Consider the following 60,948-nt stretch of genomic DNA (forward strand, 5'->3'; position numbering starts at 1 on the left):
AATGATGTATATCAGCAGGGCTCCTCTGCAGAGAAACAGACAGTTACGTACACCACAAAATGAAAGGAGTGGGTCTGGTCTGACAGAAGTAGATCCTCTTCCTCACCCTGAGAGCAGTATAGGATCATGTCTCTCAGTGTCTGACAGGTTCAGTCAGCACAGTCAATAGAAGAGCAAGGAGAGGGGAAATATTATTGCCACAAGCATGCTTTTCCTAGCCCTGCAGTACACCCAGGTCATCATTGCCCAACAAAAAAACAAAAACAAAGATAATCTCTAGCACTTTGAATACTGGGGAGGAACACCAAGGCCAAAAGAAACCAGCCAATTCCAGAGAGTTAATTAGGGTTCGGATGACTGGCTGCAGAGGGTGTGGATGAGCAATGTGCTGCTCACCGATAAAAGCTGGGAGTTGTCCCCTCTGCCAAATACAATCACGGGTCAGAAAATTGATACAGTTGACAGTCAGAAGAACCTAGGCGCTGATTCAGTCTGTAAAAAGTAGCAACCAGAGACATTATTTCCTACAAAGATTAAATGTTTTTGATATAGATAGAAAAAAATAAGTTCTTGTTTATATTTATGCTCTTGTTTTATTCAGTATCATGAACACAACAAGCCAAGGTTGCAATCATTTGTGAAAAAGGCAAGTAAGACCGTGCAGATGTTCCCAACCTCTGATTTGTACTGGGATGCAGTACTTCATCACAACAAGCAGACATTCCATTCATTTCCATATTTGTAAATTGGGTTTTCTGCATCTTAGTCTTCTGTTCAGAAAACAGAAATATGTGTCAATTAAAATCCTTGTAGGGAAGAGGTAGGGGTGGATGAATAGGTCAAGCAAAGACTGTTGATAATATTCCTTGTGAGATCAAAAGTCAGTGTTGACTTCTTTTAAATTAGGTAGGCTACATGTGATATAACAAACATACCTATTTTACCCCAAACTATGATCTTTTCTTTCTTAAAACTAACCAAGTACTATTGTTGTCTAAACCTAAATAGTTTCAGAGTAGGAGTTTTTATGTAAAAGTGTCTTTTTGTCTTGTTTCTGTTTTTAAAAAGCACTAACACAAGACCCAGAACAAACTTAGTGTTAAGCCAAATCAACTCCCCCTCACATCAAGCGTGTTCTTGACATTTAAATCCCCTGTGGCTTGGAGGGGGTCTGCAGGTCTTTGTCATTGCAAGTGATGTTTCTATCGACTCGCTATTCACACTGCAACTAGCCCTCTCACTGGATCTACAATCAATGCATGCTAATGCCTCTATTATAATCCATGCCCTCAAATTAAGGTTGCATTGATCAACAGGCCTTGTGTTGCTATAGTGTGGAGCAGCGTGAGGGAGTGCAGGGAAATTTCTGTTTGAACAAACAAACTCAGAAAGGCAGCAAGAGAGAGTGATGTGAGAGAATTACTGGAACTACGTGTGTATTTTTTTGTTGTTCTTTTTTTTCGTACTCTTTAATCTTTTATTTGTAGTCTTTCCCCGAGGTTTTTAAGTATGCGTTGTTGCTATCGATTTAGAAAGTGTGAGAAAATGCATCATGCGTGTCGATCAAAAGTGTGGTGGATTATAAATACAGCTGAGCTTTGGGGCGCTCAGTGAAGAAGAAATTGCTGCAGGGTTTTTTGGGGAAAAAAAACAGAATTACATCAGTAAGACCGATTGAGCATCGACATATATTTAGCATATAAACATCGAACAAAAAGTTCGGAAATTAGTGTTTGGTAGATTATTTCTTTGTTGTAACAATGCTTCTTGGCAATAAATCTTATACCGTTGGAAAGCCTGTTTATTTACCTTTCAAACGGTGCCCCATTTGTAAGGAACATGCATTTGTTGGATGAGCAGCACAGCTGAGTATGTGGGTTGCGCCCATGAACAATTTGCCAAATCTTCTCTGCCAATGCCAAACAGCTTATTTGCTTATTTGCTATCAACTCGTTTGGTGGATTGGATGATTGAAGTCTATCAGTAACAAGGAAGAAACAAGACATATTGGCAATTTTACAATTTATTCATTTAACAAACAGGAGCCTCAGTAGCGTGTGGAAGAACCATACACAGCCACAACAGCCTGGCTCCTCCTCATGCTGGTCACCAGCCTGCTCACACACTGCTGTGGGATGGCATTCCACTCCTCAAGCAGGGTTTGTCGCAAGTCAGCCAACGTGGTTGTGTTTTTCACTCTGGCACGAACAGCACGCCCAAGCTGATCCCACAAGTGTTCAATTGGGTTGAGGTCTGTACTGCTGGCAGGCCATTCCATCCATTCCATCCCACATTCTGGAGGTCGTCTCTGATAAACCGCTCTGTGGGGGCGAGCGTCTTCATCTTGGAGGATGGAGTTCGGTCCCAGACTGTGGAGAAATGGGATTGCCACTGGTTTCAGAATCTCATCTTGATATCTCTCTGCATGGAGATTGCCTCCAATGAAGACGAGCCTCGTTTTTTCCAGTGATGGAGATGCCGCCCCACACCATCACACTGCCTCCACCAAAAGGTGTTACTCTATCGGTGCAGCAATCAGCATAGCGTTCTCCCCGTCTTCTCCACACTTTGACCCTACGATCCAACTTCCTTAGACAGAATCTGGACTCATCGCTGAACATAACGTTCCTCCACATGTTCAGGTTCCAGTGCAGGTGTTGCCGACACCAGCGCAAACGGGCCTGACGGTCAATAGCAACAGCAGAATAAGCTGTTTGACATTGGCAGAGATTTGGCAAATTTTTCATGGGCGCAACCCACATACTCAGCTGTGCTGCTCATCCCACAAATGCATGTTCCAAATGGGGCACCGTTTAAAAGGGAAATAAACAGGCTTTCCACCGGTATAAAATGTATTGCCAAGAAGCATCGTTACAACAAAGAAATAATCTACCAAACACTAATTTCCAAACTTTTTGTTCGATGTTTATTTTTTCCTGTATGTTTCTGGTGAAAGCCGAAATGTGGATTTGGAAGCACAGGAATTGCAGATCAACACCACAGCTCTGACCTGTTGAGGTGCACTTTGTTCTCAGTGTCTCTGCCATTTAGCATTTGGGTGAGATGTGAGTCTTATATTTCATTATCTCAACCAGGAGGATCACGAGATGGGTCGCGTGTGTGTATGCCTGTGTTTGGGTTTGTAAGTGACTGAGCGCGTGTGCATCTCTGTGTCTGTCCATGGCAAATTTCAAATTCTGCCGCATCTAGTGCATAATATTTTGGGTGCCCAGTTACGGCTGCATGCTTGAATGACCTCTCATGGATGTGTTGACTCACACTTTCTCAAAACACCTTTTATTATGGTTTTATACTGCCATTGACTGCCTGCTGACTCCTCACTCAATACTCTTAACCAGCCTCCCGTTGGTAGGGGGGGTTAACGCTAGTGATAACACGGCTGATAGTGTTTTGCACGGTGAGTTTGGCTAACTGCCAACAGAACTACAACTACACCGACTGCTGAGTACCTCTAGGCCGCAGCTCTATGGCCAGAGACACAGTGGGGCTAAAGTTGCAGTGGTCGTTGCAGACACACCTGGCTCAGACTACTGAGTGCACCTTTCTAGTTATTAATAGTATTGTGCAGGGACACATTTTTAAGCAGCTGTTTGTTCCAATTCTTTTCGAGGAAACAGAGATCAATTTACATATTCAACAAAGCATATGCACAGTATGACAAATGAATAAACAGATCACTAATGAAGAAATCATACGATAGCTGTTGAAAATATAAAGCAATGAACACAAGATAATATTGTTTATCTACCTTACTAAAGCCTCATTTGTTTGACAGAGCAATAATTCCCATGTGTTGATATTCATGATTAGGACTCCATATCTGATTAGATAAATACTCCTGTTCTTGTTTCTTATCATGCTCCGTCAGACAAGCAGTGTGACGGTTCCCTATCTGGGTTACTTATGTATGTTCCTTTAAGACAGCAGGTACCAGAGGTGGTGATCGCCTAAGTGGAGGCACCTGGGCCCGGTGTGCTTCCCCTATAAGGCTCCGCCTTCTCGGCAACCTGGCGGCGGCGGCTCTCCTATCACTCTGTGGAGGACGGAGAACGGCTTGTTCCAGCCACCATTTTAGATGGACCTATTGTTTATGGTTAATAAACTCTGTGCTTTTTGGCAAACTGTCTGCGTCGCCATGATTGGGTCATGGCTGTCGGAGCCAGGTCGTGACAGTTGGGGGCTCGTCCGGGATCTGGACCGTTTTGCGGTCGTGGGTAGGTAGCTTGGTTTGTTTGAGTATTGCTACTACCCTTTCGTAATTGTTTGTAAGTGTACGGCATAGTGGACGTCACTAATTTGTAGTAGGAGTGTCTCTGGATTCGCTATAGCGCTGTTTGACGTGCGTAATTCGTTGCGGGAAACAGGCACTTTTGTTTGGGAGATGCAGTAGTTTGTATCCATTTCGGGCATAGAGATTCTGTTTTGAGATTAGGAATTGTTCTCTCCTCTCGGTGTACAATTGCAAATCAAGGTAAGGGACGTGTTGTCTGGCTGGTGCACTTAACGTAACTCTGATGCAAACGTGGTTCCCCTGTCAGGTTCAGAGGCGTTACCCCTTTGGGTTTCGTCTTGTTTGTTGTTTTATTAATGTTGCGGTGACCGTGGTTAGAGCAATCTTGCTCGGGAGCACATCCATGGTTCTAGGGGAGTCGCCAGTTTCTGGTTGCTTTCCCTCGCCACTGGGCTTCAGTGCATAAGTACCCGCCACGATTAACTGCATGAAGACTAGGGTTGAGTTTGTAGATAGAAAGATTATTGTTAGGCAGTCAGCTAGAGGGGCACACTCGTATGCTGATTAGGCCAGACTCCGTGGCTTTTGCACCGGTAGCCTTCATCGTTCATTTCGTTGGTTTCAGTTACACTTAAGTATGGAGAGTGTTGAGAGCTTCACGCTTGAACAGCAAAAAGAGTTGCTGATGTTACAGCTTGACCACGACAAGTTTAGGCAAGCTGAACTGGCGAAAGTATTGGCTGTGGAGAGGCTGCGCCAGCAGACCGAACATGCCAAGTTGGAGGTTGAGCAGCTTAGACTGTCGTTAGTAAAGGAAGGCAAGCTGTCAACTGGTGAGTTTAGTAGGAAGTCGTCTTTTACTTGCAAGTCAAAACTGGCAGATGCGCGTAATTGGCCAGACTCGGCGCGCACGCTGATGCTGCAGTGCATGCCGACTGGGAGAGCACAGGAGGCGTCCTCCTCGTTAACCATGCTGGTAGTGAAAACTACTCATCTGTGAAGGCAGCGGCGGCACTCGCTGACAGTTACGTGCTTACGCACAGAGGCGGATTTACTGATCTCAGGTCTGGTGCTGCCGGTGTGTATCAGTCAGAGAAGGGAAATGTGGCACCGAGGTTCTCGCTGCCTCTGTCTAACTTTTCTCTGTCAACAGCTCACAGTTATCTGCTTGCAGAGCAGCAGGCTGACCCCTCCCTGAAGAAGTGGTTTCAACGGGTTCGCCCTGGGGTTGGCGTACTGGACGGCGCTGGTGATTATTCTTGGCAGGATTTGCTGTTAGTGAGAAAGGGGGTGCACCGGTTGCGACAGTGGGACCCTGGGGGCAAAAGATCCTGGACCGTTTGAGAACATTTTGTTCTCAAACGAGATTTTGTTCTCAAATGAGAACATTTGATAAAGTATATTTTTTTTGGGGGGGATTTTTTCAGCCAATCTTTGGTGTTTTTGAGTTTGTTTTGCTAAAAGTGTCATACATAAGTTTTGTTTTGATACTGGGATTCATTGCAGGACCCAGTTCTTATGGAGGGGGGTGTGACGGTTCCCTATCTGGGTTACTTATGTATGTTCCTTTAAGACAGCAGGTACCAGAGGTGGTGATCGCATAAGTGGAGGCACCTGGGCCCGGTGCGCTTCCCTTATAAGGCTCCGCCTTCCTGGCAACCTGGCGGCGGCTCTCCTATCACTCCGTGGAGGAAGGAGAACGGCTTGTTCCAGCCACCATTTTAGGTGGACCTATTGTTTATGGTTAATAAACTCTGTGCTTTTTGGCAAACTGTCTGCGTCTCCATGATTGGGTCATGGCTGTCGGAGCCAGGTCGTGACAAGCAGTCTTGCTGTGCATCTGCTTCCGCTCTCTCTCCACTCCCTTGTTATGTCTGTCTTTTACCTGGAGGCCTGTTATTCCTACAGCCACTCCGCCTCGTCTCCATTTCCAAGGCTGACCAGGGCAAACACAGCTACAATGACGCTGTTTCCGCTATTTCTTGGATGCATGTATCCGATCTGGCATCTAGACTTGTGCTAGGCTTCTGCGACAATGCTGTGTCACCTGTAACCGCCATATGAGAGCAGAGCAGCAGCTGTGAGCTAACCAGTGGAGCAGATGCATGAACTTGCACTTAAAGTGTGCGCGGTCGACCGACCGACACTTTATTAATTAATGCCGCAAGGGGAGATTTGTTCGCTACAGCAGCTTTATGCTACAGGTAAGCAATCAAAGTAACATTAAAAATAAAAAATATTGAGTATAAAAATGCACAATATATATAATAAAATAGAATAATATTAAATTAACTAACTAAACAGAAGTGCAAAGATTACTCCTCTATATCTTTACATAGACAATAGTTGTTTACTGCTACATTCATTTCTGAAAGTCGTATATTGCTTGTCACAAATGGCTTTAAGCTATTTAAAATGGGTCGCCGGTGACGAACCAACAGATGATTTTACCGCTCACGACTAGGCTTTGCCTCTTGTGTGTCTGCCCAATCCCAATCTCCCCCCTCACGGACTCGAGGACTTTGAGGCGCGCTCCCGCGAAGTCCGTGAGGGTTCAGGGCTGTCCCACTGTCAAATCATCGAGTGTTTGAGTCTCTGTGTTTGAGTGGCCCAATCCCAATGTCCCCCTAAACCCTCAAACCCTGAACCCTCAAGGACTTACTGACCTCACCTGGTAAGTGGGTGAGTGTGAGAGACTTTGAGGGCTTGAGATGGTGTAAATAGGAATGGGACAGCCCTTTGCTGCAACATATCACGTTACCATGAAAACGACTAAAGATATGATGTATAATTGTGTGTATTTATTTTATACTTTGTACTCTGATTTGAATGTCTTCCTGGCTCTTTCCTCACAAGATGAGAGGTAACTTCATGTCATCTATTTACTCGTTTTTGTCAAAACAGGTTCAATGACAAAATCAAATATTTGATGAATAAATAAATAAATATCTGATTCCATGTTTATTTTTTGTTCCATTTTTAACCCGTAATGTTTCTGAGTAAATTTATTATGACTGAACACACGTGAGCCGTCCTCTTTGTTTACCTTTTTCTTTACGTCTCCATGCGTCCACTGGTTACCCCGTTTAACGTCACATTGCAATGATTTGTGGGTAATTCCCTTACTTACGGAAAGGGTTCATAAAGGGCTCAAAATGTCTGCGAGAGAGCCTCAAACACTTGACAGTGGGACAGCCCTGAACCCTCACGGACTTCGCGGGAGCGCGCCTCAAAGTCCATGAGTCCGTAAGGGGGGACATTGAGATTTGGCCAGTAAATCCTTGAGGGTTTGAGGCTTTAGGGGGGGCATTGGGATTGGGCCTCTGTGTGTGTAGCTTCACCCTGATTGCACTCATTCAACTCACCTGCCCAGTCCACCCAGCTGCCTTCAATCTACTCATCACCCAGCAGTATATCTACCCCGGTTCCTCATCCACTCGCTGCCAGATCATTGTCGTTTCACCTGCTCGGTATCCTTTGTTCTCGGCCGCTCAGTGTGTTGCATTCTGAGTTCTGGTTCCATTATTCTCACCTTGTCGTCCTCTGCCTGCAGTTTGGTCCATCCTCCCGGTTCCCCAGTCTGCCTGCCCTACGTCGCCCTGCCTGGTTTCCACCCTTGTCTCTCATCCTCCTCCTGGTTCCCCAGTCTGCCTGCCCTGCCTGGTTTTCACCCTCACGCCCTTGGATTCCCTGTTAAGTTTCCCTTTGTGTTCAAGTTTCATTAAAACCTGTTTTCACTCTGCATGTTGGTCATGTATGGTCACTAGTGATGGCGAGATGAAGCATTGAAGCTTTCCATCCAATTGGTTCACACATGGGTCGAAGCTTCATGGTGCTTCATTTGCTCTACTGTGCCATCAAGTGGATAATAAATGTAAAACAGGCAGAGTGATTAATGACACCATGGCTTTGGTGTGTGAAGCATTGAATTGAATAAATGAATGAATGATGTTTGTGATGCCAATACATAACTTATGAACTTATTAATATGGTGTCTGTCTTCATGATACAATGGTGGGGTCAAAAGGGAAAGTAGAAACAAATTGGGGAGAGGGTTGTGATGTGAAAAGTAAAAAAAAAAAAAAAAATTAAAAGGAATTTATTGTCTTATACATGTACGAAATTTGACTTCGACATTTAACATGTTGCAGTCAAGGATCGAACCGCCAACCTAGCAGTTGCCGGACAACCCTCTCTACCCATTGAGCCATTCATTTTTATTTAAAAAATAGCTTTTCCACAGTGGTGGGCTTCAGGCGGTTTCTTTTAGATTATTTCACCTGCTTTAGAAAACATCCTTTCACAGGGCACAGATGAAGCTGGGGTACAGAGAATAGTTTGCAAACAAACACGCAATAAAGTCCGAAGTACACAAAATGTGACGGATCCATTGTGTTTCGCTGCCCCTTATATTTCGAATCGTACGCCAAACCCGTGAACCATTTCATGAATCAGTCACGTGGTACGGCCGGCTCGCGAGGCTTCGAACGTCACCACATACGTCATCAACACAAGCCTCGATACGCGCTTCACAAAAATCGTCCTGGATTACTCGACACAGGCTTCGAAGCCTCGACACGAAAGGTCACATCACTACTGGTCACCACCCCGTGACATTACCTAACTCTGCTGTACCAATGTAACATCTTCCCTCTCACCCCTCTTATCAACCTGTTTTTTAAGCTTAAAAAGATATATTGAACCAGTTTGAGCTACCTGCTAAGCATGAGACAATAGACCAAAACAAATAGCAACTAGCTAGTGAACATAAAGGAGCATTTAGCAGCTGAAGAGTCAGGTATTTTAAACAGAGCGTCTGTATTGGTCTCAATCGACTAAGACTTCTTAGTCTTCGATTTCTTTTTTTTTTATGCTTTTCTTCAAGCTGAATGACTTATTTCCAAGAAACTTATAAGCCTTTATCTGGTAAACGCAACCTATAAAGTGATGCTTTTGTGTGATAATTTGGGGAGAAACTCTGTTAATCTGTCAATTAAATCAACTAATCAATTCAACAAAATCATATGAGTGTTAGTTGAAAAGAGCATCTTTGGTCGAAGACAGCCCTATGTTAATATTGGACTTTTTATTCAGGTTATCAAATAAATGCTATTGTTGCTCTTTGTCTGCTAGATGTATAGACTAAACACATTCGCTGTATCAACTTAGTAAAGTGACAATATGTTAAGGTCGTGTAGCTTGTTCAGCTGCCCCCTTAGTTCCGAAAAATAAAATACAGGTTGTTCCAGATATTGCAGTTAGGTTCTTATGTGCTAACTATGATGCAAAACTGCATTCTACTGGGTCTGAATTAAGTTTTTTATATATTTTATTGCTTCTGTGCTTTTACACATTGAGTTGGACAGCGGGGACTACTGTTGTTGGACTACTAGCCCACTTGTACTCTGGATGCCTCTCCTTCCCCGACTGTATGCATGTTCTTTCATCTATTGTTATATGCCTTGCTGTAAAACCAAATGCCCTTCAGGGACAAAGATAGAGTTGGAAGTTGAGCTGAAACCACCCTAAATTATAGGAATCCTCTCTTTAGTGACTTTAACCTTCCCCCAAAAAGACAGCCTCAGTTCCTTGTATTACCACCATTATCTCACAGTCAAGACATTTAGTCCAACCCTAAATTACATCTTCCTTCTCAAGCTTGCTGCTTCCGTCTTTCCATTCTTCTCCATTTCTCCCTCTCTTTCTCTCACACTGCCTTGCCTCTGTGGTGACATTAATTACAATGAGGAGCAAGTGATGGCACTCATTGCTTCAGCATTACAGCGGGCATATTCAGCAAATGCACAGCCTGATGAAGTGTCCACATCCCACTGCACCATGATTTATCACTTATTTCTGCCACAATGCTTCGGCCGATAACGCTTATTCTACTCCATTTACCGCCACGACATACGTCTCACACGCAGAGAGAGGACAGTGTATTTTCTATGGATGCAGGCCCTGTGTGTGTGTGTGTGGAATGTCATCGAATAATGTTCTGAGATCTGCGCTCAAAGAAAGCTCATATAACTGTTTGAATGCTTTGTCGCACAAAAATATGATAGTGTGATTATAAGAGATGCAGCATTATGCACATGACTGGGCTTTTTTCAAATCTAAAGGCACATACAGTATCTATCATGTGTTTGTGTGTGCCTAAGGGCATAAGCATGCGTATACAGTCCAGTTGAGTTGGTCTTTATTTCTGAGGCAAAGGTTCATGGCAAATGCTTTCCTCATACTGTGAGCAAACTTGCACTGACTTGAGGGGTTTTATTTAGAGCTTAATGCCAGTGAATCCCTTCATACAGAGCCAATGACGATGTTGCATCTGTATGTGACACGATGTCACATGGATGGGATATCACAGACGAGAGTGGCCATGTGAATGCACGCCTATATAAGTGAGCATAAAATATACTACGGACTTCTTAGTTTTTCTGGAGGCGTTGAAGACGAAGATAGTGGAGGAAAAAAGATAGGAAAATCAAGAAAGGTGAAATCTAACAGGAGTTCTGACAGAAACAGTGACGGACTAACAGAAAGAGAGTGAGTGAGACACAGGTGAGAGTGAAATGAAGCCAAAGTAACGTAGACGCACAAAACAGATTGAGAGTTAACCACAGAAAGAGAAAGAAAGACTTAGTTCAGTTTAAATTCGTCTGAACTCAGAGATGGCAGGAGAGTCTCTAATCCGTTCTCCCTAAGGCCTTGGATCACCTGCCATCCACAAAGTCACCGTCCATCCCACAGGAAAACACTCATTATAGGCTGCCATTACATTTGACTGCATCTCTCTCCATAACCTTGAAACACTGTTCACTCAGCCAAAAACACTTCAATCCAGCGGGAGAGCTGGGTCAAGTGAGTCAATGTCGAGTGACTCCTTTCTCCCAAAGGCACCGCAATTGACATATTTTGTGTTCGTTTTTTGTGGGGTTAGAGAATGTTACAATGACAAGTGTAGGTGTATCACATGCGAACATAAAGCAGTTGTAAATGTCAATTGATTACAGGGAAGCCATCCGAAGGAATAAAACCTCACATGAAGATGGTGCCTGGCAGTAGATGTCCTTGAAGATTTGTTATCAAGATATTCTTTACATGTATTATGTGGTAAGTCAGAATCTCTCACCTACTATCCAAAAGACACAGAAGTAGAAATCAAGAAGACTTTCCATCTCATTCCTTCTTTCTTTCAGAGTTCACTCTGAAATTGTCTCGCTTCATTTGGGGCATAAAACCTAGAGTTTATCAAGGCATCGATGCACCATTTTTCGTCCCCCATAAACAATTTCATACTTAAAACAGCCTGATCTTTAAAAAAAATTAAAAGATCCCCTCTTAGCTGCTGCAAGTTAAGAGTACTGTGTACTCATGTGAAATGCATCACACGTTACAACATTTTTTATTCTATAGTAAGGCGAATTATGTAAGCACTCTGCAGTGCTGACCCCTAATAGTAAGTCTAATTTGCATTTGTATGCTGGTTTATTTGTAATGGAAAGTATAGCAAAGATTACAGGGAGCCACAGATGTCTAGGGAGAAAGATCACAGAGGAGTGGCGCTGTAGCCAATTTCATGCCTTGTATTTTCTGTCATGCATGGCTAATTCATGGTTCAGGCCGGCACGATGAAATACATGCCCCATGATCTTTCACAGTCCCCCCTCGCTTGGGCCTCGTGTGGTGGAGCCTGAGTTATCTTTATGTGTTGAGCCCTTGCAAATCCATATAACTGTTTGCTTTCATACAGTGCTAATTCAGAGAGAGCCTGATAAAACCAAGGGGGATACAGTGGCAGTATCATTTGGGTTCGCTACCCTTGACTGGCTCTAGATGTAAATGACTATCCACCCCCACCGTCCAATGTGCCTGGTCTTGCTCCATTTGTAATTTAATACCTTTGATAAAATGCACTAGTTGGATGAAAAAATATATAAAGAAAAATCCTCTTCATTGTGCTGTAAAAGTAAAAAAAACATTTGAAAGGAAAAGCTCATCATTTTTGGAAACTCACCCATCTCTTTTTTACCAAGATGAGACGAGCAATGCCACTCTCATGTCTGTACGATAAATATGTGGCTGGAGCCAGCCGCCAGTTAGCCTAGCTTAGCATGTTAATGTCTGAGACTTAGAGGTGCTGAGCTTTGTTACCTGAAAACAAAGCAGGGCTTGCTTTTTCCAACTGATTCCAGTTTTTATGCTAAGCTATGTCAACTGACTAGCTGGCTTTATTTGTTTGGATATTATTTGTCTTAGATTATATTCGCCATGGTTTCATTAAGTTAACTATACGTTTTTTATGTGTTTTATTGCCAGTAAAAATGTCTCCGGTATAGCTAGCTAACACTGACGTGATGCCGTCTTTCTAGACAGAGCATGCGCTGTTGTCCACAAGTGATGACCATTCTATGTTGTCCTTTGTCATAAATGCAGGTATGTTACAGTATGTTGTTCTATAGAGTGTGGTAATATTTTAAACATGCAGATGGAGTATTTTCTATTGTCTACATGTTTACTCAGTTACACAATTGTTATTATAAAATGAAAAATACTTTAATAAAAGGTAACAGGCCAGTGTGAGAAATCTGTATAAATATATTTTTAGTTATATATTTTTTTGTATTTCTCCTCATACATTTAACAGAGAGACAGTTTCTGTTCTATTTCGGCTATTTTATTTACATGAATTTAAACCCACTAGATGATCACATTATATCACTGTATCATTATACCACTGTATCCGTGTATTTAAAAAGGGTATAGACTTTCAAAATGGGTAATCCTCAAAGCAACGGAGGATTCGCTACTAGACAGAGAATGTGATGTTGTCCACAAGAGATGACTATTCTAGTATGTTGTCCTTTGTCATAAATGCAGATGTGGAATAAACCTGTTGTTACCACAAGCCTGCCTGACCAGCTCCATGAGATTCATTTAGCCAGGAGACATCTCACAGAGGTTACACTAAGCCTATGAGCCACACGGTTTCGGGTGTAAAACGGCAAATTGTTGGATTGCATTTTTAAATTTCAGATTAAACAAACAAGATGTAACGTGTTAATAAGCAGTATTGAGCAAGCTCCTTTGCTCATTCAAAAGGCAATTACATTAGCCTACTTTAATAATTTACCCAGCAGCAAAAGGAATGAGTAACATTACTTGTCGTTATATTACTTTGGTTATCAGAGCAGCTCCATCAAAGATTACTTCAAACAACTCCAAAGCCTCCACTCTTACACATCACATCTTCTGTAATTTAACATGTGTAGACATTTAAAAAAAGATATATTTTGGTTGAAGGAGAAGCGTGAAGTTTACTGGGATTTGCTGAAAATCCTCAGTGAGGATGGTCATGGTGAGCCTAAAGGATTGGATGCAGCACTCAATTTCTGTCCTCACATGAAGCTGCAGGGTTCACACACCCTCCAACTCTAAACAAAACCTGTTCAGCAAGACGGTGACAATAAAAAGATAAATAGATACCTTTGGGGTTAACAGGGGTTGCAGTTCCCCTCTTTTTGTAGAGGCGTATGCCGCCACATCTCCAGATGTGTATTTTTTACTTTGGTCAGAGCCAGGATGGCTATATGATAAGTTAATGAGCTAATAGACTGCTAGCACAGACTTGCGAATGGTATCAATCTTCTTATCTAACTCTCGGCAAGAAAGCAAAGAGGCATATTTCCAAAAATGTTGGAATACTATAAAAGAACCCAACGTGTAGCATATGCATTTCTCTAAATAATTGGTCAACATATGATGACTGATGATATTACCAAGGGGTGCCAACATTATATCATTAAATACCGACTCTACAAGGTGGAACAAACCCTGAATATCGCAGCTGTGTCCCTTCTTCCTCAGGAGACGACGCCAGCTGATCTGCTACCAGGTATGTGTGAGGCACAGCTGCACATCCTACCTCCTGTCTCCTTTACCTGTCGAAAGCAGTTAGGTTGGAGGGGCCCTATTGCACCACCCGCAACCGAAACATGTCGTCTGGTTGCTGTGGAGGATGCAGCTGTCCCTCGGTGAACTTTGCCGGCACTCATTCTGATAATGAGGTCCATTTCAGAACACTGGGTACCAGTGGTGGGGTAGATCGCCTTGCGTAACACCTCCATGCATAAAGATGAAAGCACAGGGGCCAACGTTGCTCCAACAAATCAATCAGACAGTGGTTTGAGGGCGCAGCCAGTCTGGCAGTTCCCAAACTGTGAGGGGAATATGTCCCACATACAGATGTGTGTGTGTGTGTGTGTGTGTGTTTGTATGTTGTGATGTCCACTGACATACATAGAAGAATCATGCATCGCAACTCAAACCCACACACACTCACTCTATAAGGAGGTGGTCTCTCTATAGAACAAGTGACATGTTCAGAAACTTTCAGTTCTCTGATTGCTGATAATTGTTACACCACCACCAACAAATGCATTGTGCTGCTCTTTTTTCTATTTTAGCCCCAAATGCAGTACCACTGCACTTTCAATCCCTTTTTCTCAAAATGAATTGTGTAACCTTCACTGAACATAGAGTAGGATGCTTAAACTTGCCTTTCAAATCCTTTGCTTCACTTCGAGGGCTCTGTCTCAGATCTGGAGCGATACATATCTGCTGGAGACGCTGCTGCTGCTCACTATCAGCACCCTTCATGGAGCGACATGCTCTGGAGATGCTGCTCCCATTAGCACTGCCTGTATCTCCCCTTCTCAAGGTCAGATCAGCACCGAGGCGCTGAGCGCCATGTGCACCAAGGCATGAACGCAGCATGTAATGGGCTTTATCAGAGAGCAGCTCCGCTTACTTGTTTATTTGAACACACACAGCAGGCTGAGTAATTGCGTAAAAGGCCTGTCGATGTGTGCTGAGAGCATTTTAATTAGCTCTCCTTTGCCCTCTCAACAACAAGCTCTCCTCGAATGACACAGCAATTCTACTTCGATTAGAAAATGAATGACTTCCTCTCCAAATTGTGAGGCCAATGATGGAACTGCTGGTGCTGATGGGAGTGCACCTCCCCCCTGACACCATGAACAAGATGTGCACTGCACAAGTTGGTAAAAGTCCAAAGACAGAAGCAGGAAGAGTGTCTCAGAGAGCCCGTTTTCTGATGTAAAGAGGCCCTGACTGGCTGGCTCCCTCTCTCTCCCCCTCTGCTAATGCTGTCGCTGACATTCACATATTATGGCATTCAAGCACACTTGCATAGATGAAACAGTCTCCTATAAAGCTACAAAGTCATCTCACCATTTGAATGTCTGTCTCTTTCTCATTCAAAAGAGATCTAGTGAAGTGGAGCTCGTTGTGGAAACACCTGCAAGCATCTTTGTTGTCACTTGAGAAAGCGTGTGTGCTTGGATTCATGTGTGACAAGCCAGCTTTGAGTGGTGCTGCCATCTAGTGGTGAATATATGAACTGAAGCCCACACTGCATCCGATGTGCATGACATGGTTCATTCTTCATATAATAAGCAAATGGGTGAATAAACACATTGCTATATCAAGTACTTGTGTACTATAATTTTTGAAAAAGGGCAACGTGCAACTAAACATTAAGATAGCATCCCTTTGTTAGAGCCCAACCTTCACATTATTTTCAATTTGGCTAATATATTGCTCAGTTTAGCTCTTACATTTAGATGAAAGAAAGTGTTTAACACATGATTCACAACATCAAGCAGAAATCAAAGAGTATGTGATGTAAATATGTGTATGCTCTATGCTGTCTGCATCACTGCATAAACTACGTGGTCATAGACACTGAATCATCCGTTCTGCTGCAGACCTAATCATCCATTCCAATGACCTAATTATGTCCATAAGACAAATGAATGCTTTTTTAAATAAATAAAATAGCCCAATGAAACCAAATCAGACTGACAAAATACTGGTACACAAAGATGAAGAGTGACATTTTTACCCAACAGTGCGTCATGCAACATCAACCCCCCCTTCCCCTTCCTCCTCCTCCTCAGGACTCCCATACGTAGCTGCTCCCCTTCCTTTAGATTAAAGGCTGTGCCTGCAGTTTATTTAGCCCTCATAAGCTGTGCAAGCCCTCGGCTGACCTTGTTTGGCCCTGTCTCTGTCTGAACTCCATCCCGGTGCTGGCAAAGAGGAGCACTGAGCAGGAAGGACTCCAGTCTGGGAGGGCCAAATAGCATCCCCCTGGCTTCAACAACACTGGGTTAAGGTCAGTGTTAAAGGTTAAGGAGAATTTAGCAACAAATAAAACCAATTTCTCTCAGTGTCTTTTGCTTTTAGCCTTTCTGTTTTTAGTATCCATCTCCTTTTCTCCCTCTTTTTCAGAATAGGTCTTTTTCAAGCTAATGGCTTGAATAGGAGGATTTTTCAACCACACACCAATGACCAGTCAGAGATGACCTGTCTCCTGAAATGATGTTCTGCCCAATATACAGGAACACACATCCATGTAATTCAAACTGATCCCTTGGTCAGAACAGCTGCAGAGGGGAACAGCAACAACATTCACAGTGTACCCGTATTGATAAGTAAGGAGTGAATGGCAATAGACTTAAACTGATCTAAGACCATCTCGCTGCCGTCTATAACCTTAGGTGACACATAGTAAAGAAGCCACGTGAGATCGTTATATCAGGTGCAGAGCTGCAGTGCAACAATGAATAAGCAAAGTGCCACTATAGCATTGCTTCACTTTGTCATACATGCTGTGCCTCATGCAGTAAACGTCCTCTCGAGAATCTCAATTTGTGTGCGTTTGTGTGTGCATGCATACTATGCATGCATGTGAATGTGCCTGTGTGTGTGCATTCACCAGACTGGGAAGTGGCAGGCTGCTGACCCACTTTGAGTTGTTTTCATTTTTCATTCACTCCCCATGAGCAGCCACAAGGCTCTTGCTTTCTCTCCACTTATCTCTCATTTTTTCCCTCTTCCCGTTCTCCTCCCAGTATTTACCTGCTAATAATTGTGACATGAATCATTTCCGACAGGGAGGAGCTCAGCTTTGAGAACAAACTCCCGCTACAAGAGCCAGTGAGAGGAAGAGACACTTCATTTTGATTCGCAAAGCTCAAGCAACTGATGGGTTACAAGCGCTCACTGTGTCTCCTGTTTACCTTTTGAGTGATTTTCATGGAAAACATTAGCTTCTGAAGTGGGAAGGGAACATGAGATAGTGTATGCAGGGAAAAGACAGTAACTTTGTTTTGTTTTTTCAAATGAAGACTGTGATACAAAGATAGAGGTACAGTGCAGTCAAATGAGTTCTCTTTCATGCAGGCATTGGGCTGCAGATTCCAGATAAAGCCCTGAACATGTGTGTGTACAAATGGAAAACGTGTCATGCAATAATGTAAGGCTTAGTGATTTGGAAATGTACATATCACAATATTTTTAGGTAAAGAACCTTAAATGTAACGGGTCAGGTTGTATTGTTTCAGTTTATCGGTGGTAATTCTGAAAGAAATGTAACTATAGTAATTGCTTCAAACTTTTTTATTTTTAAAATCAAGGCAATACAAACATACATACAACATAAGTCTTACATGGAGATTATTTGTTCCTTAATATTTACATCCAACTGTCAAGTGTAACTGTTGCATAACTCATAGACTGTCAGAAGTGGATGCAGTCACCATGACGTCACTAAAGTTAAGCATTTTGGCCATCACCATCTTGTTTTTTTGCAACCAGAAGTGACACAAGAAGTAAAACAGATGACTGAAAAAGACATTTGTAGGCGACCAAAATGTTACAATTAACTTTAATAAAGTGAAAACATAGTGTGAAAAGGTTAAAGTTGTAAGACAGAAACACGGACAACTCCCAGACCAGACAACTCCATGGTAGCGACCTCTCAATCACTGTGTAGCCCCGCCCCAAAGCATACCCTGCTTTATGGTCTATTTGACTCTAAATGGACCATAATTTACTAAATGAACATCATGCTGTATTGAAGAAGACTTGAAACTAGAGATTGAGACCATAAACTCATGTTTACAATGTTTACTGAGGTAATAAATCAAGAGAGAAGTAGAGTCATTTTCTCATAGACTTCTATACAACCAGAGGAGTCGCCCCCTGATGGTCAGTAGAGAGAATGCAGCTTTAATTAAGGCACATCCGCATTGGCTTCCCTTTTCGGAACTGGAGGCTGCCGTTTGGGCTAATTGAACCAACTGACAAGCTGACATTAGCTTGTTAGCATGAGACCATGTCCACATTACTCCTTTTTTGTTTGGAAACGCATATGTTTTGCTACGTTTACACTGAGCGTCCACACTACGCCGGAGTTTTAGAGCACCGAGGACGGAGGAGTTTGAAAACTCCGGGGTTGCGTCTTCGTGTGGACGGCCGAAACCGGATACATTCAGAAACGATGACGCCCACACCCGCGTTCGCTACTTGATTGGTTCTTAGCAGTCATGACGTCTCCTTCCCTGATTCGTCACACACCTATCACGTGACCCTTACCCGGAAGCTCACAAACAACAACATTGATTACCGATCGACTACCAGGTTAATTCAACATGGACAACTGATTACAGGCATTGCTGACATTGTTGTCTTTATCAGCAGCTGTTGTTCAGTTAAAGTCTGCATTTCTGTGGAGGGAGCAGCTGTTATTGGAGCGATTAGCGAGCGGCGTGACCAGCGGTGTTATCAGACCTACGGAGCGGACGTCTGAAGCCACGGTTAGCAGTAAATGCTATCCAGTAGGACAGATAGTTAAGCCACCAGCAGAGCTACGAGTGAGAACAGACAACAACGAGGAAACGAGTGAGAGACGTGTGTTGACCACATTTATGGACCCATAATCTAGTAAATGATTACGTGTAAGTGTTGATTTTAAAGTCAATTTGATGTGAGAGAGAGATAGAGCAAGACCTGCAGCGCTGTAACTAAGTCTGAAAAATAAAACTTCTAAAACTTTCCACAAACTGTGTCTGTTTGAGTTCATAGAGGAAGATTTTAGAGAAGATCTTAGGTATCAAACACGACCTTTCATTATTAAAGACTACTTTATTACACCGTCGTATTTTTTTAAACTAAGCAACCAATCTACTTCCTGTTTACACCGACACATACGCGCATGCCCAGTGTATGTGAAGAGTCACGTGATATTCGTTGTCAGGCATTTTAGTCTGGACGAGATCAACTCGAAAACGAAGCTGAAACGCTTTGTGGATGGAGATCGTTTTTGTTTGAAAACTGTATGGATGTAGCCTTAGTCTGACCTCATGAGGATGATAATGAAAAGGTTTCCTTGTTGTCATGGTCTGACCTTTAGCTGATGAGTATATTCCACTAAACTGCTTGAATTAGCCTTTGTCTTTGATTTGTAAATCCCACTCCAGAGACTTTTCTCACATATATTTCATCCAGAGGATCCCATTGGGAATTTATATTAATTATTCAATAAAGCTGCTGTTTGAGGAATACGACTGTTTAATGTTTTCCAAATAACTGAATTCAAACATCTCCCATCATCCTCAAGCTAACACTCAGAAATCATGAGCGCTGTTTACAAACCCCCTGGAGGGTGATTTCATTTGAGTGGTGAAACGACGCCCGCTCCATCAGTCATCCTGCAGCAAGTCCAGGGAGGGGCAGGCAGAACGGTATGGAGCTCCTCATTGCCAAACGCCGGGCCCGGTCGAAAAAGAGAAGCACCCAGATGATTGGGTTTATTAAAAGCTTTCTTGTTCCGTGCCACCGCCCAGTGATTGATCTCCTTTGACGTGTCCTTTTACCCTGTGTCACATTAATAAACGACGTCTCTGCTGAGAGACTGACAGACTGCCTCCTCCTCTGAGAAAGATGAGGGAGAGAAAGAAAGAAAGATGGGAAGAGAACAGAGACAGTGGAGATAGTGAGATGGAAAAGATGCAGACAATTTTTATTATTAAAAGTTAGATTATGGAACAAGTTGATGTTTTGTTGCCCTGAATTGCATTGCATGTGTTCATTCAATACGACAATACCACAGGCAAAGCGTTAACCACATTTAAGCAGCATCTGCTATCGAACAACGAACTCACACGTATAGGCTCCGTGCATGAAGTATAATTAATTTGCCATTGTTCATGTTGTGTAATGAACAATGTCAGTTTAGGGTTATTACCTAATCTCATTGGTCTACTTGTGTTAATGTAAATGTATTCTGCTCCGTGTGAGTCTGTTGTTTGATAGCCGATGCTGCCTAAACGTAGTTAACGCTTTGCCTGTCGCATTGAATGAACACGTGCTTTAATAGTGAACGGATGTCACAGCTTTATTGGCCTAAATCATAATGTCTACTCTGCTCTATAAAAAAATTCCCCTTGAATTTTGTGGATAGGCAGTTTGTGAAAGAGATTTGATTGTAAATTCAAGATGACTGAAGATGAAACAACCTCAAATATAGTTTTGAATACATTATGGAATAACATTTATTATTATTTATTTGGATCGACCTACATATGTGAACAAACATTCTCCGTGATGGATTTTAACAAATCCAGATCCTCTCTCACTGACGATCACCTGTCAGCTGTCCTTCACATCTCACCTCACACATTCAACCTGACTTCAGAGCACTCGTTCACTGAACTAAAAAACTGAAAATGAGGTCATTGGACTACAAACAATAGTAATAAAAGTACTAATTAACAGAAAGATGATCCCTGTCAGTGTTGTACTATTACATATGTATATTTGTTTGGATCATTATTCCTGCTGCAGCTCATTTAACTCCTTTATACACTCTTGTTCAGTTTGGGTAGTTAGGAAGGGTTCGACAAATTATAATGTGCAAAGTAACTAGTAGTAACTAAAGCTGCCAGACAAATGTAGTGGAGTGAAAAGTACAATATTTCCCTCTGAGATGTAGTGGAGTGGAAGTACAAAGTTAAATAAAATGGAAATACTCAGGTAAAGTACCTTGAGCTTGTACTTAAGTACAGTACTTAAGCAAATATACTTAGTTACATTCCACCACTGATCATGATATTTACTCTTACACACAGCTTATCAAATCTATACAATATAATGATTTTAATAAATAGGTGGAATAATATAGAGCAGGATTGAGTTCAGTCTATTGGTCGGGCCCTCCACAACAGTCTCCTGTTTCTCATGTGGCCCTCTGGGAGAAATAATTGCCCACCCCTGGTCTACATAATCAACCATAGACATGCGCATCGATGCTACTGCGCATGCCCAGCTCATTGCTAAGGAAGAAAGGGGGAAATGGCTCTGACAACGTGAGTACCGCGACCAGGCCTTCAGTGTTTTTATTTCATGTAATTGCATCAGATGTCGTTTCCACTTAACTGTGTGCGATGTTTTGGTTGCCTTAAATAGTTTACATTGATGTTTTTGGTCTGCCCGTTATTGTTTCCTTGTTTTTATCGAAGCTAATGGCTTCAGCTAATGCTAGCTAGCTATAATGGTATGTCCTAAGCTACCATTCGCTAACTAGCTAGCTTAACAGCACGCAGCCATGATCAACAACACGGTATTATCAACTGTTTACTAGTGATGTGCTAGCTATGTGCTTCAGTGTGGTTCATATAATTCGTAACAGTGTGTTGCCTGACTGTTAGCTAGCTGCATTTCCGTTTTAACAGCTAAAGTAAGTTAACGCTAAGTGTAACGTTACCCGGTGCCACTGTTGGCTAACGCAAGCTGGGGTTTAACTTTACATCAGCTTAGCTAACGTTACTGTACACATGATCAAATAAACATTTCTTATTGTGTGTTCAGCTTTTTACCGGCGCCGACCCAGCTGTCTCAGGACCAGCTGGAGGCAGAGGAGAAGCTCCGGGCCCAGAAGTCCTACTCCACCGCCCTGGTGTCGTCCCGCAGGGAGCCCGCTCCGTATGAACACAGAAAAGGCTGGGTGCCTCGCTCACTTGACGTAAATCAGTTTTCAGTATTTACTCATTAAGTTGTTGCGATTTTTGGTTTGGTTGGGGTTATTATGGGGGGGCCCACACCTGGATAGTCAATTAAATGTGAGGAGCATCTGCCATAGAGCTATGCAAGACCTATCAAAACTAAGTCCATTGTCCAAGTTCCACTGTAAATGTTTTGTTTCTGTAGGACTTCGGAGATGGAGGAGCTTTCCCGGAGATCCACGTTGCCCAGTTTCCTCTGGAGATGGGTAGGAAGAAGAAGACATCCAATGCCCTGGCTGTACAGGTGGATGCAGAAGGAAAGATCAAATATGACGCCCTCGCCAGACAAGGACAGGGCAAGGATAAGGTATACAGGCAAATGAAAAATGTATCACGGATTCAAGGATCACTTATTGTCTTATTTCAGCCATCTTATTTTCCTGTGAACTAACATCAGACGGCCAGGAGTAGGCTGGGTAATGTAGTAACCTAGGTCCTAGCCGGGTTAGCTTAGCTTCCATCTCGGCTCTCCTCCCTCTCTCCCCTGGGGACATTTGGTGGCGTTTTGTCCGGCCGGTTGGTTGGCTGTGGGCGATGATCGTCTTAAAGTCTGCTGCAGTTATTCCAATCCCCACCCATCCTTTTCCGAGGTGGATGAATGTATTCTGTCATATGCTATTAGTGCTCCAGTAATAACAACAAGGATACAAGATGAAAAAAATGTGAAAAATGTATGGGAGCTACCGGCTGCAGCATGTACATGCGCAGGATGATGTATTTTTGTCAGCTAACTACTGAGGTCAGCATCGCACTGGTTCTCTCGACAAAAAGCCAATGTGATCTTTCTATTGGATTTAGGATTATTGTGGAAAATAAGCTCTGTGGCAAACACAAGTTTATGATACTTGCATGTTTTGTTCAGCAGGATAATCTTCCCTAATGAGCACCTTTTAGGATTTTGGAAGTGTAAATGCATTGTAAGAAGGAAAAAGCTACTTTTGGCTATAAACAAACTACACCACTGTCGCTTTAGCGAGTACACACAACAAGGCTATAAAGACAGACTTGTCGGCGTGAGGACGTTTTGTAGTCTCATTTAGCCACTTGTTAGCAACTGCCTGTTTAAAAAAAAAAAAAAAAAAAAGCTGGGGATATTTATTGATGTATTTTTATGTCATAGTAAAAAACTTTAAAATCTCTTAAGCTTGTTTTAACCACAGACCTTAGTTCAGGCATTTAACCAAAAACAAATCTAAAAAAACTCTTTGACTATACAAGCGAACCAGAAGTGCAAAAATGCAGACTCAATCCTGCAGCACTCAATGCCAGAGTTGCATTCCTATTGTTACCTACACTGACACTAGTTTAATACCGATTGTTTTTTTAAATGTCATTCACAGAATAAACGCACTCTGTACCATGATACACATTGTTAAAACAATCCATTGCCATGGTGCATGTCATTTTCAGATGTGAGTCTTAGTTTGCTTCATGAGTTAGTTATTTCTAGTCATTTCTTATCTTTCATTGTTGCAGGTGATCTTCAGTAAGTACACTGACCTTCTACCAAAGGAAGTTCTTAATGATGACACTCCAGAACTCCAGAAGCCTGATGAGGAGGCTATAAAAGAGGTAAGCCATGCTGCAATGTGTATTTATGGGAAAAACTGAGTTACAAGCAGGTTGCCATCAGATCAAGTTCTTCATGGGACTATATATTTGACTACTCAAAGATCATATAATAATCTTTACATTTACCCAGGGAGAGCAATCGGTATTCATTTTGTCCATTGGTCACTGCAAAGATGAAGCTGATGTTACTGTGTGATTAAAAATCTTAACATTTAATCAGAAATGGACAGATTTTGACAACCTTTGATTCAGTTACTTTACCGAGTTAAAATGAGGTAAATCTGATAATCAGTCCACACTTAAATGTGGTCGTCATTGTGTGTTCTTTGTAGCTGACTGAGAAGACCCGCAGTGCCCTGGACAAGCAGGTGTCTCAAAAGATTGCTGCTGCCATGCCTGTAAGAGCTGCAGACAAACAAGCTCCTGCCCAGTACATCAGGTATGTATTGAATCAGGGCTGGAGATAAGGTAGCTTAAATCTTTTACTTGCCAGGTAGCCAAACGTACTTGACCGATATTTAAAATGTAAGCCTATTGAAAATAGATCAAATTAACAGGGAGTTTGGTAATTGGACAAAAGAAGGCAACAAGTATGAATTATATCTTACTGAATTGCAGTATAACAGGCTACATGTCTGATTAAGTTAGTTGTTCCAAATGTTGCTATGCTGTTAGCTCTGTTATTTAGCCAAACAGGTCTGTGCTCCTGACCAGCCAGCTGAACAACATCTTTAGAACACAAAGTCAATAGCGAGAGTAGAATTGTGCTTTCTTCTAATGCTACATTGACATCATGTGGGAATGAAGGTAGTAATGAGGCAGGACAGTTATGACGCTCAATGCTATCAAATGCGTGTCCTGTGTTTGTTTGTGTGAAGGTAAAGGTTGTATGTATTGTGACGCATTTCTTCCTTTTTCTCTCCCCAAGATACACCCCGTCCCAGCAAGGAGTGGCTTTTAACTCTGGGGCCAAACAGAGGGTGATCCGCATGGTGGAAATGCAGAAAGATCCGATGGAACCTCCACGTTTCAAGTGAGTAGACATGTGTCAAACACAGTAACTTGAAGCCATATACAAAGACTGCTTTGATAGATTTTCATTGTAAAGGGTAGTTGATGGGGACCGAACTCTCATGTTTCGGTGCAAGCAGAATACATGGTATGTAGACTGGTGCATGTAATGTGGAACCAAAGTTCACAAGCTTGAGTTCTGCCTGGAAACTTTTAGCTGTACGCCATTAGCAACATATACTGAGGTTAGCACAAAACGTTGATTGGCGTGCGAGTCAGTCTCGCTATGTTGAGCACAAATGAAACGGCTGAGCACGAAGACCAACCTGCGGGTTCCCGATGCTCCACCCTTGTTGGGGTTGTGAATGGAAACACATTCAACAACATCACCCAGATGTGCTGATCACCGGGCTGATAAATGTTGCAATGCAGCCAAGCCTGAACTAATTAAACACTCCATGTAAATTGTATGTAAGTGTAATTATTTTTTCTGTTTTGGTATTTTCAATCATAGCATTAGAGATCCCTTTCAGTTGTATAGTTTATCTTGACCTGTTGGGAAAGTGTTTGTTCAGTGTTTAAATCGTTTTTATTGAAAATAGTTTATCAAAGTTGCCCATGGGCAAAATGCTACCTCAGTCCCCAGCAAGAGGATTTTGTCTTGGACACTTACAAAATAAATGAAAGGAAATGTATCTTTATGTTTACCTGCACCGAACCCGTCTTCCTAAACCAGGGTGTAAACCAAACTGACTTCTGTGTACCACTGCGGTTGCAACGGTATTTCATGGAATTAGTAGAATTATTCAAATACACACTTATCAGCCATTTTAATTCATAATGTCAATATTACTTTTCTTTATGTTTTTTGTGAAGAGTGCCCATTTGAAGTTTTTAATGTTGTGAATTTATCTATCGGAATTTAGCATCAATTAATCTCCCAAGGAAATCTAAGTGAGGATTAAGTACGAACAAGTCTGATCGGATTCAAAAGTTATATATATATATTTATTAGTGCTGGGCAACGATTACAATTTTAAATCGCGATTAATCACATTGTTATGTGCAAAATTCAATAATGAATTCAAAAGTAGTGTATTGCGCACTTTTATTTTAAAAGTGCAATAACATTTGGTTTGCAAACACTTTAAACAAATCAGGTTATTTTTAACAGCAGTATTCTCTTTACACAGTAGCAGTTAAAATACAGTTCTAATGATTCTGATAATAGATATTCAGCTGGTGTTCATAACTTTATCTTCATGTGTGTAATGATGCAATTTGAAATATACACCTTAAACTGCAAACCTATCTAAGTTATGTTTGATAAATTCTCAGTAGCGATAACTAAATGATGCTTATTATACATATTCCAAACAAAACACTTTAAATAATTTGAATGAATCATTGCTTTTTTTTGTCAGACACATATGCAACACTGATTACCGTAATATGTGTGGTATTTGTTATAAATGTAAGTCGGTACATAGAGGGTGAGAAGAAGCTGTACATGGAGGGATTTAGGACCCAGGGGAATGTAGGTGAAGGAAACGGGAAGAGACGGAAAAGACACCACACAAACAGCTCTTCACCGGTCTGCCGGCCGGTTCTTGTGTTAAAAATGTCCGCTTAATAATTTTAAAAAACTGCGTTAATGCGCGATAAAATAATTGTTGGCATTAATTAATTAATGCGTTAACGATCCTTTTGACTGTCTGTCTCACAAAAATGCTGAAGAAATATGACAATTGTATGTTTCAGGATCAACAAGAAGATTCCTCGTGGACCGCCTTCTCCCCCCGCCCCTGTCATGCATTCCCCAAGCAGAAAGGTACAGTTGGATGAATCATTGTGCTTTTCAGTACCTTCATGCAATATATTGAAACATCTAAATGAATTAGCTTGAATTGTCCTAAAGCTGTTTTGTTTGACGGCTCCTCTCCCTTTGTTGTAGATGACCGTCAAGGAGCAGCAGGAATGGAAGATTCCTCCATGCATCTCCAACTGGAAAAACGCCAAGGTAATGTGACACCAGAATTAGTTTGGACACATTGCGAGTAGGTCATGCAGGCATGCGATTTGTTTTCCAGGCTTATTGTTTAATGTTACATTGCATAGCTGTCTTTAGGGCTCGTGGTTTTGACATAGTTTCATTGCCCTGCTACCTCTTTTCCTCTCTGTTCATTTCTTTGTGTGCTTAATATCTTTTAGGGCTACACCATTCCTCTCGACAAACGTCTGGCTGCTGATGGTAGGGGCCTGCAAACCGTTCACATCAATGAAAACTTTGCCAAGCTGGCCGAGGCGCTCTACATCGCCGATAGAAAGGTACTCACCATTGTCCCTGATCAATATGTGCTTCAGAATAGTTGCAGTGCCTTTTTACCCATATTGGAATTGCATATTAAAATGCTGATTGTTTCCATAGGCCAGAGAGGCAGTAGAGATGAGAGCACAGGTAGAGAAGAAGATGGCCCAGAAGGAGAAGGAAAAGAAGGAGGAGAAACTGAGGGAACTGGCCCAAATGGCCAGAGACCGCAGGGCGGGGATCAAAAGTCATGGGGACAAAGGTGGTGAGTCAAGATAATGAACAAAAATGTCCTTTTGTCTCTTTCTTGTTTTTTGAAGAATGTGTGACTAGCCTGTGTGTAGTTTTCTGAGCGAGTGGAGCAGACTCTGTTGCCAAGTTCCAAATCTGTAACACGAGTGTCGTAAGTGATGACAACATTTTCCGCCCCGCCAGTGTTGACAGGACCAGTAAGCTGTGAAATGTTTCTGCTTCCCTGCTGATAATTCACATGGATTTTGAGAAGAGAAATCAGTGTTGCATGTCCTGTTTTAGCGCATGCTTTTTGAATGACCATGTGGATAAATCATATCCCATTGAATCAAAATGCAAAGTCTGTGTGTCCAATTTTGTTATGAATGCCAATGTCTGTCAGCTGTGTTTAGTTTTGCAAGTTTACTGACAAGTTTCTCTTCACCTCATGTTCCCTCTCCTGCTGTGTATCAACCCCCTGCCTCGCATTCCTTCCATTTCTTCCACTGTCCCTAACATCCCCTCCAACCTGTCTTCTCATTTCTCTCACTCTTTCTTTTCACCTCTGCTTTTCTATGTACCATTTCACATCATCTGTTTCCCAATCCTCTCCTCATGTGGTTTAATTTCATAAAAAAATCCTTATTGTTTCTTTGCACCCCCTTCTCCCTCTTTCCATCCGTCTGTCTCACGTAGCAGGTGGCGAGGACAGCGAGGTCAGGGAGCGTGACGAGATCCGCCATGACAGAAGGAAAGAGAGACAGCACGACAGGAACATTTCCAGGGCTGCTCCTGATAAGAGGTGCTGGACACGCACTTTAAACATACCGCATGTGAACTCACTCCTCTCCGTACACACACACACGGCTACACAGATCCACTGCTGAATCATTCATGGGGCCAGCAGTAATACTGAACAGACGCAGCAGGATCCAGCAGAGGCGTGTGCGCGCACTGTCAGGTTCCAAATGATGGAATTGTGTGTCCCTGGAGGAGTGGAGGAAGTGAAATTCAGAGGAGAGCTCATTACAATCACAATTCCAGCCATCAGAAAGCAGAAACCTTGTTGTTTCAAAATTAACTTTGACTTGACTTTGAGATGTCGTTTGCTGAAGGAGAGTCGAGATGTTAGAGTCACCAAGAGCATACAGATACATTTGTAAATATCTTATTATACTACATGTTAATTGCTGTAGAAAATAAATATTATTAATAGAACTACGTTCTAGGTTTCTATTACTTTCCTGTTTTTATGTCATTCTTGTCTGTGTGTCAGAAGTCTAAGTTTCTGGCCTTGTTCTCTGTCCCAGGTCGAAGCTGCAGAGAGACCAGGACAGGGACATTAGCGAGCTCATCGCTCTGGGCGTTCCCAACCCTCGTTCTGCCAGTGAGGCCCAGTACGACCAGCGGCTCTTCAATCAGAGCAAGGTTAGAATACAACATCCATCACTATAGACGTGAATGATTTGTGTTCACTGGACAAAAATGTGAACATGTACAAGAGTGAATACCAGGCTCTGCAACACAAAGAAGCATTACCTAAATAGAGAGTTAAGGCCCTGTCTGTTCCAGTCTAACAAAAAAGGGTTTCACCGAGTTTCACCTCCAGCAGTGGCAGTGGCAGTAGTTTGTGTTTTGCTGGATAGGGATTGATGTCCTCAGTCGCAGGACAAACTTGATAGACTGTGCTTTCACAATATTTAAGTGAGCAATTTGATAACCAAGTACAAGGAAGACATGCATCATAATGTTCTTGGGTTCAAAAGGGGGAAAAACTCTCCTTCATAGGTTTAACTAATACCTTGTTGTGCACTGGCATCTCTTTCTAAAAGTCTCTCTTGCTCTCTCCCAGGGAATGGATAGTGGTTTTGCCGGTGGTGAGGATGAGACCTACAACGTGTACGACCAGCCGTTCCGCGGCAGCAGAGACATGGCCTCTAACATCTACCGGCCCAGCAAGAATATAGACAAGGACGCCTACACAGATGACTTTGACACACTCATGCACAACAACAGGTACTTTCCATTAAATCTTCAATCACATATTATACATTTATTCTGACTGATTTAGATTTTTAGTATTTACATTATCAGAATCAAAGATACTTCATTGATCCTCAGGGAAAATTGGTTCCTTTACAGTCGTTCAATTTTAGAATAATTCTAAGAAAAATGTGAATATTTATTGAAATACAAAACATAACAATAAAATAAATATGGAAATATGAGAAGACATGTATAACAATAGTGTAAATGATATTAATGCTGAAAAACAGGGTCTATGATGATAATGCAGGAATAGTATGAATATGAGTATCCGTTAGTGCTGGGCGGTATACCGGTTCAACCGGTATACCGGTTTTAATTTCCCGTATGATATGAATTTTTCACACATCGTTACAGCCGAAACAACTGCTGTAACTCTTCAACAGGCAGCTAAATATAATGTTTGCCGCTAAGAAGGCTGCGGTCGGAGCTAGTTGTCTTAACTGTATTGAGAGGGACCCCTAATCATGGTTATAACCGCCAGAATCTTAAAAAATACCGTGATACACATTTTTGGTCATACCGCCCAGCACTAGTATTAGTACAGTATAAAACAATAGTAATTCCAGATTAGTTAGTTATATAGATATGAGAGAACCAATCTACCACTACTGATCAGAGAGACTACTTATGTGAATTACTGGTGTATGAATAAGCACTAAAGAGTATATCATTCAGAAATGTGCAATAAAGAGTTTGTGCTCCTATCGTATTTCATTTTTATAGACCTTGTGCATTCTTGCATATTAATGGAGTAAATGTGATGTGAACCTTTTCAGATTTTTTCAGATATAGTGTTAATAAGTGTAATGTGTATTTAAGCACATCCTAAGGTTAATAACTTAACAACAGTTTAAAATTAAGTTCCCGTAGCACATAATGGATAATCTGAATAGTTCGAGTACCTTGACGCATGATGCATGCAGTAAGGAAAATGTTTATCTTAGACTAGGACGGTTATACTTATCAGGCTCTGAACAAAACAGCTGAAGTTTGAACCTTAAGTATAATTGCACGAAATAACAATAAAAGCCTGAATCAATTTAAGGTCATTCTGGCTTCCTTTTTGAAGCACGAGGCAAGCAGACTCATGACGTCCCAGCAGGAGCCCTGGTCCTTAGGGCAGCAGTGCCACACTCTACTAGCCGAGCAGAGCCTGGCCCATATGTTTGGTCCCCAGCTTGTCGGTATCCTCTAGGAATGTTTGACTGGCTGCAAAACATGGAACATCTTTGACTTAAGCAAATTCCCTGAAACATATGTTCCATGGAGGAGTGCGATATTTCTTTATCCTTTTATCTTTATTTATTCTCACAGACAATTTGATTGAACAAGAAGGAACTTGCTAGCAATTAGCTTGTAGTTGTAAACGGTGCCCTCTTTCCTGCTTTGAGGACAACTAAAGGACAAAAAACAAGCAACAGCAACCAATAAGATTGTCAGTGAGCACAGTGTAATGGCAACTCCGGGAGAGAAACTCTAAATTTGTTGCACACTGTAATCATTTCCTTTTTACTGTCAGGTTTGTTCCAGACAAAGAGTTCTCAGGTGCCGACCACGGGCAGAGGCGGGATGGGCCAGTCCAGTTTGAGGAGGATCCCTTCGGTCTGGACAAGTTCTTGGAGGAGGCCAAGCAGCATGGCGGCTCCAAGAGACCGTCCACCAGCAGCCGCTCAAAGGACGACTACCACGACAAGAAACGCAGGAAGGAGTGAGAGTCCATGGATGGCAGCTGCTAGCATGTTGGTCTGCTCCCTCTCAAGGGCTGTGAGTCTCTATCAGGAATGATTTCAGTGTGTGAGAAGGAAAGGATTTATGCTTAATATGACCTGAGTAAATGCATTACATATAGCTAAAGTGATAGCTGTTGTGTGTAAGATCAGCCTCTGCTTCTGAAAACATCTCTGTGTCCAGCAAAGTCATTTCAGATGTGCCCTGGAAATGTGTAGATTTGAGTTAAAACAATTTTTAAAAACGATAATACAGAGTAAACCCAACAGAAACTCAATAGGACCTCTTCATATTCATGTTTTTTTCCTCATTTATCCCCACATTCCCCATTGAGTTTCTGTCTCCTGTTTTATTTAAACCTCCGGTGTATTGGTGAGCCCAGTTAAAGCTCCTATTGGAGGCTAGATATGTACAGCAGTATAAAGTTCTCTGTAAGATCTGACGCAAACCGGCTTAATCATTCTTGTACATTACTACCAATGGAATAAATTTGGAATAAAATGTTTATTATTGAGTAAACAATTTTGTATGGTATTTACTAATTTTGAAATGACTCTTGATGTTTTCTCCCTGTCATTTTTCTCAGTCCAGTTCAGAGCTGCTTAATCTCAACCTTTACAGCAGAGTGGGAGTTAGTTGTCTATTAGTTGTGTAATTACTCTAGTTTTCTTGTAGTAGATTTTTCCTTATTTTAATCACTTCCTGACTAATGCATTCCATTTACATAGATGATTAAATGCCTAAAATGTATTTAGTGACGCCATCTATTACAAAGTGTGAGTCGGGACATTTTTACCAGAAATGGGCTCTGCGATTTATGCGATGATTAGAACAAAACTGGTTCCATTAATTACAATTAATTATGATTCATGCAGTCTGACAGTTTTATTTTCCCGGGCTCCGTAAAATAATCAGCGGGGCATTACACAGCTCAGCAAACTCCCCAATCTCTGCATAGTGCCAACTTTCACTCGTGCCTGAATAGGGCTCAGACAGTTGTTATATGCACATGATTTATGTTTTCTTCAATAGGCAGTGTTATGGATTCCATTATTGCAGTGTTCTGGACTTGCATGTTATGTTTTATTGCTGGTCTTGTTCCAGCATCACAGATTATAGCCATAGAACTGAGAAAAAAATACAAATGACCAGGAAGAATCCAAGCCAAATGAAAGGGAATTCTGTGGATATCCAAAAAACCCACTCGTTGTAAAATGCTCTGGATGTACTGAAGTTGGTTATGTTCATTACAATGTGCTAACTTAAAGCCACCTTGTTTGAAGAATCCTAATAAGATTCCAATGAAGAGTTTAGTGGCAATCAACTACATTTCTATCCTGCTAAACATTTTGTCGGAGTAGAGGCCGTGAAATAATCATGAATTATTTTTTTATTTGGCTATTGTCTTTAGCTTTATTTTAAAGCTAAAATAATCCAATTTTCAGTTCTTGTTGATTTGACCACACCAGTGGTTACTGGTGGTTAAACACAGTCTTAATGGTACAAGTCCCTTCATTTGAAAGGATATTTCTATCAAAATTCACTGTCAGCAGAAGTCAAGCATTCTTGTACTGTTTAAAACAATGCAAAGATGTTTCCGCCTTAAAATGGCATCAATCGCCATTTGAACACCATTCAAATCCATTGTGGGAAGAACTAATATATAGAGAGATGACTAATAATTTACCATTGACCTATGCTCATGTGGAGAGGAGCTGATGCGCTCAAAAGTCCTTCAATTCCATAGCAGCAGTGGTTTGTCCCAGTCTCCCCTCTGCACCTGAGGAAACCGTGTGAACACTGCAGCATGACTCCGTGTAGGAGCAGGGCTCTGATGTCCTGTAACAGGTCGACTAGTTGATCTGTTTTTCATACCTACCCAGAGGTCCTCTGACTCTGCTTGGACATACCTTTTTCTTTTACGCATTCATTTATTATCTGTAGAGTCCTGACTCTTATCATTTACATTTAAATGCTTGCTATGCTGTTATCTGCTTTGTAACAATGATGTGAAAGGGAAAGTGATCCAGCGTGTATGTCCTACCCTTGTGCACGAACACATGTGGAATGGACTGATGGAAAGTTGCCACCAGTGGGATGTGGTTTAAGGACAGCAAGGGTTTATTGTGAGTGTCAGTGTGAAAAAATTCATCCGACATGTGAAAGCTTAGCGTAACCGACTCATGAGGGCAATAAAATGACTGTTGTATGTGGTTTGGTAGGCACATGGATAAAGTCCTTGTAATAGACAAAATTTAAAAAATACAAAAGTCAACAATGAATTCAATTGTTTAAATCCAGCTCGGTTCCTATCTCGACACAACAGAAGAGATGTGCTCCCCTCAGCCTGTAGTGCTGAGGACAGCTTCATAATGGGTCTCCTCTCAGCTCTTGTCTGCCTTTATGAATGTGCACAGAGGAAGATGAATGAGATTGTTATTCGTGAAGGTAAGAGGAAATTGGTTCCTTGGCATTGCTTTTGTGTGCTGGTGGATGTAAACGGTGAGCATATTGTGTTGGGCTACAATGGAATCCTCAGGTCGCAGACAGTGGCCATGATGGATAGCTTCTTATCTTTGCTCCACAAGGTAACAAACCCCGAAATAATAAACACTATTGAGTTGTTGCTGATTTGAGTATAGCTTGGTTGGTTTTGTGATGCCATTTGTGATATTTCGGCCTCCTTCCTCCCTTCAATGGCAGCAAAGCAATACGTTTGGTGATAAATGTCCCCACTGCTGCAGTTGACCTGTCGAAGGCGGGAGCCAGAGAGAAAGCTTATCTCGCTCTTTTCTTCCAGTATTAAAGGCTGCTGCTGAACCAGAGGCTGCATTTGTGTTTTGTTGAAGAAGCACATCCATGGAAAACAATGGTTCTCCTCTCTGCCAATGACTATTTTTCCTCCACATGGCCAGATGAGTCATTTTAGGAGTAAAGAGACTGAATCAGAAAGGTAAGCTTTACTCCATATGCTGAAACATTTAGGCACAGCTAACCCCATCCCAAATAATGATGTGACAGCAGGCGTGTTCCATAAGCTCACAGGCAATGTTTCTGTTATGACATCACTAATTGGGGTGTGGCCTTTTTCCTTAAAAAAGTAGTGTAAGCTTGACTTAAAGCTGCACTAATCAAATGTGTTGTGGGAAAGGATGAAATGACTACACGTAGTGTGGAAGGGGTCACTCTTGGTGACGAACCCACAGAGAATGACCCCCCACTGTGCAGCTTCCCTCAGCTCTACGGAGCATTTCAGCATCTTTTAGCCTAGTGTTTTGCTTTTACGGCACACAACTGTATTGTTCTGGTTCAGACTTACTACTCTAATGGACCTTTTTCCAGTCGCAGCAAAGCAAAAGTCTCACCCACTATATCTAAACATAGCACAAAAAGTAAGGAAATTAGGTTTGGTCGATTATTTCTTTATTGTAACAATGCTTCTTGGCAAAAAATCTTATACCGTTGGAAAGCCTGTTTATTTCCCTTTTAAATGGTGCCACATTTGTAAGGAACATGTATTTGTGAGATGAGCAGCAGAGCTGAGTATGTGGGTTGCGCCCATGAAAAATGTCCCAAATCTTCTCTGCCAATGCCAACAGAGCGGTTTATCAGAGACGACCTCCAGAATGTGGGATGGAATGGATGGAATGGCCTGCCAGCAGTACAGACCTCAACCCCATTGAACACTTGTGGGATCAGCTTGGGCGTGCTGTTCGTGCCAGAGTGACCAACACAACCACGTTGGCTGACTTGCGACAAATGCTTTTTGAAGAATGGGATGCATCCCACAGCAGTGTGTGAGCAGGCTGGTGACCAGCATGAGGAGGAGCCAGGCTGTTGTGGCTGTGTATGGTTCTTCCACACGCTACTGAGGCTCCTGTTTGTTAAATGAATAAATTGTTAAATTGCCAATATGTCTTGTTTCTTCAGACTTCAATCATCCAATCCACCAAACAACACCAAACAAGAGTCAACAGCAGAATAAGCTGTTTGCATTGGCAGAGAAGATTTGGCAAATTTTGAATGCGCGCAACCCACATACTCAGCTGTGCTGCTCATCCCACAAATGCATGTTCCTTACAAATGTGGCACTAAAAGGAGAGTGAATATCGACATTCTTCAGGAGACCAGAAATGGCAATAAATAAATGCTGATGTTGCTCCATGTGATCTAGATACAGGCAGCTGTTTGCTGACATGTAACTCTATGAGGTGATAATATGTCAGTGTTATGTTTAGCTTGTTTTATTGCCCTCAAGAATAGAGAATGAATGCTGCTTTTACATGCATTATGTAAACCATTCATAAGGTCTATAATGATGTATATGTAAATGCATATATATATGAACATGGCTGACAGCTGTGTAGGATTCTACTGAAAACAATTCTTGCATATTACAATCTGCAGATTCCCTTCAGGCCTGGGTATAACTATGCAGTTATTATCTAATTCATATTGTGAATGTATAGTGTGAATACAGTGTACAAAGCCACCGAGTCTGTAAATGGAATCTGTCAAACTGACATTCACCATTAGCAGAACACATCTGAGCAACCTGTCTCTCCTCTGTCACTCACTTTCTTATCATTAGTTCCTCTTCTGCACATATTTATGTCTGAATTCACTCATCATTATACCTGCTGTCTAGAGTGGGACAGAGTCCACTGCTCACTGGAAAGTGGTCTGCCTGTCACTGTCCGTCCTGTCTGCCTTCTGTGATTCCTAGAGAGCAGATTCTGTCCTCTCGTCAGAGGCGCCCTCTGTGGATCATTTATTATATTGGAGAGATTTAGACAGGCGTAACCATCTCTAATGGTCGTGTCAGTCAGAAGGCAGCCTACCTGCTGCACAGTTGCGGCAGGGCCCTCCCAACCGTGGTGGGAGGGCCCTGCCGCCCAAGAGTGCACTTGAACCGCTCTGGGATTTGCTATGACAGAAATTGATTGACACCTCAGCCAATGTCTTCATCTGAGGAAAGAGCTGGGCTACACGGACTGTGGTTGGAGTGGAACCCTGGTGGTAGACTTGTATATGTTGCTCATATGTTGATGATGCAAGAAAGTAGCATCTAGTCTTTCTCCACACTGCACTAGTTGCATTTATCCCCCTATTTAAGTTGCCATTTGCAATGTCAAAAGCAGTGCTCTGGTTGACACTTAGTCTTTGGTTGTTAGAAACGTTGATTGCAGGAAATATCAGTCAGCACTAGAATGGCTCATTGATTAGGATGTGACTTGCACTCACTCTGTTTGTGCATGAGTATAATTCCTAGCAATAAGTCGACTCGTTTATACTCCTTTATATAGTTATTATTGTGATTTCATCATTTGTTATCTACCACATTTAGACTTCCTCTTTGGCAGTGTTAGGTCTTAATAGGCTGCCGGGTAAGAGGAGTAGAGATTGATCCTCCTGATGATTTCATTAAAGCAGGGAAATTGCAACAGAGAGCAGAAATACATCTTCAGTGAATAGCAAATAATCTGTCATTTGAATGACACTGTAAGAACATCAGCAGTGACGTGTAACCTTGTCAGTGGAGACACAGTAATTACAATGTTTTTCTCAATAGGGATGTTATGTTAGTGCTTCATATTCGGCTAGATAGCCACATTCATAGGTTGCTAATATTTCGGCAGGAAAACACTTCATTACAGATCATCAGACCTGTTGAGGAATCAAGTTGCGGTCACAGTATCAGTGTAAATGCAAGCCTTCAGTCATCTAGGTCATGTGTGGATTAAGATGCAAGGAGGCCCCTGGGGAAATATTCTCTATAAAGCCTGGACAAATGAACATTGAAGTGGACCTGAGATTTTTGTGTCAGGAAATATTAACTATAATACAGCTATTGTAAATCATTTTTAATTTGTTTAGAGGATAAATGTTTGTTGACATATTTGTGGAAACAGTGTTTAAGATTCAGGCCTCGAGCTGCTGCACTTGTTCGGGCTAAAACATATTGAATCTAAATGAATGCTGATGTCGTTTTGTGTCTGCTTCATGTATGCTAACTCTGTTTGCCATACCAACGTTATGCAGTGATAATACGCTTCTTTACTCGGAAAGTGGGAGTTAAAGTGGGCAGTACAATTTTTAGCAAATGCATACACAGGCCAAATACACCAAGGATATAGTATATACTCATTTCTTTGCAAATATTAATTTTAATTTCACTTCCACTGTCATTGGCTCAAGGACCCCCAGAAATGATGCAATTTATGTTGTGCCTAAATTGTGCGTCTTCCAAATGTATTTCCTTATCAAACTAACTGGGGCTCTTTGAGTTGGGTGTTTGGGACAGTGGCCTCTTTGCACAGTTGTTAATCCAGCCTTGGTCATGTGATGTAGCAGTTGTAAAACAAGGGTAATTATGTTATCAAGATTATCTGAGAGATTACATCAATTCCTCATCACTGCATCAGAGCTCACAAAGCCTGTAGGATTAATGGTGAAATGTCTTGAGACTGTTGGGTCCAGCTGCTCTTGTTTCTTACATGCTAGATGCTGGGATATTACTGCATATGGCTCAGTTGAGAACCAAAACACAATAATTACCAGCAGGTTGTAGTGATCACATCAAACATATACATTTCTTCATTTTAAGTCAGTCTGACTTTCACAGTGAATTCCAATCATTTTTCAAGCTCCTTGCAGTGTGTGTATCACCTCTTTGCTTTTAACCCTGCCTCTGATCCTATTACAGCTGGATCCTTATCACCTTTATCAGGTTTGGAATGGATTGTACCTTAACTGCCTTTGTGCACATTGGCAAAGCTGGACGGACTAATGTTTCAGTATGCCACATTCAAGGTTACAACCTTGAGAGGAAACAAAGGGGAACGGCTTGACAGTTGATTAGAGAATCAAATCTTCAGACGCCATCATCAGTGTCTTAATCATGGATGTCACACCCTATGAAACACTTACATGCACACCAACGCCACTTACCACTGAACTACAACCCCCGGAAGCAGCATAACCCCTGATTGTGGGTCTGTCAGGGCTCCACCTTTGTGTGGCCCAACAGTGCCATCTAGGAGGCTGGAAGTAGGAGGATGGAACAGTAGAGATGATGTGCACTAGAGGCACAATGGGGATCCTTAAATAAACACATGGTAAACTATCTCTGCATGACAAATAAATCACCCAACACACAAATGCATGTAAATAGTGGGGGAAGGAAAGGGCACTGTAATGCTGCCTTACATGTGGAGTATACAAACAATCACACCTTATCTGAAACACATGCAAACAGGGACCGTGGGGACACACACGTTTCACCAGACCATATTCACCAAACAGGAAAAGAAAAGGATGTACAAAATGTCTGTCCACCACAAAACCCTGGCCATGACTCCAGGAAACTCCCATTGCTGCTCTCTCTCACCAGAGCTCTTCTCTCCCGCCCCATGAACCTGAGATATCTATACTGGCAGCCCTTTGCATCGTAGTACACCATGAAGTAAAAAGGAGCACAGACCATAATGCAAACAGTTCATTATATGTGTGTAACAGTGGTGGGCCGTCAGGGCCTGCAAGGCCTTCTCTGCTGGCCTAAACAGAATCACAAAGTTATAGCTATTTTATAATTTAATAATTTTCTTAAATACACTACATGTATTATAATTTAGAAAAATATTTTTCCCATTATCTTATGTTTTCATTGCACAGCTACTGTCTTCCTCAGTTGCTCTGCTTCCAGTGCAGCTTGTTTTAAGTAGAGCTTTTATCCAATCAGATCTCACCTCTGTGTCTCTAGGTAAGAACAGAGGCAGAGGCCTGCAGACTCTCAAGTGCATCCATGTGCAGTTTAAGTGAATGGGGACGATATTATTGATTGTCATAGTGTTCAACCAATCAGATCTTTAGTTTGACATGTTGGGCGTATTCTTTGACGTGCCAGAGCCTGCTAGCTGTCCTAGCCATACGTGATTGGTCAGTGGGCTAGCCTGACATGTTGGGCGGTGACAATCCCAAAATCTGCTGCCTCTGTGGAGTGGACATTTTTAGCCCTCAAACGCATTAAAACCTATTCAAGAAATACAACTGGGGAGGCTCCACTGTCGTCCATGAATCAAGAAGGACTTCTTACTGGAACTAAAACGCACGGATGTACTGAACAACCATGAGATTATAAACTCTTTGTTAACAAAGAAAGGAGGATGGACTTTGTCTTTAAATAGTGAACAGCAGCTCTGGTAAGTTAAATGCGTTTGTTTTTACATCTGCAGTAGCTTTAATATGCTTGTTTATATATTATTTGTACAACTTGTTTTTATGAAGATTTTTGTTTGGTTTAATATGTGATAGGAACCATTGTTACTCCAATGTTGCTCTGGGGACATATTTAGCAGGTGCCAGTGTTGCCAATTTGGCGACTTTCTCACTAAATCTGGTGACTTTCCAAACCCTCATGGCGACTTTTTTTGTCAAAAGCTACTAGTGACAAATCTAGCGACTTGTTCTGGTGTTGTTGGAGAATTTTGTGGTGTTTTGACTCGTGAAAGCACGTACTGTACGTTCTGCACTGTCGTGAACGAGCAGCGGGAGCTGCCGTGAGCCCCTCCGCCGCCCCAAAGCACACACAGGCGCAGCAGTCCCAGCTGCAGTCAGAGCAGAGAGGAGACGCACTCTATCTATAGGTGTTGGCTTCATTTTGACACGAAACTAATAATAACCGTAGCTGTGTTTCAGCTGTAGGACAGCAGTGAAGGCCCAGGTATAAAATGCACGGCCCGCCACTGGTGTGTAATGAATTCTTGAGTGGGTTTAAAAGAGGATTAAGACATTTTAATGAGCTGTGAGATGGAGGTTTGTGTTGTTTACGTCGCCGGACGGGGTTCAGATACACAGGTTACACTTTAACACCAGGTCCACAGGCTCATCAGTCCCATGTTGTGTTTGTTACATGTTAATTACCAGCTAAAACTCATATAATCCACAGTGTGGCTTTGTCGTTCTTCCGCTCCTTTTTGTTCCTGTGGGAATCACCTTGGAGACAGCCTTGACCCTTTGCATCTTTCTCATATGTCTCCTCCACACACCACACCTCCCGAACACCTCGGCTGCCTCCCCCTCTGTCCCCCCCTGGTGAGCTGCATTCCACCCCCCTCTGTGACGACTGGCCAGGTTAGGAGACAGCTGGAGAGACTCCACCAAGGAAAGGCTGCGGGACTTGATGGCATCAGCCTCAGGGTCCTGAAGACCTGCGCCATCCAGCTGTCTGATGTCCTGCAACATCTCTACAACCTGAGCCTGAAGCAGGAGGAAGTCCCGATGCTGTGGAAGACGTCGTGCCTGGTTCCTGTACCAAAAAAGACGACTCCATCTGGCCTCAATGACTACCGACCAGTTGCCCTCACATCACATGTGATGAAGGTGCTGGAGAGGCTGGTCTTGGCCCACCTCCGACCGCAGGTGAAATCATCACTGGACCCTCTGCAATTTGCATACCAGCCCTATGTGGGAGTGGACGATGCCATCATCTACCTGCTGCAACGAGCTCAGTCGCACCTGGATGGAACCGGTGGCTCTGTGAGAATGACTTTCTTTGATTTCTCCAGTGTATTCAACACCATCCAACCAGTGCTGCTGAGTGAGAAGCTGTGGGAGGTGAGGGTTAACGCGTCCACTGTCTCCTGGATCACTGACTACCTCACAGGCAGACCACAGTTTGTCCGACTGGGTCGTGTGCTGTCTGATACGGTGGTCAGTGATACTGGAACTCTACAGGGAACTGTTCTGTCTCCCTTCCTGCTCACCTTGTACACCACTGACTTCCAGTACATCTCGGGGTCATGCCATCTGCAGAAGTTCTCTGATGGCTCTGCAGTGGTCGGGTGTATAAGGGACGGACGGGAGGAGGAGTACAGGGCAGTAGTGGAGGACTTTGTGGAGTGGGCCGGTAGAAATCACCTGCTTCTGAACGTGGCCAAGACCAGAGAGATGGTGGTCGACTTCAGGAGGAAGACGACGGCTCCACAACCGCTGAGAGTTCTGGGAGAGGATGTGGACATGGTGGAGGAGTACAAGTTCCTGGGTGTCTCCATCGACAGCAGACTGAACTGGAAGACCAACATCAATGCTGTGTACAAGAAGGGGATGAGTCGACTCTTTTTCTTGAGGAAACTTCGATCCTTCAACGTGTGCAAGATGTTGGAGATGTTCTACCAGTCTGTTGTGGCCAGTGCACTGTACTTCTCCGTAGTCTGCTGGGGGAGCAGCATTGGAGCCGGAGACACCAACAGACTTAACAAACTGGTTAAGAAGGCCGGCTCCATCATCATAGCAAACAAGACTATCTGGAAGAGGTGGTGGAGAGGAGGACACTGAAGAACTTATTATCCATATTGGATAACCCAGACCACCCTCTCCACCACCTACTGCAGGGACAGCGGAGCACTTTCTCCAACAGACTGATCCAGCTCCGCTGTCACAAGGACAGATACAGGAGAACATTCCTGCCCTCTGCTATACGACTCTACAATAAATCACCTCTGACCAGATCATCCTTCAAATGACTACAACACCGCTACACGGTTGTTTGCTGCTGTTGGCAATCGTTTGCACTACTGTTTAGTTTAGTTTTCCTACTTAGTTAATTTAATTTAATTTAATACCATTCTATTTTATTGTATATACTGTGCATTTTTCTGCATTTTGTATTACTTTATTTTCTTTAAATGTAATAAGTTCTGCTCTGTTATTTTATTGGATTGTATATATTGTGCATTTTCCATACTTAATATTTTATTTTACTGTGTAACTTCGTTTGCTGCTGCTACAGACAAATGTCCCTCTGGGGATGAATACAGTATCTATCTATCTATCTATCTTCCCAGCCCAGGTGAGAACTAGCGTCACGGGAAAAGGGACCTGGCTGACGCCTAAGCAAAGGTTATTATGGGTTATTTCCATGGGCGGGCCTTTAAGGACTTCAGACATATGGACGTCCCACGCTGAAGAAAGGTGACGCCTAGCAAAGAGTAAGAGGTAGGAAAGGAGCTCTCACACTGTTTAACATTAACATGCCACAAACATGATCACTCAATTACAGAAAATGTTGAACTCTCACTAGAAATACCTCTGATTTTGATATATATTATTATTGATTGTTGAGATTGATCATTTCTAATTATTCAGTTCATTGTTAGATTATTTTTACACAGTCTATAGAAAATAAGCTCTTTCATGTATTATTCCCTAAATGATCAACAATTGCCATCAAAAACTGATGGCGAGTTTGTGAACCTAGCATAAAGGTAGTCAAATGTATACATATTGAGTTTTAGAAATACTGTACAGCGTTTATAACATGTAAACTTGTAGAATGTAAACCTCCCCTAATTGAGAAAAGCCCTCGAATTCCCCATTGGAGCTCATACAAAGGACATGATCGTAATGTCCTCAATGTTATCTACAGTCTTGGTTAGCGTTATGAATCATTTTTACATAGATAGACGATCTTTGTACTGGAGAAACAGCATCGGCCAATGAAACTACTCGGGGGCGTGGACTTCCGGCGGGCTCGTGCGGTCACAGTGCATAGTGGGCGTTCAAGCTGTCTTATTCTCTAGCTCATACATGACTTCACGATTAACGTCACACAAGTTGGGAAACTTCATATCTAGACATTTTCAGTTGCAAACGGCTAATAAAGATGACCGAAAGCTCTGCGAACAAGCTGCTAAACGGAGATTCCTGTCACCGGACCTCAAACGGTAAAAAATTGAGCAGAAATGGCTTCGTGAAGAACCACTGCCAGTTTCAACAGCCACAGAAGTATCATCGGCACAGGGAGAGGGTAAGGCCCAACCGCCAACCGCCAACTGTTCTACCGGGGAGGACCACAAACAAGCATTGTTGGGTTCGGTACTGTGGGTATTGGGATAGTTTGAATTAAGAAAATAACGTTAACTCATCTGTTGTTGGTTGTTTTCTCCGTGTTTATATAGCGGCTTTATATACTTGTTTTGAAGTAAGTTGCGTTTGCAGCCATACGGAAAGTGAGCAGCAACATGACGGCAGCCTCACAAGTAAACTGTAAAATTAACTAATGGAGCTAATCAGTTTCCTATTTAGTTTATATAACGGCCTAGCCTAGCATTATGTCCTAGCCTAGCAGTGTGTCCCAATGAGACACATTTCAAGCTAGCTGTTACCAATTGCCCCCGGGAATTTTGTAACATTTCTCTTATTTTTAAAAATATATCTAAAAACTGAATATTGTTAACATTGTGGGTTATTTTCTGGTTACAAATGTAGCTTTTAACCAGTAGTATGTGTAATGAAAGCGTTTCAAACTTCTTGTTACACGCTACCTGATCAGGAGGACTGTGGTGGGACTGTTTAGTAACCGTACACTCTGTTGTGTAGCCCGGTCTCTGTTTACACTGGTTCACACCGTGTGAATATTACCAGAGAGCTGTCTGTCTCGTCAGAGCAGGCCTGCTTCCACATGACACTTGAGCGGTAGAGGAATGTCTCCAGGCTATGAAGGGTGTGGCCCCGGAATGAAAACACAGTGTGTGTGTGGGTGTAGTGGTGGAGGTGGGGTACCCACACACATGGCACACACTTGTTTTTTCAGTTGTTTAGGTTCAACACAGAAGATTAATCTAAAAAGCACACAGACTGTGCAAGACATGCATCTCTCTCATGAGAGAACATCAAATTCCAGAGAAGGCTGCCTATGTCAGCATAAAGTGGATTTACACAATTAGGTCCAGATGCTTTGACTGTCAAACCAATCACATCCTTATGCATACAATAATCCATTTTGCCAAAAGTTAATCCAGAGCAGCAGGTCATATCACTACTGATAATGCTATCAGATATTTGTGGGAAATTACCAGTTGAAACAAGAAAGTACTGAACTTACTTAAGTTAAGGCACTTGAAGGTTAGTAATGCTTAAGATTGCTATCAACCCTGAAAAGGTGACATCACATCATCCTGCTGTGACATGAGCTCTGCTGGTTCTTGATAAGGCAACTGAAATTGGAGTTAGATGCACATAGACCTATGTTTACAGGAGGAACCAGGGAGTGTCTCTTGTGTCAGCTGATCAAAGGGACTGGTCTCTGTCTGTTAGCTCATTTGGACAAGTATAGCGCTCAGACCATTTCACATTATGGCTGAGTCTCAGTCACAGACCGGTAATAAATGTCCGCTGGAAAATAGATCTCTCCTTATCGAGCTAGCCATAATCCCCATATTGACAAAATAGGAAAATGGTCAGCAGCAGGATTTTTATGAGCTAGGGATAAATGATCTCACTCCTCTCCCTTATTTGAAAAAAACAGACACCATGTGTTATTGTCTGCAATACGATCAGATCACCATCTCTTGAATTGCAGAGCAATCTTATTTAAGAGCAGATTTCCACAGAGCTCGTTGGTTGGACGCTCTTCCGGGAGACAGTGGCTGTCCAGCTTTAAACAAACTGCACAGGTCTACCTGTTCTCAGTCCCTGTTTGTCCACAGGTATAAAAGATTAAGCAAATATGACGTCAATCAAGCTGTATTTAGCTGCTGTGGTTGGCAACAGACTCTTTGAACGATGTACCTGGATGTGAATGTGTTTCTGTGTTCACAAACCATGGCTTCTGATGTGCTGCTCTTTCAAGGATGCTTTTTTAACTCTAGAGAAAGGGACCTGTTTGACTGGCTATAAACACACACACATACACACACACACACAATGCAGTGCTCTCCTAATCCCTGGCTCGGAGGTATTTCTTGGAGAAGCATGATGGTCACATGAGGTATGGTTGTTAAGCTGCGGGTTGGAGCCTGTAATGAGTGTCTGCCCTCTTTTGTTTAACGTTGGTTTTGTAGACCGCCAGTCCACAGTCCAGCTCCAAATGATGCTACTGTTTTTATAAGCTCCTCCAGTGTGTGGCCACATTTTATATGGTCCCATAATCCTCGGTCAATATTGCTATTCATAAAAGTCGGTGAATTAGAACCCTGGGTTGATGGCCATGTCACTGCTCACTGGTCAATGAATTAATGCGCTTATTGTTGTCTTTATTAGGTTTCAAACTCTTTCCAAGAAAAGACAGATTTGAACAAATCAGCCCTGCTGTCTAGTGTGTGACCAGCTTCTTCTGGATTGCTGCGCTCTGCTTTCTATCACAATCTATTGGGCTGCCTCCTGGGGCAGATGTAATGTGTAACCAGACTTAAAGCGTGGATCAACCATTACCTTTTTAAAGGAGAAACCACCGGCTGGAATGTTTTTCCCCCCAACGTGAAGTGGTATGAGTTTGTTAACATTGTTACTCCTTGATCTGTGCCTTGGCCTTAGATTTGGTAAACCAAACACCTTTTATTTTAAACCAAATAATTTTTTTAATTTCATTTTTATAACTAACTTTTAAAGACTTGTTATTACAAATTATTTTTCTTTTTTGTCCCCCAGGACCAACATGTCACACACAACTCCAGCCTGTACGAGAAGCCCTTTGCGGAGTCATTTGAGGAGACTCCTCTACTGGTGGCCGTGCTCACCTACATGGGCTATGGCATCCTCACCATCTTCGGCTACCTCCGAGACTTCCTTCGCCACTGGAGCATTGAGAAGTGCCACGTGGCTCGGGAGAAAGAGGAGCAGAAGGTAAGGAAGTTTAGTGAGACCAACCATTCCAAGTTTTTCCTGTTTTGTTTTGGAAGCACAAGTTGCAAGATAGAGCTTTGCTTTCTTTACAGCACTGCGTTAAAGGTTTCATATATAGATTTTCAGATATTTAATCCTAGAAAAGAACTGTGGTACAAATCACCTCTCACTACATCAGCAATACACAGTAATCATTGACTGTTGCCCTCGGCTGCTCCAGAACAAAGATATCTCCTTTGGAATACAAAGAACTGCAGAGACATGCTATTAGGAAACTCCCCACCCTTTTCCATGTCTCCATGCAGGATTTCGTCCCCCTCTATCAGGACTTTGAGAACTTTTACACCAGGAACTTGTACATGAGAATTCGAGACAACTGGACCAGACCCGTCTGTAGTGTCCCTGGTGCTAAGATGGACCTGGCGGAGTGTGTTTCTCACGACTACAATTGGACCTTTAAGTAAGTTGCTGCATTGTGGTTGGTTACGAGTATTTGTTGTTCTGTGTCTGTTGATTTACAATCAAGGCGTTTCCATGTCGGTCATTACTCCCTCAGAGGCGTGTTTCTGAGCCACTGGTCCTTTGCTCAACAGGAAGTTCCCTGATTTGCACTTAAAGTCAGTGACCTCTTATTTCTGATAATAAACGTGATGTAAGCAATACTTCAGATAGTTCTGTTGAAAGCTCTAGTATCTGTCACATGACAGTGAGCTGAAGCCCTAAACACACAGTCCTCTACAAATGACAGGTAGCATGATACAGTCTATCAATACAGCACAAAATGGAAATATGTGGCGTATAATTCATTACATTTTGTATTTCCTGTTACGTCTTAAGTCACTGTTTTACAAGAAATGCTTCAGTTATGTGATGTTAGAAAAAATATAGTAATATACGCAAACTGCTTTGATAACAGCAAAGAATGTGTCATATTTTCCTTTTTCTCTCATTGGTATGTACAGAATAATAAGAACTATGCTAGCTGAATACCCTCGAAACAATAAACTACTGTAACTGCCAGTTATCATGCACTGTGATAATACAGAATAACATTGATCGGGAAATTGTTGCCAGGCAACCAGGGCAGGCAGGCACACATGTTGAAGATACTTCTTTGTATTTAGCTAGTCTGCTACCATATCTGTGTCTCTCTCAGGCAGACGGGCAGAGTGGTGAAGGACGTCATCAACATGGGCTCATACAACTACCTGGGCTTTGCTGAGAATACCGGGGCTTGTGCTGATGCTGCGATTGAGACCACAGAAAAGTATGGCGTTGGAGTGGCAAGCTCTCGCTGTGAGATGGGTGAGGATAATGATTTATCATCGTCTAAGAGTGCTTTCATCATAAAATTGAGTGAATTCTAGATCAAATGGACCTCAGCTGGTGAACAGCTGTTCCCTCTTTTGTCCGTTGCTCTTTCGGCGTATAACAGAGGCAGCAGGCTTCAATGGTTTTGAAGGAAAGGTTGAGTTTGAAATATAGTGAAGCATTGTGAAAGTTCAGTTCAGCACATAGTTTGCTGCCTTCTTTTGAGTCGCGTGATAAATGTTGTTGTCTTAAGCAAAGGTTCCGTGGTGTACTCAGCTTTGTTTACATACTAGCTTGCAGTATTTCTTTCCTTACCTTAACTGGTACATTGCACCACACCTTGGCCTGCTGAGTAGAATAGTGTGACACCACATGTAGGACTGTGTATGGTCATGCGTGTCCTTGTGCACGAGATAAACAAAGCAGGAACCGTCTCATAGAGAAACGGCTCCGCTACTAGAGGGGGAAAAAGTGGACTGACCTCACTGTTTGTTTAACAGGTATAAGAAAACAAGGGCCACTTAATCATTTGTCCCTTACTGCAACTCTGCAAGTGAAGTTGTCGTTAAACTGAGATGATGTCGTTTCTAGGGAATCTGGACATCCACGAGGAGCTGGAGCAGTTGGCTGCCAGGTTCCTGGGTGTTGAGTCATCCCTGACTTTTGGAATGGGCTTTGCAACCAACTCCATGAACATTCCTGCTCTCACCGGGAAGGTATGGAATTTCATTATTCATTATTTTCTTTTGATGTCCCCAGAACATCCTGTTCCTCTTGAGTTGATTACTTTTTAATGTAGTTTTCTGTGTCTGTTTAGTCACATTGTGCCCTGTATCCATACTGTAATTGTATGCAAGTGCCATTAACAGTTTTACTGTTATGGAAAAACACTGTTTCCTGTGTAATGTGAAAACAAGCTACATTTCCAGATGTACGGCCAAGTTAAAGAGTTCAGACTGTTCCACAACACACCAGCGTCCGGCCAAAGCTTTCAAAACATCTTGAGTGCAGGGGTTGGAGATTGGCATTGGACACTTCCCAGCCCCTGTTGTTCTCACTCCAACAAATCACACATGCAAGTCTTTACTTGCGTCCTTACTTGCCCTCTTCTTCCCGAGTCAATTTCGCTTCAACAGGAAGTAGATATCTGAGCTGACAGGCGTGTACCTCGTGAGTCAAAGGACACATTTCCTGACAAACGCATGAGTAAAAACAAACCGGACAGTGAGAGAGAAGCTTACAGTAAGTATCTGAGTCACTGCTAGGGATGGTTATTGTTAGGATTTTATCCATACTGCTACTCTTATTGATACTCCTTATGGGTTTGGTTCTTTATTGACAATCTTATATATTTTAAATATAACAAAATGTTGTGCGAGCAGCAAGAATGGTCACTATAACGCATGGCCCAATCCCAATCTCCCCCCTCACGGACTCGAGGACTTTGAGGCGCGGTCCCGTAAAGTCCGTGAGGGTTCAGGGCTGTCCCACTGTCAAATCATCGAGTGTTTGAGTCTCTCGCAGACATTTTGAGCCCTTTATGAACCCTTTCCGTAAGTCAGCATGATTTGTGGGTAATTCCCTTAGGCTAAGTCAGCATCCACAAATCATTGCAATGTGACGTTAAACATGGGGTAACCAGTGGACGCATGGAGACGTAAAAAAAAAAAAGGTAAACAAAGAGGACGGCTCATGTGTGTTCAGCCTGTCATAATAAATTTACTCAGAAACATTAAGGGTTAAAGATGGAACAAATAAATAAACTTGAAATCAGAAGATATTTATTTATTTATTCATCAAATATTTGATTTTGTCATTGAAGCCGTTTTAACAAAAACGAGTAAATATATTATCTGAAGTTACCTCTCATCTTGTGAGGAAAGAGCCAGGAAGACGTTCAAATCAGGGAGTACAAAGTGTAAAATAAATACACACAATTATACATCATATTTCTTGTAGTTTTCATGGTAACGTGATAAAGTGCTGTCCCATTCCTATTTACACCATCTCAAGCCCTCACAGTCTCTCACACTCAACCACCTATCAGGTGAGGGTGGGTGGGGGTGTCCAACCAAACATTAAAAAGTATTGATAACCAACAACATTGGAGCTTATCAATACTCTTTAATAGATTAGCGCCATTTCAAACCGGCTCTTACTGCACTTGTGACCAGGATTCCTGAATACTTCACTCCCTCACTGATACCTCCCATCCTTGTGTCCTGGTCTAGTTCTGTGTTGTGTAACAAGCCCATTTATTCATTGACCAGAGGAAAGGATGTGACCTGTCTGATTGTTGCGGTGTGTTGACTTTAGGACACGGATAAGGTGTCAGCTGTATTTATGACATAATGAACAAAATATTTTATGATCAGTGCATGTGGATATCAAACTATATGAGAAGCTTCTACAAAGATAGAAAGAAATCGTAACATAAGTCTTCATTCATTGTTGGGAAAAGTCTGTACATACTTTTTGGGTTATGGGTCCATTTTATTTTGAAATGGGATCATCATTTAGAATGATCAAAAAGAATGATTAGGTAATAAGTAATATTTGCCAAACAAAAGAGAACCGCATATGACTTTGTCCTACTTTTCCGAGGGCAGAAACCATACAGGGACCCTCTTATGTTAGTACATCTATTCATGGCAACAGGTATACTTCATCACAGAGTAGTAAAGGGTACTGTGAACAGCGTGGCCCCAACAAGCCCGGATCATTGGTCCCACAGACCTCAGGTCTGGACTAGAAAGACATTGCTCAACACTGAACGCTCTCAGCATGTGAAACCCTCGGGTACTACAATTATGCAAGCAAAGCTTAAAAGACGGTTGAACCTGAATATTTCTCACTGAATAATGTTTGGCTTTTCTGCTGTCATTTTGTATAACCTTAGATCATCAGAAGTAGTTTTAAAAGAGTGTCTTTTCTTCTTGTTCTCAGGGTTGTCTTATTCTGAGTGACGAGCTGAATCATGCCTCTCTGGTGCTGGGTGCCCGCTTGTCTGGCTCCACAATTCGGGTCTTCAAACACAACAGTGGGTAACCTCTAATAATGAGCTCATTACTCAAGAGCAGTTAGATAGAATGGTGAATTAGAGTACACCCAGTGTCTGCAGTAACACAGCACACAGGATTAAAGTGGCAACAGTGTCTCTTTCAACACTATGAGACAGGGTTTAGCTCTAATCTGCTGTACCGAACAGGAGAGCAAATACATTTAACATGGGTGTGAGTTCCAGCAAGTTACTTCACTCCTGTTCTCGTCCTGTATTCCCACAGTTCTACATTAACTTAACTACCACTTTGTGCTGTGATGTACTATATTGAATCGCACATTGGTAGGTATGGTGTGATTTAAATGGATTTAAATACTTTTGTGGTGGGGGTGTCAGGACGAATACACACAGTCACCAGAGATCCTGACTTACTGTTATCCAAGCTCACCCTCAACAACAGGAAACGGGTTGACTGCTAAGCAAACGCTGTCAATGCTTTGAAGGGCTGCTGTCATAAAGTATTGACACTCCATTAATTCAAACAAGCTCTCATATTACTTTAGGGGAATAAAATACATCCTTATTTTCTTTGTACTGTAGACATGCAGAGCCTGGAGAAGCTGCTGAGAGATGCTATCGCTCACGGGCAGCCGAGAACCCACCGACCCTGGAAGAAAATTCTCATTGTGGTGGAGGGCATATACAGGTATACACACACTCTTTCTCTCACACACACGCACGGTGCACTTCTACACACATGCTTGCTTGGACTAGAAGATGAAGTTAACTTAGCTAAGTGTTATTTCTGCTTTAATTGTTATTTGCTTGACTGGGAGTGCATTTGTCAACTTATTTGTGAGCACTTGTCAGCATGAAAACACTTTAATACAAAACGTAATGAGTAGTATTTCGCGTTATCCTTCCGTGACTTTGCCATTGGTGTGTTTGATGTGATACCAGTAGTTGGAGTGTTGCGTGTTTCAGACCGGCTGAGTAAGTCCATAGCTTTACAGTGTGACACCATAATGTCTGAAAGGCTCTTTAAGATGTCGCCATCTGAAGATCAGTGAAGTCGTACTCCAGCTTACAATTCAATGTAGGAACATTCTCTGCATTTATTTCACTGCTGAATGTACAAAACATACACAACAAAGACATTCGCAATGGGACAAAGTGTGAATGTGTGAATTTATATTTCAGACACGGTTTTTAGCCATGATGGCAGCACTCCCTTATATCACTTTGTTTAAATATAGATAATAATGGCTATTTAGAAGTGTGCCCACTCTCCTTTAAGCATAACATGTTCCTTGTTCTTTGCAGTGTACTTACCATAAATGCAATCAATCCTGTTGATCAATAGAGTTCTCAGAGAAACATACTCAATGCACTGTACTAATGCAAAGTTAATGAAGTTTGATTTCCACTGGGATGTCCAAAGCAAAAGCTTCAACACCTGCACATATGCAACTAAAGGGAAGTGAAGCAGTTGTCTACAGGATCATGTGTTCACACGCTCGCTCAATGACACAGCAGCTTTCTGGATTAGATTGTGTATTCTCCATCCAGGAGCTTTGGGCAGAATATTGATTCAAATGCACTGTTTGTGTATTAGTTCTAAGTGTGTCAGCACTCTAGATGAGTTGTAGGACCACTCTGAAATGTGTTAATTAGTTTCATTATTTCCTTGAAGTATGGAGGGGTCCATCGTGCGTCTACCGGAGGTGGTTGCTCTGAAGAAGCGCTACAAGGCGTATCTGTACCTGGATGAGGCCCACAGTATCGGGGCTCTGGGGCCTAACGGCAGAGGAGTGGTGGACTACTTCGGCCTGGATCCCAAAGATGTCGACATCATGATGGGAACATTTACCAAGAGCTTCGGTGCTGCTGGAGGATACATTGGAGGCAAAAAGGTTGGTGATCTCTTGCACAGATAAAAGTAAGGCTGTGAGGTCAGACAGTGGAATATAAAGCCTACTGACTACTGTAGCTGGAACACTTACTCATCCTCTTTAGGGGCCGTAGCAATTTCACAACTTCTGAGGCCCAGCACGCGTGTCATTCAGTTTTGGTATTACTGTTTACCAGTAATGGGAAATGTAGCTTTCCGTTCTACTGAAAAGGAATTAATTCAGTGTAAGCTTTCATTTTCAGTGAAAGTAGAGCTGCAAACAATGCTGCTTCAGTTGGCCGAGGTGAAGAAACATACAAATACAGAGCCAGCGTACGCATAAAGATACACAATGGACTTTAAATCGGAACACTCATCTTTTACAGTGTGAAATACTCTATATAGTCATCATGCCCAAAAGGCCCATATGATGCTGCATTCATTTAAATATTCTTTCATTAACCCTCAATATTTCTATTCTAAAGCTGCTTATGTAATCAATTACATTATTTCCTGCATCAGAATGTAATAATGATAGTATTTTGTCAATGATTCTGTCTTGAACTGCATTAAAAACATAGTCTCACCATCAGTATTCATTAGCCTTGGTAACAAACTTTGCATTGCTTGGATTTCATTGTGTGAACTATAGTCTAAAGCTATTGTATTGTAATATTGCTGTCAGTGCTGCTACGTTGGAGCAACTGTCTCTCTTTACAATTTGTTCCTGTATCTTGTAACGGTCTTCTGTGTTGGCGCACTAACCAAATCAAATGTATTGCGTTCCCATTGTTATTGTTAAATAAAAGTGACTTAAATGTCATTTCTCTGTCAGGAGCTGATCGACTACCTGCGGTGCTACTCCCACAGCTCCCTGTACGCTACCTCCATTTCCCCTCCTGTGGCCCAGCAGATAATCACCTCTATGAAGATCATCATGGGAGTGGGCGGGACCACACTGGGTAGGTGCCAGAAAATGATACTAATCAAAAGGGCTTCTCTGTATTGGCAGCAGCATTGTGTAATGAAAAGAGAGTGCACTAAAGGCAGCTTAATCACTATCCGGTCCAAAGATAGAGGGGCATCCTCTTTTACATTGGGTACATTACAGAAGATATGCAGAAGCCTTTGGGTGGGAAAGACACAGAGCTAGTAGGAATGTAAATTAGATATTTACATTACATTACAGTCATTTAGCAGATGCTTTTATCCAAAGCAACTTACAATTCAGATCCTATCACACCGTAGGCACAGCTACGGGAGCAATTTGGGGTTAAGTGTCTTACTCAAGGACACATCGACATGCGCCTAGCGGAGCCGGGGATCGAACCGCCGACCCTCTGAAGGACGGCCCTGCTCTCCACTCTCCACACCGTCGCCCGAATATTTGCCTTAGCTCAGCATGCCAAAATGAAGCTAGCACCTTTTTTGCCTATTTTTTTCTTGCGGTTGCAGCAATTCTGAAATGTCCAAGATTTCTGAACCACTCTTGTTTGGTCAGTCTGATTTGACATTTCAGTTGCACAGTTCCATCAATGACCACATGATGTCAGTATGAGCTTAAGTTTCAGACTAAATTCATTCCTGCAAACCAAACAAACAATGCTGAGGGTAGTTACTACAGCATTCAACTGGCATCAGCTTTGCCAGCTTTCGTATTCACTGCTTCATACTCGGTGTGCTTGTTCATCTTAGAACTGTTTCATTCCCTGTGTGTGTGTGTGTGTGTGTGTGTGTGTGTGTGTGTGTGTGTGTGTGTGTGTGTGTGTGTGTGTGTGTGTGTGTGTGTGTGTGTGTGTGTGTGTGTGTGTGTGTGTGTGTGTGTGTGTGTGTGTGTGTGTGTTCTAGATAGGATGGAAATGCCACAGCTCTTATTTTTTTAGAATGACTGTTAGTGAGTCCTCTCTATGTAAAACTGAATTACATGAGTTTACTTTTTTTTTTTTTTTAAATGATGCATGTTTTTCCCAATAATTAGAGATGGTTTCTTCAGCAGAAGAGTTGCTCTTAAAAGTTGCAGGTGTTTTTTCCCACTACCTAATCTGATGGCATGATAAAACCTGCAGTGTGATTGTGTCTCTTCAGCATGGTTTTGCATAGTTGAAGGTCTCTCTGCAGTCCTCCTACAGCAAACTCCTTATTGTCTTTATCTTTCGGGATGCGTCCCATTTTTAAAGCTGATGTGTGGGCAGTTCCCTACCAAAGTCCCATGCAGCCCAGGTTGATGGAAGGTCTTGAAGTGGTGGTATGTTGACTCTTGTACCCTCTGCCTTTATGGCTTCATGGGTGTGTTTTTACATGTGCTTCTTTCCTTCATGCTGGGTACAAAGCAGCATGGTGCTTAGGGCCAGAGATCTGTGCACGTCCAGCCCTGTTGGACTCATCTCCTACACACACGAACAGCTCACTAAGTCTTTTTTTTCAGGACGGCTCCCCTTTACTATTCACGAGGCTTGATTGATGCAGCCTCTCTTAAAATGCTGACTTAAGATCAGATTACCTTGCTCATTCAATCACTAGGTACAGGAATAAACACCTAGTGCAACCTTTTATAGAATGACTGTTCCACAATGTCATCAACTCTTCCTTCAAACTTTCTGAGACGAGAAGGCCGGACAAGCTGACCATAACGTAGCCTGACAAGGTTCCTTGGAGGAGACTAACAGGCTGATTGGTTGCAGACCCATCATGTTTGGAATTCAGGCCTTTGAAGATCTAGACACTGACACAAAGTCAAAGTGACTGTTGAGCTGCCTGTTAACAGTTTGTTCCTGCGTTCAGGTAGCTGGGGACGGCTGCTCATGGTTCCCTTCATAGGCCTGCCTCAGAATGGACATTTGTAGTTTGAAGCTCACATCAATCAAACATGTAGATGGGACATACGGGTTCAGGACAGGCAAAGCTTTCGCCAATATTAAAAGAATGCTTGAGTGCTTGAAAAGCCAGACGTCTGACTATCATGTGCATCGGTCTTTTGCCAGCTGATCACTCAGTGCTGAGTACAGCTTTGGATTCCTTGACTGTGGAAAACAATGTCTGGATAAATAGAATGTCAGACTCTATTGTGTCACAGCACCTTTTTCAGCACAGCCAGGTGGATGTCTGCTGCTGTTGGCACTTTGTGCCATGTGGTTATTTGTTTGGTTAAGATGCTATCTGTGAATCTGCTGTGTGCATCAGACTGACACGTGAGGATTGATGCCTGACCCTGACCTTACACAACCCTGTTGTTTTCAAAGGCAAGTGGTGTACGCTGTCTGCAAATAAGTGTAGTTCATGATAAAAGACATGGAACACTCATTCGATGGATTTGTTACTGGAGCAGGACTTAGCTTGGATCAGTTTTATTAAACTAACTGTCAGATGATATTCATGTTCTTCAGTTCAAAAGCAGGCTAAATATATAGAAGATTGCTGAACTCACCAGTGATGGATTACTCTGCAAAAGAACATGCTGTTTCTTTGACTCTCTGAACAAGAGCTGATAATACGGTTTTATGATGCTTGCAAGAATAAAAAAAATAGTGTTGTAGTACCTGCACACCCCCACAGCTGTTTTCACTTTCTGTAACTGATTCGACCTCTTTATAGGTTGCTTGGAACCGTGTGCGGTCACCTCATGTACTGATGGGAGTAATAAAGGTGTAAGTAACAGGTGCAACAGGAGAGTAAGGAAGTACATGATGATGAGAAGTCTAATCAGGCAAATGAAGTGAACCCACGTGTGGGTGAATCGGGAGTGAGAAGGGCCTGTTATTAGCAAGTGATCAGATCAGTGTGTCCACACATCACCAACCTGTCTGCACGTAGGCATCAGTAACTATGTAGCTACGCGTCTTTCCAACGCGGAAGCACGAGATGGAGGTCCGTTATTTCGTTTCACCCTCCAAACAGCCATGCTGTTAAGCTACGGTGCAGAACATGTGTGCATTCTACATTATGCACTATTCCCAGCCATGCTTTGACCGCACTCTTTGCAATTAATGCGATTTCTTCGTTTTGAATGACCTTTGTGGACATGGTTTCACACATACACACGCCTTTTCACGATACACACAGAGGCGTGTGTGTGTGTGTGTGTGTGTGTGTGTGTGTGTGTGTGTGTGTGTGTGTGTGTGTGTGTGTGTGTGTGTGTGTGTGTGTGTGTGTGTGTGTGTGTGTGTGTGTGTGTGTGTGTGTGTGTGTGTGTGTGTGTGTGTGTGTGTGCGCGTGCGTAAAGCAAGACTAGGCATCACAGCTGTAAACCTCAACGTCTTCACAATTTAAAGACCCCTCCGGAAAAACCTCAAATGGCTCGGTAAAGGGATGTCCAATCCCTTACCTGATGTCTGGTGATAAATTAGAAGGGTAATCATTGGTTGATGTCATGTGTTTTGTTGCTTTCCAGACTTTTCAAAATCAATCTGGATATTCCCAAAAACGTATTTGTGCTGGCAGTCTTAGATGAAAACCTGTAGATACTTGCTACCAAGGTTGCAACAGAACAACAGTTTTAATTAGCTTTTTCTCATCAGTTACAGCTAGAGTAAAGTAAGGCAGGCTTTCCACCTGAAGACCTAATACATATAAGTTAACCTACCATAGTCATTTCACTTTTGTCCATCAGCGTAGCAGAAATATTTCACTTTTGTCCATCAGCGTAGCAGAAATCAGCTTAATAAGAGATGTCTGCCCACATTGTTGAATATCCTTCTGTCTGTCTCTGTCCAGGTGCTGATCGCCTCAGACAGCTCTCAGAGAACACCACCTACTTCCGCAGGAAACTCCGAGAAATGGGCTTCATCATCTACGGCAACGATGACTCGCCTGTAATACCCATGATGCTCTATATGCCTGCCAAAATTGGGTATGATATTCTCCTGCATTTAATGTTATTTCATATATTTTCAATGCTTTAAACATCAAGGATAATTAGGATGGCTAATCTCCCAAGGCCCATGCTCTAATTTGAAAATGACTTTTCTCACTGTTCCTTTTCCAAATAGAATCTGACTGAGTGTGTGGAGTTTCTCACATTAAACAAAGTGAAGAGATCACATCATCAGTTACATTTTGCTTTGCCTAATGTTGCCGTTGCTTTTAAGGGCATTTGGTCGGGAGATGTTGAAGAGAAACATTGGCACAGTGGTTGTCGGCTTCCCAGCAACCCCCATCATCGAGTCGAGGGCTCGCTTCTGTGTGTCAGCTGCCCATACCAGAGAGATGCTTGACACAGTAAGTCATCCAACAATGTCCAAAACACTACATGGAAGAATGTATCACTACAAGGGACTGGCTGATGATGGGTGACATATTAATCAGCGGGTCTCTTACATTTTTTTCACCTCTCTCTCAGATGTCTTGCCATAAAAGGCCCGTCTTTACTCTAAAATGGTGTAGAAAGTTTCCACAAAACAACTTCAAAAGCGCCATTACAATCATTTTAAATGGTTATTAGCATGTCGGCACAAACTGGAAAATGTCTAAGGATATTTGCATTAGCTCCACTGTCATCCCTTATATGCATCAGTAAGATGATCACCTCTTTCTTTATTGGAAGATGAGTAAAACTACTTTCTTGGACAATCTGGGCTCTGTTTTTATTGAATGCTCCCACTTCCAACACACAACTGCCTTTGCCAGACTTAATCTTATCCTCAACATGATCTAGGTTTCTTTAAATGCATGGGTGATCTACCTACCTGCCTGACTGACACTTTTCTATGTACGAGTGTGTCTGTCTACATATTTATAGAGTGTGCCTGTTGAATAATTTAGGCTCCAATATGTCCTTTATTATAAAGGAACTTGGAAGGCCAAGCTGCCTCCAAGTATTACAGCGTGGCTCAGACGGAGACTTTTATTTGAGCTGCTCTGTCTCTCCAAAGACACTTCATTCATCTTACTGAGGAGCATGTCAGCACTGTGTGTAATAGTCCATTTAAAGGGCATCAGCCTGCCTTTGTAGAGCACTTTGAGGAGCCGCTTTTTCCGTCTTTGGAACAGTCAGCCCTCGCTATTTCTCAGAGCATGGAATCAGAAAAAAGTTCAGGAGGAAGGTAAATTGTTTCCAGGTGCCCTGCAGTGTTGCAATGCTGATGCAGCCTCTTGTGGAGAGACGTGCAGGACTTTCTGTTCAGTTGTTGACTGTGCAGGGAGCATTCTGTTCAATTTTGCTTTGTCTTTAACACTCTGACATGTTTAGTGAAAAATCCAAGTGTGATTAAGGCTCATCACTTCATTTAGCACCTACAAATGCAACTCTTTGAAGTTGTCAAGATCAGTGTCTAATCTGCTCATCTTGACCGTCTGCCTGCCTGTCTTTAAATTGTGATTGACATAAATACTTTTTGGATTGAGACTAATGGCGTTCCTCCTGTTCTTTTACCAGGCGTTGGAGGCCACAAACGAAGTGGGCGACCTGCTGCAGCTCAAATACTCCAGACGTGAACGGCCTCTTCCCTCGCTTGGGTGGATGGCCGAGGAGAGCCTGCTTCAAGACTGAGCAACATCCCACCCCCCACCCCCCACCCACACACACACACACCTTTTCTTGTCTGATGTCCTTCATTTTCCTCTGAGCCAGTCTCTCTTGTCCACTTCACCATATCTCTTTCCATCAGTCTCCCGTGGACCAAACCCTTTTGAAACGTGCACACCAGCCCCGCTCTTTAGCCTGTGTGCCGTCTGTGCAGCGGACCCACATCTTTCTGAATGTCCATTCAGTTTGTCCTAATTTAATGTGACTGCATCTGTCTCACATCAAGCCCTATTCCTGTGTGCACATTGAATGTGGATCTTATTTGTGCAATAATAACAACAACTTGGATTTTCTTTGTAGTTCAAACAACCTAGAGTGAAGTAGACTATTTTTGCCATGAGTTCCTACTCATGCACTTGGAAAAATCAGATCACAGCGCCGGCTATGACACAGGAAAAAAATGATATATGTAAATATTATTTATCCCAAAGGTGGGTAGCATCCCAAACCTCAAATAGAGATACATTATTTCACAGGAGTAACATTAGCATATGTACTCCATATGTATTATCTGATGGCTTTTTTCTAATCACTTTGACTTGAATGGAGTAGAGAGTACTGGGTTCTTTCCCTTACCAAATGATGTATATGTATAGATATGTTTTCTACCTTTTCTCTTAAAATGCAAAGCAGATGTTCCTAACGAAAACATTTAACAGAGAGAATCCCAGGGAGCAAGACTAAGGAATATTTTTATTGCTTATTTTCTAGAGATATTTTTCAGCCTTATTTACTGTTTACACCTGCACTCAAAAACTTGAGCCCTGTGTCTTTAACATTTCTATAAGCTAATGAGCTACATGTGTGATTTGTTGTTATTTTCGTAAGTCCTTCTTGCTTAAGTGCTTTCATGTGAATCAGTGTCGACACCGATCTCTGAGAACGATGACGCGCTGTAACTTAGATCTGTATGTATGACGATGGCGCTTCATGCTCATCTGATTTACAGGCCGCTTTATTTATTCAAATTGGCTTTGTCATCTTATTTTTGTCTGAAAGGCAGCTCCAAATGTGTCCCAGTGTGTTTTAACTGACCGTCTACGCGTCTTAACTTCAGTGCCAGCACTACTGACGGGCATTGTCCATGCACAGATGACGTAGTCACTGATATTTGCTAGATTTCTATGGGTATGCTTCAAATGTCGTTGGTTTTTCTAATGATTTATCGTCTTTGTACATCTTCTGGAATAACATTCCATATCAACCTGCTTTCAGTGTCACGTGTTTTGTTTTGCTATTTTTGTCTGACTTTTCAGTCAAACATGGCTTACATGTCACTGTAACTTTGATGTTCTTATGTGTGTTATGTTCTACTCAATCGATGGGAATTGGAGTGTAGCCAGTCTGGCAATGTGACCATTCCTATAAATGTTCATCAAAGTTTAGAGAAGCTTTTGTTGATGTTTTCAGCATTTTAGCACAACTTTTTAACTGTTCGATATTAACTGCATTGTTGTCTTTGAGTGAGTCATTCCAATATTGTTGTTTTTCTTCAACAAAAATGACTTGGATAACGACTTTGTGATGCATTTGCTTTCAATAAACATAATATAATAGGTGGAGCAGATGATTATGGTCTGGAATTGCACTCTTCAGAAATGTGCTCTCTGACCTAAGTCAAAGTTGGTCTCAAGCTGTCTGCAGTATCGTAGGTCTCTGCATGTCTGAGGCAGAATGTAAATGTAACCACAACGTGAAGAGAGATTATCAGAATGTTTGAGCTCTTTGATGTAATGTTACAGTTTCCCAGCCTGCTCACCACAAACACCTGCTAACTGACCTGCAGTGACCATTGGAAACCTGCTTATCAGTTGCTTTTGCCCTTGGAATTGTATTTGGGTTGAAGATAAACCACTTAGAGGAGTTTGTAAAGCTACGCTGTTTGTTGACCGTGCTGTTGGAAACTGCTGCAAAGATTAAATCGCTTTCTTTGTATCAAGTATTTGGAATGAGTTTGTGTTTATTTACAAAAGGCACACACGGACTGTAGTCACAACTTAAAAGCTCATGACGAACATGTTTGAAAGCCTTCTGACTCGAGTCACTGACATCCTGCCATTACACAGCATTCCACATCGGCCAGTCATTCACTCCCGTCTTAAAATGGTATTTGAATGAAATCCTATGCCAGTGGGATGAGATAATGACTTGTTTCCAGAGTTAAAAAAATGGCAAAACAAGCTTAAAAAAGAACAAGTTGTAGGAACAAGTGAAATAGTTTCTCATCCAATGGTCGAGTATTTCTCTTTAATATGTGGTATTCAGATATGTGAGTATAGTCCACTTCATGTCCTGCTATGTAGCCTACTGAAGGGTCTATGTAAACTAAACCTTGTACACCCCCCCCCCCCCCCCCCCCCCCCCCCCACCCCCCCCACACACACATACACACACACACACACACACAGACAGACAGCTGTGAGCAATAAGCTTCCCACCCCCAACTCCTCCAGCATCAACCGTCTGAATGCGTGCGTAAAAGGCAAGTTTACCGAAACCGGTTGGCTGGGCGGTGCACA

At 42.3% G+C, this 60,948-nt stretch overlaps 2 protein-coding genes across 6 annotated transcripts; both read left to right on the forward strand.

Moving 5' to 3' along the window:
* The first annotated feature begins 21,429 nt into the window (after window positions 1–21,429).
* Window positions 21,430–31,606, forward strand: snw1 (SNW domain containing 1). Of its 4 annotated transcripts, none has more exons than XM_076084431.1 (14): window positions 21,430–21,489; window positions 21,992–22,145; window positions 22,331–22,492; window positions 23,662–23,757; window positions 24,090–24,196; window positions 24,686–24,790; window positions 26,530–26,599; window positions 26,723–26,788; window positions 26,980–27,096; window positions 27,197–27,341; window positions 28,004–28,109; window positions 28,618–28,735; window positions 29,160–29,323; window positions 30,876–31,606. In XM_076084431.1, the coding sequence occupies exons 1-14, from the start codon at window positions 21,476–21,478 to the stop codon at window positions 31,066–31,068; spliced, it is 1,617 nt and encodes a 538-aa protein (XP_075940546.1). In that variant the 5' UTR covers window positions 21,430–21,475; the 3' UTR covers window positions 31,069–31,606. The 4 variants fall into 4 exon arrangements, with proteins under 4 accessions (XP_075940546.1, XP_075940547.1, XP_075940548.1 ...); XM_076084432.1 differs by having other exon boundaries at window positions 28,007–28,109; XM_076084433.1 differs by having other exon boundaries at window positions 27,197–27,338.
* Window positions 31,607–42,652: 11,046 nt separating this feature from the next.
* Window positions 42,653–60,371, forward strand: sptlc2b (serine palmitoyltransferase, long chain base subunit 2b). 2 transcript variants are annotated; one of them, XM_076084428.1, is made up of 12 exons: window positions 42,653–42,890; window positions 45,512–45,706; window positions 46,012–46,166; window positions 46,863–47,011; window positions 47,609–47,733; window positions 49,964–50,057; window positions 50,619–50,724; window positions 51,712–51,931; window positions 52,745–52,871; window positions 55,501–55,553; window positions 56,620–56,755; window positions 56,994–57,123. In XM_076084428.1, the coding sequence occupies exons 1-11, from the start codon at window positions 42,747–42,749 to the stop codon at window positions 56,719–56,721; spliced, it is 1,470 nt and encodes a 489-aa protein (XP_075940543.1). In that variant the 5' UTR covers window positions 42,653–42,746; the 3' UTR covers window positions 56,722–56,755; window positions 56,994–57,123. The 2 variants fall into 2 exon arrangements, with proteins under 2 accessions (XP_075940543.1, XP_075940542.1); XM_076084427.1 differs by lacking the exon at window positions 55,501–55,553 and adding an exon at window positions 58,280–60,371 and having other exon boundaries at window positions 42,654–42,890.
* The last annotated feature ends 577 nt before the right edge of the window (window positions 60,372–60,948 follow it).

Source organism: Anarhichas minor, unplaced genomic scaffold, assembly GCF_050575085.1.
Source record: "Anarhichas minor isolate MPS153535 unplaced genomic scaffold, ASM5057508v1 ptg000136l, whole genome shotgun sequence".
In the NCBI taxonomy this organism is placed as follows: domain Eukaryota; kingdom Metazoa; phylum Chordata; class Actinopteri; order Perciformes; family Anarhichadidae; genus Anarhichas; species Anarhichas minor.

Excerpts from the sequence above, each read along its gene's own strand:
- snw1 (XM_076084431.1), top strand. Across the intron at positions 27,097-27,196 it reads TCTACATCGCCGATAGAAAG|GCCAGAGAGGCAGTAGAGAT; the intron begins GTACTCACCATT and ends TTGTTTCCATAG. Across the intron at positions 27,342-28,003 it reads AAGTCATGGGGACAAAGGTG|CAGGTGGCGAGGACAGCGAG; the intron begins GTGAGTCAAGAT and ends TGTCTCACGTAG.
- sptlc2b (XM_076084427.1), top strand. The coding sequence starts at position 42,747 with ATGACCGAAAGCTCTGCGAACAAGCTGCTAAACGGAGATTCCTGTCAC. Across the intron at positions 47,734-49,963 it reads TTCCTGCTCTCACCGGGAAG|GGTTGTCTTATTCTGAGTGA; the intron begins GTATGGAATTTC and ends TCTTGTTCTCAG. Across the intron at positions 57,124-58,279 it reads CCAGAGAGATGCTTGACACA|GCGTTGGAGGCCACAAACGA; the intron begins GTAAGTCATCCA and ends TTCTTTTACCAG.